The 72,089-nt window shown below is 39.4% G+C and overlaps 1 protein-coding gene, 1 long non-coding RNA gene and 3 other non-coding genes across 5 annotated transcripts; all 5 read right to left on the minus strand.

The window, feature by feature from the left end:
- Positions 1-22,759: 22,759 nt before the first annotated feature.
- LOC128653670 (uncharacterized) lies at positions 22,760-28,633 on the minus strand. The gene is made up of 4 exons (XR_008401383.1): positions 28,492-28,633; positions 24,836-24,927; positions 24,006-24,057; positions 22,760-23,291 (listed from the first exon to the last, which is right to left on the minus strand). It is a non-coding gene; the product is annotated as an uncharacterized LOC128653670 (long non-coding RNA).
- Positions 23,373-23,456, minus strand: LOC128655183 (small nucleolar RNA SNORD103/SNORD85). Its single transcript, XR_008401722.1, has one exon. It is a non-coding gene; the product is annotated as a small nucleolar RNA SNORD103/SNORD85 (small nucleolar RNA).
- Positions 24,458-24,541, minus strand: LOC128655182 (small nucleolar RNA SNORD103/SNORD85). The gene has a single exon (XR_008401721.1). It is a non-coding gene; the product is annotated as a small nucleolar RNA SNORD103/SNORD85 (small nucleolar RNA).
- On the minus strand, positions 26,546-26,635 carry LOC128654759 (small nucleolar RNA SNORD103/SNORD85). Its single transcript, XR_008401488.1, has one exon. It is a non-coding gene; the product is annotated as a small nucleolar RNA SNORD103/SNORD85 (small nucleolar RNA).
- A 27,211-nt stretch (positions 28,634-55,844) lies between the features above and the next one.
- LOC128653671 (cbp/p300-interacting transactivator 3) lies at positions 55,845-60,437 on the minus strand. The gene is made up of 2 exons (XM_053707091.1): positions 60,244-60,437; positions 55,845-57,375 (listed from the first exon to the last, which is right to left on the minus strand). The coding sequence occupies exon 2, from the start codon at positions 57,370-57,372 to the stop codon at positions 56,815-56,817; it is 558 nt and encodes a 185-aa protein (XP_053563066.1). The 5' UTR covers positions 57,373-57,375; positions 60,244-60,437; the 3' UTR covers positions 55,845-56,814.
- Between the last annotated feature and the right edge of the window lie 11,652 nt (positions 60,438-72,089).

Consider the following 72,089-nt stretch of genomic DNA (forward strand, 5'->3'; position numbering starts at 1 on the left):
AGAAACTAATTCTGTAGTGGGGTATCTTTAAAAATGTACTGGGGTAAGTATATGTTATGGGACATTATAATAGGGTTAACTGTCCCTTTAAAGGGACATTGCAGTACAAAGTTTGAAGAAGATTATTAGTCAAATGCTTATTTTTTCTAACTGAAAGTGTTCAACAAGTGATTGTGTAAATGTTTAGCTCATTAATATCTCTCTGTTTACGAGCCTGTAATTCTGTGGTTATAAGATTATTTGGTATATGGCACCACACTGAGGTGCAGCACTGTTCTGCTTGGGACATAACAATTCTCACGCAAGCAGATGTTTGCAGGCATTTTACACTTATCTTATTCTAAATAAGGGTAGGAGAGTCAGTTCAATGCTTTAATACCTGAAAAACAATTAGCAATGCAACAAGACTGTCCAAGAAAAAACTCACTAAAATATAATAAATAAAAAGGCTATGCCTGGGCTGCTTTAGCTACAACTAGTTAAAATAAATAATATGCAGACAAATGCAAATACCATTCAAATGTAATCCCCAGTTATTTACTTGTTTTTCAAATGCATTATGTATGTCTCAGTTTAATCACAGTTTATTTAATCCTTACTGCAGCCCTATTAGGCTGATGAACTGAGGCACATTATTTAGAAACCTCCAATTATTTCCTTAATACTAAACTTTTCAGAGTTGCAATGTTAATCTTTCACAGTATTTATTTTACAAGCTGCAGTTAAAGGGCCACTATACAGCAAATGCTAGATAAATGTACTCAAAGCAAAGATTAGCTTTTTTTATCAGTATAATTATTTGTTTAACTATTAAAAAAAAAAAAGTAACTTACAGGAAAATGATGACCGTATAATACAAGGTTTGTTTACTACAAACATTTTATATTACAATCTCAAAGTGTTTAATGTCACTTTAAAGGGACAGAAATGCTTATTTTCAAGCTTTTTGTCTGCAGAATTATTATGAATAGACAGTCACTCACCTGTTACAGGAAAAGCCTTCACTTGTTTTGACCCCCCAAAACAGCCTCTATTTCCTTCTTTATAGCAGCTACATTTTTTTTTAAACGCGTCACAGGAATGAGAAATCACAATCAGCTTGAGAACGCCTTTCACTCTGCTGTGCCCCTACACTGGTTAAATGTTTAATATTGTGCGCTTCCACCATAGGCGCCAGTAATCAGCCAGAGAGGTGTCCCTGCGGATGAAGCACCCATAGGCAGCTACTCTTGTTAAACAAATCCATACATGAAGGACATGGTAGTATTATAGTTTTTGTTAGTTTGTTTTTGAAAAATAGACGCCCCTATGTGGAAAAACAAAAATGTTTGCTCTTATTCTTGTAGATACATGTCATTGTCATCTAATATAGTGGTGTGTTTTTCTTATTAGCTAATGAATATCTAACCCACTGACCAGTTGAAACAGCTTTAAAGAGACATGAAAAATAATATTTTCATGACTCAGATAGAACATACAAAGTTTAAACAACTTTCCAATTTACTTCTATTATCTAGATTTCTTTATAGTCTTTGTATCCTTTGTTGAAAAGCATACCTAGGTAGGCTCAGGAGCAGATATTGCACTAATGGGAGCTGCTGATTGGTGGCTGCACATATATGCCTCCTGTCAAAGGCTCACCCAATTTGATCAGTTAGCTCCAAGTAGTGCATTGCTGCTTCTTCAACAAAGAATACCAAGAGAATGAAGCAACTGATAATAGAATTAAATTGGAAAGTTGTTTAAAATTAGGTATGTGCATTTGTTGCCTTAGTTTAGCACTAAATGCAGAATATGGCCGCTGGCAGCAGTATTCAGCTCTTTTCTGAACTAGATTTCTTCTTGTGAAAGTGAAACACACAAACATCCGGATTTTCACACTATTTAAAGTAAACTACAGGATTCATAGGTGTATAACCAATCAACATATGCAGGATGTCATTATAACATTCCAATTGGTATAACAATCAACATATAGTAGTGTAAGCCTAACAGCTCTACAATCTATGAATCTGCAACTTGAACAATAGTATCATGAACATTTAAAAATAACACACAAGGTGCTTCAAGGAATAGGTAGAAAGCCATAAAATCAAAGATGAGAGGAAGCTCACAGTCATTTGTAGAAACAGCTATAATCAACTGTCATATTCAATCCTTTTGGATTGATAGTCCCCAGGCGGTGTATCCAACGTGACTCTAACTGTAATAGGGCCTTAGCCCTGTCACCACCCCTTCTGGGTTTTGGAACATGATCAATAAGGATTGTTCTCATGGAGGAGATCGCATGGCCCGCTTGTTGAAAGTGGCGTGCAACAGGTTGGCCAGAAGGCCCTTTGTCATAAGCCAATCTGATGGCTGTTTTATGATTAGCCAGTCCTTCTCTAAAGCTGGTGATCGTTTTACCCATGTAGTACAAAGACCAGGGGCAAATAATCAAATACACCACATGATCTGATGTACAGGTTAGATGTTTTGTTGGTATGAGGAAGATGGAACTTGTTTCCCACAATCATCCCGTTACAGGTAACACAATTTCCGCATCTGTAACAACCATTTTCTTTTTTGGTAACCAAGTATCCTTTTGGTAACTTCGTACCGGATCGGTCTGTACCAGCATGTCCCTAAGGTTCCGTGCCCTTTTGTAGACCATTCTGGGAGGTGGCAACTCACCAAATGGAAGAGTAGGATCAGTAGAAACCAAAGGCCAATGTTGTTCAATCACTCTTTTTACAGTATGGGAAGCTGGTGTAAATGTAGCAATGAAATTCAAGCGTTTGTCCGTTATCTTTGGTGGTTTATTGTTTAGTGATTGCTGGCTAAGTGATTGTGCTCTCTCACATTGTGTAGTTATCAGTTGTTCTGGATAGCCTCTTTCAATAAACTTCTGAGCCATCCCCTTAAGTTGTCTCTTTTTGTGAGCCTCCTCTGTGTTATTTCTAACTACACGCAGGAGCTGGGAAGAACTAACCCCTGATTTCTGATAGTTAGGATGGTAACTATTGTAATGTAATGTGGAATTTTTATCGGTGGGTTTGTTATAAAGTGTAGTATTTAACCTCAAAGCAGAACATGTCATATTTTTATAAATCTCAAGATCAAGAAAGTGTATTCTTTCATTTTTAATATCCATCTTGAACCGTACAGTAGAATTCAGGGTATTTAAATGATTGAACCATAACTTAAATGATTCCACATCACCCTTCCACACTAGGAAGACGTCATCAATATAGCATTGATAGAATCATATGCAGCTCTGTTCTGGAGTCAAAATATGTTCCTGTTCGTACATGGACATATAAATTGTCAGTCTATTTATGAAAATCTTAGCAGTATTCTCCAAACAATGTGTGAGTATATGGCAGGGAATATATTTAACGATCTTCCTTTAGACTGAACCCACAATCAATATACTTCTACTAAGACAACAAATAAAATTAATATAAATACCTGAACTCTTTTATTTAGTTAATATCCATGAACATTTTTGAAATATATTTGCAATAAAAGGAATATGAAATAATATTATATGCGCTTGAAAACTATTTAAATATGCTATGCAAAGTTCATACACGCTTATCTTTAAAACCAACCTTATTTATACATAGCCTTTAACATCCAAGCAATACAATTCTAAACTGTGCTCTTAAACAATAGGATAATATATATATTCTGCTATTTAACTGCAATTTATCCTAATACAATATTAATTTACAGTATCAGAACTTGCACAGATGAGTTACTTAGCCAATCAGACACAGATTTAAACAATATATATAGGCTGTGAAATGCTAGTAAAATGCAGACTGTTCTCTAAATCTATTAAATACAAATTGACTATGCTCTCACCAGTTCCCTTTTTGTTTCAAGTTTTGAAAACAATATACTTCACCAATTTTGAACCAATTCGTAGCGGTCTTTAGGTCATCTCATTCGAAGGAAGGTTTTTGCATAAATCAGGGTTAAGTTTTGAGCTCCTTGCTTAGTGAAATTTTCCCAGGTATATCGCAGCAAAAATCAGATCACTAGTTTCAGCAAGTTGCAGACAACTGTCCCTTGTGCATTCACTACTCCCATTATATTTAATCATAGATGACCTGTTTCGTTCATGCCCTTTTTGCTTGTCCCTTGTCATTGGATAATTGGTTTAGTATACATTGTTGTTATGGAAACGCCCACGGAGCCTTGTCCCTTGTCATTGGATAATTGGAATATCTTATTTTTAACAGCCAAAAGGCTTTCTGGCTGTAGTTCTCTCATGGCAACACCGGGTGGCAGCATTACAAACAGACATAGCAATACATGTAGCAATACCATTTCTGAACATTTTTAAACAACTTAATTATTTTTATAAAATGATTATTTAATCAGACCATAACTTTCTATAGCAATTATTCATAATATTTGTTTTAGATAGGGTAGGGTTTTACATATACAGCATGTTTCATATTTCTGTGCATTTCTTCCTGGATATCTGAATCTTGTCTGAATAGATCTGAAATAAAAATAAGTGTCATTAATTATTTCTTTCCAGGTCCACAAATATTTATATTCTTAAAAACACAGAGGTTAAGATATTCATGCTTTCAAAACATACATATATATATGATACATATATATATATATATATATATATATATATATATATATATATATATATATATATACACACATATACATATATACATCTCATATCCATTAAAATATATACAGTTGTTTTGAAATCATAATGTAAGCCATGTGCCTTCACTGTATGCTGTCCTCCCCTAGACACAATGTCTCTTATTCACCACATCTTGTATATTCCAGGGTTAGTAACCACACAGCATGAGCCACTCAAACAAATCTGTGCTAATTATCAGTCCCTTTTGAAGAATGTTTGCATCTTTCACATCTCTTCAGACGGACCGGCATCTCCCTTGGAGGAAACCCATATATGGGCATGTATCCTGTTCTAGGTATCAGAATGCTGTCATTTAACATTGGTTCCAAGGCAATCATACAGATGGTTTCTGAAACTGTGTTATATTTTAATTAAACCAAATGTTCTATTGTTCTCATTTTAGCCAGGAATGTCTCCTTCAAAGTAATCTCTATTAGTCTCCTGTGCAATTGAAGAAGTGGGGGAGAACTAAACCTGTCTGAAGTCAGTTCTTCTGAATGCAATGAGTTATTTTCTACTGATGGGACGTCCAGGGGGATTGGACAAACTCTTGTGTATCTTGGGTAACAAGTAAAGTATGGGACTAATAGGATTGTCAACCTTCAGGAAGCTATATACATCTTCATCTATAAATCTAGCATTCAAAGCTGCATCTAAGAGTTGATCAACCTGTTGTTTGAATACAGTAGTTGGGTTAAATGTAAGTTTACGGTAAGTGTAACCGTCATCTAATTGTCTTATAGCTTCACCCCGATACATTGAATAATCCAACACCACAATAGCGCCACCCTTATCAGCTGGCCTTTACACAATAGACTTATCCTTAGTAAGGGACTTCAAAGCCTTTCTCTCAAGTGGTGTAATATTATCCCATGTATCAGTGGAGGAAGAAGAATGTTTAGTGTCAATATCTGCGGTACACATACGAGTGAATGTTTTGATCGAAGGGTGAGTGTTAGTAGGTTCAAAGGTGCTATTACCCCAAAAAGGTTTATGCTCATAGTCAGTAGAATTTTTAAAGAAATCTTTCAATTTCAATTGGCGTTGAAAGCGGTGTAAGTCAACACGTAGGTCAAACAGTTCACTTTTCGGGTGGGGATAAAGGACAACCCTTTATTAAGGAGTGAAATTTCATCAATAGTTAATGTACGTGCGCTTAAATTGTACACTATTGTTTCTGTTTTCGTATTGTACCTTTTTTTGATGTTTCCTCCCGCACCTCCTATAGTGTCTGTGTCCGAACCCACGGGTAAAGGGGGTCTCTGTGAGGACCTAGTAGTGACACCGCTGCTCGGTGTTCCCTTCTGAGTTGTATTAACTACTTCACTACCTGAGGAGTCACCCCCACTACTATCAATAGTGTCAAAGTTCACTCGTCTGTTCTTATTGAATTTACCTGTCTTTTGATATGGGGTATCATTTTTACCGTAAAGCCATTTATACACTTTCCTATCCCTATAATCATTTTCAACTGTATTATATTTCTTGTTTTTGAACGAAAGTAGTTTCTGTTTGTACTTAGAAACCTGGGTGGATAATTTATTCAACTAATCAGTGTCAGGGTCATTACTCAGAATATGCAGTAGTTTGTCTTTAATCTGTACAATATCTGATTTTATCAACACTTTTAATCTGGAAACTTCTTCAATAACCAAAAGCATTAAATCATGAGAACATTTATTCAATATTCCACACCACCTTCTACAGAAATATAAGTTTGTTCTACCCAAAGTGGGAATATTTCTCACCCTAAAGCCATGTGGAATGAATTTATCTTTATGGTATTTAGACAGGTATACTGCATGTAGATGATAATCTACTTCCTTTTTATCCAAATGCAATAATTTGTGGTAAATGTTTAGGGGGGTCTCACACCTGATGCATTTAGCATCATCATCAGTGAATGCAAAATCTTCAATCTCTCCATATGGTTCATCCTGTGATGAGGGAATAGTGGTCCCTTCTATGGACATATCCTTGTAAAAAGCACTTTATGTTATAGTGTAACAATAAAGGCGTATCACTCGATATCCTCACAGATATATGCACTGTGCCAAAGTACAAAACGGCTCCCAAAGTAAGGAATTAAACAAGCCACTCTGTGCACGACAACTTTAATCAATCCAGAAGATAGGCAGCATGTAGAAGAGGATTCCGGTGTAAATCCCACAATATCCACAGCAGCACAAAAGGCCAGCACCAAAGATATTAAATATAACCTTTTATTGTAGAAAATTCATAACGTTTCGGCCCCAACCAGGAGGCCTAGGTCACATGAAACAAGTCTCCCAGGACAAGCATAACACACATACCCATAAGTGCACCTTATATACCCCCCTAAAACACACTGATACAGAGACACAACAAACCGCCAAAAGTCTAAAACAAACAGCTGGGTCTAATTGTCAATAATCAGATCCTATGTGAATAACATTATACGGAGCGTCATCAGGCCGCGACACACTTGTCTTGCGCATGCGTGGCGATGTCACAGAACTAGCAGCAGTTGTCAAGGAAACCCACAGAATCACGCCCGTGGTGTCATCACGTACGCACAGCATACGGGTAGCATAAGCGTATACATATGTATCCATGGCAACCGTCGCAGCTCTATATATACATAAGCTCTCGTGATAAGCCTATTAGAAGTCACCAATTTGCATAATCTGTAGTATCTAGTGCCATTAACCACTCAGCGCTAAAGACAGCAGTAAGCACACAATAAGATCCACATTTAGAATATCCAGTGGGTATACCAGGGTGAATGAAAGATAACAATTAAAGATAAAAACAGTAGTAACAAAAATGTTAATGATACTATTGTTCAAGTTGCAGATTCATAGATTGTAGAGCTGTTAGGCTTACACTACTATATATTGATTGTTATACCAATTGGAATTTTATAATGACATCCTGCATATGTTGATTGGTTATACACCTATGTATCCTGCTTTTGAACTTATGTATATACATTTTTGTTACTACTGTTTTTATCTTTAATTGTTATCTTTCATTCACCCTGGTATTTTGGCTTAACCCCCGTATATCTGTTGTATATGTTGCCATGGCAACATGTAACGTTATAGTGACCAACTGGATATTCTAAATGTGGATCTTATTGTGTGCTTACTGCTGTCTTTAGCGCCGAGTGGTTAATGGCACTAGATACTACAGATGATGCAGATGATACTACTCGCTTATCACGAGAGCTTATGTATATATAGAGCTGCGACGGTTGCCATGGATACATATGTATACGCTTACGCTACCCGTATGCTGTGCGTACGTGATGACGCCACGGGCCTTTGAGCTGTGTGATTTTGTGGGTTTCCTTGACAACCGCTGCTAGTTCTGTGACATCGCCACGCATGCGCAAGACAAGCGTGTCACAGCCTGATGACGCTCTGTATAATGTTATTCACGTAGGATCTGATTATTGACAATTAGACCCAGCTGTTTGTTTTAGACTTTTGGCGGTTTGTTGTGTCTCTGTATCAGTGTGTTTTAGGGGGGTATATAAGGTGCACTTATGGGTATGTGTGTTATGCTTGTTCTGGGAGACTTGTTTCATGTGACCAAGGCCTCCTGGTTGGGGCCGAAACGTTATGAATTTTCTACAATAAAAGGTGATATTTAATATCTTTGGTGCTGGCCTTTTGTGCTGGCCTTTTGTGCTGCTGTGGATATTGTGGGATTTACACCGGAATCCTCTTCTACATGCTGCCTATCTTCTGGATTGATTAAAGTGGCCATGCACAGAGTGGTTGTGGTTGCTGGTGAGTGCGGATCTTATTGTAAATTTAAATTTTATATACAGATGGCCCTCGTTTTACAACGGTTCAATTTACACCGTTTCAGAATAACAACCTTTTTTCCAGTCATGTGACTGCTATTGAAAAGCATTGAGAAGCAGTGCATTTATTAAAATAGCCAGTTGGTGGAGCTGTCCGCTTGTTTTTCAGTAAAGCCAAGCAAGCTGAAATTAATCAGTTTAACCAGACATGAGCTATCAAGCAAATTTCAAAGGAACAAGATCTTCCCGTCTATAAATAAAAGATTGGAATGCATAGAAAGAACTGTTTGCAGAAAAATGCAAGTGAAGTCTGTGTTGTGTGATTATTTTATTAGGTTTATAATGCTGTTTAGCAAATGTTTTTGTTCATTTAACTTAGTTTAATTATATATTCTGTGTTGTGTGATTATTTTATTAGGTTTATAATGCTGTTTAGCATTTAAAGTCTTCATTTCAAAGCTTTAAAAATAATGTATTAGATGTTACTTATGACAATTTTGAGAGGGGCCTGGAACCTATCTCCCTCACTTCCCATTGACTTACATTATAAACTGGGTTTCAATTTACAACGGTTTCGATTTACAACCATTCCTTCTGGAACCTAACCCCAGCGTAAACTGAGGGCTACCTGTATATATATATATATATATATATATATATATATATATATATATATACACTAGTCCTAAAGCCTGTGTACCCGGGCCATTTTTTGCAGTACAGTGGTCCCACCCCTTGCTCTCTCTCTATCCCCCCTCTCTTTTGCTCTCTCTTTCTCCCTTCTCTTTTGCTCTCTCTTTCACTCTCTTTCTCCCCCTCTCTTTTTCTCTCTCTCTCCCCCCCCTCTCTTTTGCTCGCTCTCCCCTCTCTTTTGCTCTCGCTCTCCCCCTTCTCTTTTGCTCTTGCTCTCCCCCCTCTCTTTTGGTCTCGCTCTCCCCCCTCTCTTTTGCGCTTTCTCCCCCCTCTCTTTTGTGCTCTCTCCCCCCTCTCTTTTGCGCTCTCTCCCCCCTCTCTTTTGCGCGCTCTCCCCCCTCTCTTTTGCGCTCTTTCCCCCCTCTCTTTTGCACTCCCTTTTCCCCCTCTCTTTTGCGCTCCCTTCCCCCCTCTCTTTTGCTCTCCCTTCCACCTCTCTTTTGCGCGCTCTCCCCCCTCTCTTTTGCTGTCTCTCTCCCCCCTCTGTTTTGCTGTCTCTCCCCCCTCTGTTTTGCTGTCTCTCTCCCCCCTCTCTTTTGCTCTCTCTCTCCCCTCTCTTTATGCTCTCTCTCTCCCCCCTCTCTTTTGCTCTCTCTCTCACCCCTCTCTTTTGCTCTCTCCCCTCTCTTTTGCTCTCGCTCTCCCCCTCTCTTTTGCCCTCTCCTCCCCCTCTCTCCCCCCCTCATTTTTTGCCCTCTCTCCCCCCTCTCTTTTGCCCTCACTCCCCCCTCTCTTTTGCCCTCTCTCCCCCTCTCTTTTGCCCTCTCCCCCCCTCTCTTTTGCCCTCTCTCCCCCCTCTCTTTTGCCCTCTCCCCCCTCTCTCCCCCCCCCTCTCTTTTGCCCTCTCACCCCCCCTCTCTTTTGCCCTTTCTCCCCCTCTCTCTTTTGCCCTCTCTCCCCCTCTCTCTTTTGCCCTCTCTCCTCCTCTCTCTTTTGCCCTCTCTCCCCCTCTCTCTTTTGCCCTCTCTCCCCCCCTCTCTTTTGCCCTCTCTCCCCCCCTCTCTTTTGCCCTCTCTCCCTCTCTCTTTTGCCCTCTCTCCCCCTCTCTTTTGCCCTCTCTCCCCCTCTCTTTTGCCCTCTCTCCCCCCTCTCTTTTGCCCTCTCTCCCCCTCTCTTTTGCCCTCTCTCTCCCTCTCTTTTGCCCTCTCTCCCCCCTCTCTTTTGCCCTCTCTCTCCCTCTCTTTTGCCCTCTCTCCCCCCTCTCTTTTGCCCTCTCTCTCCCCCCTCTCTTTTGCCCTCTCTCTCCCCCTCTCTTTTGCCCTCTCTCCCCCCTCTCTTTTGCCCTCTCTCCCCCCTCTCTTTTGCCCTCTCTCCCCCCTCTCTTTTGCCCTCTCTCTCCCCTCTCTTTTGCCCTCTCTCCCCCCTCTCTTTTGCCCTCTCTCTCCCCCCTCTCTTTTGCCCTCTCTCTCCCCCCTCTCTTTTGCCCTCTCTCTCCCCCTCTCTTTTGCTCTCTCTTCCCCCTCTCTTTTGCTCTCTTTCTCCCCCTCTCTTTCGCTCTCTCTCCCCCTCTTTTGCTGTCTCTCCCCCTCTCTTTTGCTCTCTCTCTTCCCCCTCTTGTTTGTTCTCTCTCCTCTCGTTTTCTCTCTCTCTCCTCTCTTTTGCTCTCTCTCCCCCTCTCTTTTGCTTGCTCTGCCCCTCACTTTTGCGCTCTCCCCCTCTCATTTGCCCTCTCCCCCCTCCCCCCCCCCTCATTTTTTGCCCTCTCTCCCCCCTCTCTTTTGCCCTCTCTCCCCCCTCTCTTTTGCTCTCTCTCTTCCCCCTCTCGTTTGTTCTCTCTCCTCTCCTTTGCTCTCTCTCTCTCCTCTCTTTTTCTCTCTCTCCCCCTCTCTTTTGCTTGCTCTCCCCCTCACTTTTGCGCTCTCCCCCTCTCTTTTGCCCTCTCCCCCCCTCTCTCCCCCCCCCTCATTTTTTGCCCTCACTCCCCCCTCTCTTTTGCCCTCTCTCCCCCCTCTCTTTTGCCCTCTCTCCCCCCCTCTCTTTTGCCCTCTCCCCCCCTCTCTTTTGCCCTCTCTCCCCCCCTCTCTTTTGCCCTCTCTCCCTCCCTCTCTTTTGCCCTCTCCCCCTCTCCCCCCCCTCTCTTTTGCCCTCTCTCCCCCCTCTCTTTTGCCCTCTCTCCCCCTCTCTCTTTTGCCCTCTCTCCCCCCTCTCTCTTTTGCCCTCTCTCCCCCCTCTCTCTTTTGCCCTCTCTCCCCCCTCTCTCTTTTGCCCTCTCTCCCCCTCTCTCTTTTGCCCTCTCTCCCCCTCTCTCTTTTGCCCTCTCCCCCTCTCCCCCCCCCTCTCTTTTGCCCTCTCTCCCCCCTCTCTTTTGCCCTCTCTCCCCCTCTCTCTTTTGCCCTCTCTCCCCCCTCTCTCTTTTGCCCTCTCTCCCCCCTCTCTCTTTTGCCCTCTCTCCCCCCTCTCTCTTTTGCCCTCTCTCCCCCTCTCTCTTTTGCCCTCTCTCCCCCTCTCTCTTTTGCCCTCTCTCCCCCCCTCTCTCTTTTGCCCTCTCTCCCCCTTTCTCTTTTGCCCTCTCTCCCCCCCTCTCTTTTGCCCTCTCTCCCCCCCTCTCTTTTGCCCTCTCTCCCCCCTCTCTCCCCCCCCCCTCTCTTTTGCCCTCTCTCCCCCTTTCTCTTTTGCCCTCTCTCCCCTCCTCTCTTTTGCCCTCTCTCCCCTCCTCTCTTTTGCCCTCTCTCCCCTCCTCTCTTTTGCCCTCCCTTCCCCCCTCCTCTCTTTTGCCTTCCGTTCCCCCCTCCTCTCTTTTGCCCTCCCTTCCCCCCTCCTCTCTTTTGCCCTCCCTTCCCCCCTCCTCTCTTTTGCCCTCCCTTCCCCCCTCCTCTCTTTTGCCCTCCCTTCCCCCCTCCTCTCTTTTGCCCTCCCTTCCTCCCTCCCCCCTCTCTTTTGCGCTCTCTCCCCCCCCTCTCTTTTGCGCTCTCTCCCCCCCCTCTCTTTTGCGCTCCCTTCCCCCCCTCTCTTTGGCGCTCCCTTCCCCCCCTCTCTTTTGCGCTCCCTTCCCCCCCTCTCTTTTGCGCTCCCTTCCCCCCCTCTCTTTTGCGCTCCCTTCCCCCCTCTCTTTTGCGCTCCCTTCCCCCCTCTCTTTTGCGCTCCCTTCCCCCCCTCTCTTTTGCGCTCCCTTCCCCCCTCTCTTTTACGCTCCCTTCCCCCCCTCTCTTTTGCGCTCCCTTCCCCCCTCTCTTTTGCGCTCCCTTCCCCCCCTCTCTTTTGCGCTCCCTTCCCCCCTCTCTTTTGCGCTCCCTTCCCCCCCTCTCTTTTGCGCTCCCTTCCCCCCTCTCTTTTGCGCTCCCTTCCCCCCCCTCTCTTTTGCGCTCCCTTCCCCCCCTCTCTTTTGCGCTCCCTTCCCCCCCTCTCTTTTGCGCTCCCTTCCCCCCCTCTCTTTTGCGCTCCCTTCCCCCCTCTCTTTTGCGCTCCCTTCCCCCCCTCTCTTTTGCGCTCCCTTCCCCCCTCTCTTTTGCGCTCCCTTCCCCCCTCTCTTTTGCGCTCCCTTCCCCCCTCTCTTTTGCGCTCCCTTCCCCCCTCTCTTTTGCGCTCCCTTCCCCCCTCTCTTTTGCGCTCCCTTCCCCCCTCTCTTTTGCGCTCCCTCCCCCCCTCTCTTTTGCGCTCCCTCCCCCCCTCTCTTTTGCGCTCCCTCCCCCCCTCTCTTTTGCGCTCCCTCCCCCCCCTCTCTTTTGCGCTCCCTCCCCCCCCTCTCTTGCGCGCTCTCCCCCCCCCTCTCTTTTGCGCTCCCTCCCCCCCCCTCTCTTGCGCGCTCTCCCCCCTCTCTTTTGCTGTCTCTCTCTCCCTCTCTCTATCCCCCCTCTTCTGCTCTCTCTATCCACCTTCTTCTGCTCTCTCTATACCCCCTCTTTAGAGCTCTCTGTCTGCCAGACGCCGGGTCCCCGTCCAGCCACGCCCGCATCACGCCCATGCCGCATCCGCCCGGCCACGCCCACCACACGACACCAGGTGTGTTTGTCCTCACGCGCAGTCTCTACTGCGCATGACAGCTTCGGACAAACACACTTGGCCTTTTATTATATAGGATTTAGAGGACACGCTTTTAACGTCGCCTTTTTCATCACCGTGATTGAAGTAATTGAAATGTATATAAGTGTGTCTGTATATATATATATATATATATATATATATATATATATATATATATATATATATATATATATAATTGTTATGTGTAATTTTTATTTGTTTTATTAGTATCGTGGCATTTATTCGCCAAAGCAAAATCCGACAGGACAACTTCCTTGTCAGAATCTGTTATGCTGCTGATTTACAAAAAAAGGAATGTGTTGAATGCGATTAACATATGTGGAGTGAGATTACGAAATACAGAGCATTCACAGTCAGAGGTAGCAGATTCAGACAAGGTAGCAAATTAGACTGGCACTCTATGGGTTAGTCTTCCTCCCCGATAGGTTGGAGCCAGTCTGGGGACTGCCAGGTGATTGGCTAACTACCAGTGACATCCCGGATGCTCAGCCTGTCTGGCTGCGAGGGATTGAGCAGTCAGTGCACAGAGCTCAGGGGTAGCGGTCAGGATACAAAGGTGCTCCGGGGGAGATGCCAGGGCAAGTACTATGGGCTAGATTTATCAAAGCTGAGGCGTACAGGGGCACGTATACGAGCCCCTGTATGCCTCAGCTCACCTGTGGTGGGGCGAAATTACCCGCAGGTAATCACTATTGCACACAAGCGCAATTTTGCGCTCGCGTGCAATCCCGCCCCCTGCCCATGCACAGCCAATCACGCGCGGGCAGGAGCTGTCAATCTCCTCGTCGGACTCGACCGCGGACATTGAATTTCGACACCTTAGAGGTGGCGAAGAGGTTAAAGTGAAAGTAAAGTTAGGTGGTCAGCTTAGCACAGTTAGATCTGTTAGTTAAACATAATAGGAGTTTAATTCATCGTTTTTATTTAAGCTATCTCTAAATAACATTATCGCCAAATACAAACTGATGTTTTTCAGATTTTTAAATCTCCCCGCTTACCGATACATATTTAACTTCCTTGTCACGTTTTCATTACAACCAATTGACTTTCTGGCCGATCGGCAGCCATGAAGCTACATCATCATAATATGTCATCTATTGCGCATGCGCAAAATCTGTTACACACAATTCTATTGGACGCGCGAGCCCAATTCGCGTATGCGCACAACTTTTTGTGGACACTGCTGCTCCATATCAATATTGAAGAGCCCTGATCGCTGATTTGCGCATGCGCAATGTGTCCCTGATCGCCTATTTACGCATGCGCAATGTGTTCCCTGAGATTACGAAATACAGAGCATTCACAGTCAGAGGTAGCAGATTCAGACAAGGTAGCAGATTAGACTGGCACTCTATGGGTTACTCTTCCTCCCCGATAGGTTGGAGCCAGTCTGGGGACTGCCAGGTGATTGGCTAACTACCAGTGACATCCCGGATGCTCAGCCTGTCTGGCTGCGAGGGATTGAGCAGTCAGTGCACAGAGCTCAGGGGTAGCGGTCAGGATACAAAGGTGCTCCGGGGGAGATGCCAGGGCAAGTACTATGGGCTAGATTTATCAAAGCTGAGGCGTACAGGGGCACGTATACGCGCCCCTGTATGCCTCAGCTCACCTGTGGTGGGGCGAAATTACCTGCAGGTAATCACTATTGCACACAAGCGCAATTTTGCACTCGCGTGCAATCCTGCCCCCTGCCCATGCACAGCCAATCACGCGCGGGCAGGAGCTGTCAATCTCCTCGTTGGACTCGACCGCGGACATTGAATTTCGACACCTTAGAGGTGGCGAAGAGGTTAAAGTGAAAGTAAAGTTAGGTGGTCAGCTTAGCACAGTTAGATCTGTTAGTTAAACATAATAGGAGTTTAATTCATCGTTTATATTTAAGCTATCTCTAAATAACATTATCGCCAAATACAAACTGATGTTTTTCAGATTTTTAAATCTCCCCGCTTACCGATACATATTTAACTTCATTGTCACGTTTTCATTACAACCAATTGACTTTCTGGCCGATCGGCAGCCATGAAGCTACATCATCATAATATGTCATCTATTGCGCATGCGCAAAATCTGTTACACACAATTCTATTGGACGCGCGTGCCCAATTCGCGTATGCGCACAACTTTTTGTGGACACTGCTGCTCCATATCAATATTGAAGAGCCCTGATCGCTGATTTGCGCATGCGCAATGTGTCCCTGATCGCCTATTTACGCATGCGCAATGTGTTCCCTGAGATTACGAAATACAGAGCATTCACAGTCAGAGGTAGCAGATTCAGACAAGGTAGCAGATTAGACTGGCACTCTATGGGTTACTCTTCCTCCCCGATAGGTTGGAGCCAGTCTGGGGACTGCCAGGTGATTGGCTAACTACCAGTGACATCCCGGATGCTCAGCCTGTCTGGCTGCGAGGGATTGAGCAGTCAGTGCACAGAGCTCAGGGGTAGCGGTCAGGATACAAAGGTGCTCCGGGGGAGATGCCAGGGCAAGTACTATGGGCTAGATTTATCAAAGCTGAGGCGTACAGGGGCACGTATACGCGCCCCTGTACGCCTCAGCTCACCTGTGGTGGGGCGAAATTACCCGCAGGTAATCACTATCTCTCTATACCCCCTGCGCAATGTGTTCCCTGATCGTGAACACGCATTTAAGGTACGTATAGAGCGGGTGGGATCACTCTATACGTAAAGGCCTAAAAATACAGGAAGAGGAGGGTGGGCGGAGCAAGGACGAACACAGTAAGGAAATAAAATAATAAAATATAACTTAAATCTTTGCAAAATAAATTCAACAAACATAGTGATGCATATATATTACATATATGTTTTGCTGAGGTTAAAATTTTACTTTCACTTTAGGGAAGCTGCGGCCTGGTGACCGCTGATTGATAAAGTACAGCGAGCAAGTTCGTGTGAGAACTTGCAGCCGTAGGGCTTTGGTAAATCGAGCCCTAAGACTGAAGCCACTGGACTAGAAGGCAGGAAACATTATTTCAAAAGATTAAGAGGCAGACAGTGACAACTAGCATAGTGTGAACGCTCACATGCGCTATCGCACATGCGTTGTTTGTACATGCATCAGTTCATTTATATAAACCATCCGATTGGTGGGGTGCATGCCCATTGAAGATTGTTGCTCTACCCTTTTTTTAAGGTCATCCCTGTATCACGCAGTGAACACGCTGGAGAGGGAAATTTCAAGCAAAAAATTAATAAGCTTTAAAAACTAATGATTTGGTAATGTAGGCATTTGATTCTTTTGTGCATTGATAATTGAAAATCATATTTCGATTCTGGGTGTACACGGTCCCTTTATGACGATTTTTGCTCCTACAAATAAGGCAAATGGTGGGTGGAGTTTGGTTATTGAAAAACAATTTCAGTAAAAATTATGTTAAAGAGACAGTGTACCTTAAAGAGATATTCCAGCCAAAATTGGAATCCAAGTGGATGCATTAGTTTTGAAAACAAGTATTTTTGTAATATGCTGTACATGTATTATTAAAAATGCTTCTAATAAAAGCTATAGCTGTCGAAATGTGTATTTGAAAAATTTAAAATGTGTATTTAAGTATGCACCGTGCACCAGCATTTGAAACAGAGCATTTGCTCAGAGTTTAAAATGCTTGTACTATCTTGTAAAGACGCAATTTGTTAATTGCTGACATTATACAAGCCCCACTGGCACTCTGAGTAGCTGCAGTTTTTAAAATGCTGTTGCACTGAGAATATCTAACTATGCTTCTCATGCACGTGCAGAGAAAAATACTAACACTAAAACAGTGATAACTTTTACTAAATGCACCTTTGCAATACATGTATATTTCAAATATGTTTCTATTTAAAGAAATAATTCATCTATGTCCCTTTACATTTTTCTCCACTTTGATTTGTTCTAAATTATTTTACTCTTGCTGGAGTGTAATGAATAGTTTACAAATAGCTCCTTTACTTACCTTGACATGTTTCCCCACATGCATATCCTTTACTATATGTCAGCATTTGAAATAGCTAATTTTGCCTGTTGTATTTCTACCTATACTGACAGTTTCTGTACTTAAAGGGACACTGAACCCAAATTTTTTCTTTCGTGATTCAGATAGAGCATGACATTTCAAACAACTTTCTATTTTATTCCTATTATCAAATTTTCTTCATTCTCTTGGTATCTTTATTTGAAATGCAGGAATGTAAGTTTAGATGCCGGCCCATTTTTGGTGAACCTGGGTTGTTGCTGATTGGTGGATAAATTAATCCACCAATAAAAAATGTGCTGTCCAGAGGTCTGAACCAATAAAAAAAAGCTTAGATGCCTTCTTTTTCAAATAAAGATAGCAAGAGAACAAAGAAAAAAAATGATAATAGGAGTAAATTAGAAAGTTGTTTAAAATTGCATGCTCTATATGAATCACGAAACAAAAAATGTGGGTTCAGTGTCCTTTTAAGTATAGGCTATAGAAATCTATATAAACAAAGCCAGTAGAAGAAATTACAACCCCAGTTGTGTTAGTAGATAAGGTGTGTGGGTAGGTGTGGGGGGGGGGGGGTGTATGTGTAAAATAAGATCTAATTTCCCTGCAAGCTCAATCCTCTTTAATGGGTTGTAGTTTCAATTTCATATAAAAAAATAAGCAATTTTTCATAAATTTTATGGTATAACAAATCACTGGAAACACATTAAGGTTTTTTTCAGTACATTGTCCCTATGATTTGTTTTTAAACATTTCAACTTGGCTGATATTTTATTCTAAACCAATACAACAGACATGTCTTGTAATTACAAGTTTAGTGTCCCATTAAAGAGTCACTGCCAAAATTAAAACATATTGGTTCAGACAAAGCACAGTTTAAAGAGATGTTTCAATTTAATTCTGTTACCGAATTTACTTAAAGGGACAGTAAAGTCAAAACTAAACTTTCATGATTCAGATAGGGCATGCAATTTAAAACAACTTTCCAATTTACTTTTATCATCAAATTTTTACACAGAACTTACTCTGCTGAGCTGAGGAGATTGTGAGGTAAAATATCTTCCTTTTTACATAGAGATGCTCAGGTGATATTTTTCTGTCAGCTTTTTACAGTCCCTTTAATATAACTGTGTTGGTTATGCAAAAACGTGGGAATGTGTAATAAAGGGATTATCTATCTTTTTAAATAATAAAAATTTTGGTGTAGACTGTCCCTTTAATTCTCTTGCTGAAAAGCATACCTAGGTAGACTCAGGGACAACAATGCTCTACTGGGAGATAGCTGCTGATTCGTTACAAGTGATCAACTAGATCCCAGAAATGGGTTGCAGATCTGGAGCTGATTTTAACCCCTAAATGCTCTAATTCAAGCATTTTCTTTTGCCACTTTTATGTTCCTTTAACTCATTTGCCATGGCCAGTCAGACAAATATATTCTTGCACTGATCAGCAGTAACTGTATAGAATGTTATAGGATTGAGATTCTAAGTGCTGCATGAGCCTCACTGGGGCATTGGAAAAATAATTCTTAAAGGGACAGTCTACCATAGAATTGTTATTGTTTTAAAAGATAGATAATCCTTTTATTACCCATTCCCCAGTTTTGCATAATCAACAGTTATATTAATATACTTTTTACCTCTGTGATTACCTTGTATCTAGGAACCTTCTTCCAGCCCCCTGATCACATGACTGACTATTATCTATTGTCTTAAATTTAGCATTGTTTTGTGCTAAATCTTAAATAACCCCCTGTGCCTGAACACAGTGTTATCTATATGGCCCGCATGTACTTTCTGTCTCTTTGTGTTGAAAAGAGATTTAAAAAGCATGTGATAAGAGGCAGCCCTCAAAGGCTTAGAAATTAGCATATGAGCCTTCCTATGTTTAGTTTAAACTAAGAATACCAAGAGAAAAAAGCAAATTTGATGATAAAAGTAAATTGGAAAGTTGATTAAAATTAAAAGTCCTATCTGAATAATACATGTTTAATTTATACTAGACTGTCCCTTTAAGTTAAATTACTGGAATAGCAGGCAAATGACACTGCAAAGACTTTAGCTTTCCTGTGCAAAATTTAAAGGGATGGTTTACACCAATTTTCATATAACTGCATGTAATAGACACCACTATAAAGAATATGCACAGATACAGATCTAAATTCCAGGTCCATGGGTAATCTGCAAATTAAAAGACCACAATAGCAAATTACATGCGCTAATTTGTTAGTGTACTTTTAACACTAATTATTCTGCACTACTGTGTGTTTACTAGTTGCCGATAACATGGAAATAAACAGTGTGGCTGGGAAAGAGCTGTTTGGAGAGGGATCCCTACACTACAGATTTTCTTTTTTTTTTTAAAGCCCTAAAAACTGCATACTGGCTGCTACTAGATTGTAAATTCCCACGGGAATAGGGCCCTCAATTCCCCCTGTATTTTGTCTGTAAAATTGTGTCTTGTTTCTCCATTGTACTGTTATCCTTGTACCTATGGGCAGCGCTGCGGAATCTGTTGGCACTTTATAAAAAACAAAAATACTACACGAGATGTTGATGGGAGAAGAATGCAGCTTCAGAGGCCTCAGGTGGGAGAGTAATCCCTATACTACAGCAAATATTACCCTTAAAGTGCCATAAAACATGTTGAGATATGTGCATATTCTAAAAGGGCTAAGTAATAATAGTTTGCATAAAAAAAAATAGTTTAAAAATTGCTGGCAAGTATTTTAGCCGATCATTGGTGGGTGGGAGCAGCTGCAGGGAGGTGGGTGGTCGGCCCATTGCTTGTGAGCTTCTGGTCAGCAATCTTAAATACCTGTCGGGTGCGCGCATGCCCGCATATTAAAAATATAAGTGGTGGGAGAGGGAGGCAAAAATAAATCTGAAAAAGGGATCTGGGAGGGTATGGGGGCAGCTACACTACAGAAAGTGATTTTTTTTAAAAAAAGCCACATTTTATTGCAAAGTGCATACTGGCAGACAGCTGCCAGTACCCAAAATGGTAGCGATTAATTAGTGGGGGGAGGGATCCTACACATTTGAATATTTTTATATATACTTAACCCCATCACTGCTGGGCATAATACAAGTGTGGTGCGCAGCGGCATTTAGAGGCCTAATTACCAAAAAGCAATGCCAAAGATAAATAAATATATATATATATATATATATATATATATATACACACACATCAAGGGATATCCAGGGACTAGACAGATGTCAGTGCTCCAATGTAACTATAGCCAATTTTGAGGGGGGAAAAAAAATGGTTTGGAAACAGCAAAGTGCTACTTTTACTTATTGCCCTATAACTTGCAAAGAACGTGTAAACATTGGGTATTTCTAAACCGAGGACAAAATTAAAAAAACTATTTAGCATGGGTGTTTTTTGGTGGTTGTAGATGTGCAACAGATTTTGGGGGTCAAAGTTAGAAAGTGTTTTTCCCCATTTTTTCATTATATTTTATTACTTATGGTAAATTATAAGATATGAAAATAATGGTATCTTTAGAAAGTCCATTTAATGGCGAGAAAAACGGAATATGCGTGGGTACAGTAAATGAATAAGGAAAATTACAGCTAAACACAAACACTGCAAAAATAGCCCTGATCCTTAAAGGGACACTCAAGTCAAAATTAAACTTCATGACTCTGCTACAGCATGTTATTTTAAAACAACTTTCCAATTTACTTCCATTAACAAAATGTGCAGTCTTAATATTTACACTTGAGTCACCAGCTCCTACTGAGCATGTGCAAGAATTCACAGCATATAAGTATATGCATTTGTGATTGGCTGATGGCTGTCACGTGGTACAGGGGGAGTGGAAATTATTTTTTTTAAAAATCTACTACTCATTTGAAGTTCAGACTAAGTGCTATTGCATTGTTGTATGCATGTGTTGATTATGCAAATCTATTGTATTGACGGTCCTTTAAGGGAAGGAAATTGAAAAATGGCCTTGTCCTTAAGGGGTTAAAATTGCATGCTCTGAAAACATTACATTTTCACGAGTGTCCCTTTAACCACTAACACTAGGAATTTAAGTGATGTGCACAGCTGCAATTAGCAAAAAAGTATGGCAAAGCTTGCATGTCTACCATTTCTGAATAAAGGAGATCCTACAGAATAGGGTTGCCAACTGTCCAGGAATGACCGACAGTTACGGTTTTCATGTGTATCCATGGGTTTGAAGCTGAATTCAGGCCCAGAGCTGCAAATTTCCAGGTTTGAAGGGAAACAGCCACAGCCAAAAAGGGGACATTGCATATGCCAGTTATTTCTTTGGTGTGGGAATGTTGTGTTTAGTGCCTTTCTATGTGAAAGTTTGTTTCATTATACAGTATGTACTCAAAGAAATTATATTTTCTGTGCATGCAAGTGTTTGGGTTTTGCCGGAAAGGGGCAAGCCTAGAGGCTTTTACAATTTGTCTTATGAATGGTGTAAGTTTCAGTGAAAAACCCAAAGTTCAAGAAGTTGTTTTTTTTTAATTTGATCACCAATATACTGAAATCCCTTAATTCCCGTGTTGCATAACCAACACAAATTACATTTTTTATCTCCGATTACCTTGTATCTATGCATCTGCTGCCTTATCTTTAAGAACTTGCATTTTAGCCAGTCAGTGCTGTCAAAATGCAGATAAGAGGCAGCCTTCAAGAGCTTAGAAATTAGCACGAGGCCACCTAGGTTTAGCTTTCAAAAAAATATTAAGAAAAGGCAAATTTGATAAAAGGTAAATTGGAACGAGGTGTAAAAACTTGTATGCCCTATCTGAATCATGGTAGTTTAATTTTGACTTGACAAGCAAGTTTGTCAGCCTGTTAAAGGGACATTACTCATTTTTTCTTTGCATATATGTTTGAGATTTATATAGCCCATAAAGTATTTTTTTTTAAATGTAGTTTTGCTTTTTTAAACAACATTGCTCGATTTTCAGACTCCTAACCAAGCCCTAAAGTTTTGTGAATACCATCAGCTACCTTCTCCAGCTTGCTCCTGTTTGTGTAAAGGGTCTTTTCATATGCAAAAGGGGGAGTGGGGTGTCATTTCCCACTTGCAATGCGTTTTCCAGCTGCCTTTTCAACAGATCTAAACTGAGAGCTTCTAAGTAAGACTAAACCGTTTTATACTGGATTTTTATATCAGTATCTGTGCATCTTGTTCTTTATAGTAGTGTCTATTACATGCAGTTATATGAAAATGAGTGTATACTGTCCCTTTAATTAACGTAGTACATAAAGATAGGATTGCAAAAAGGAAATTTAGTATTGTGGGTTAGAGCTTCCATCACAACTAGTAGTATATTAAGAAGCTGCCGAAGACTGGAAAAAATTGGATTCATTCAACTATTAAAAGTACTTTGTATGTGGATTGTTACTAGCCTACACAGAAAATGCATTGTGTGTAATGCTGTCTGCAAGAAACAGCAGGATAATCTGCAGGGATGCAAAAATAAATTGAGATCTTACTTTTAGCTCCAAAAACAGCAACGTGCTGGGACTTAAAACACATCTGGTTAGCCAGTGATGAGACATCAAGCCAATCACCAGCTAGCACCCAGTATCAAACTGCTGTTCCTGAGCCTATGTAGGTATGGTCTTTAACACTAATGTAGCGAAGAGTAAAATGTAATTGAAACAAACTGAGAAGACTCTTAACATTCAAATTTTTATTGATGTTCATGTTCCCTAAAGTGGACTACTCGCACCAGTTTGCCCAGGTCATGATGTGAAAGCAAAGTATAGGCTGTAACAGGAATTTACAACTGATAATAACAGGATAACAAAAGCTATCTAGTGTACAAAGGACAAGTACAAAGTCCCAATATCCTTTAAAGGCCGCCTTGTCTCAATGCAGGGTGGAAGTTGAGCAAACTGCAATGCTCTGACATTTCAATCATGGCCAGCATTAATTTCTTCAGCAAATTCAGCTACAGTAGATCAGTGTAATCGGGCCGGCTAGCCTTTGCTCCCACGTGCACCAATGAGCCTTGGGTCGCCCATGACCTGACGCCAGTTCACTGGTTCTCCTTCCATCACTTTTGGTAGTTACCAACTACTGCATACAGGTTTTAATGTTGTGGCTTTAATGTTAATGTTTTTACAGTGGTTTTAATGTTGTGGCTAATCAGTATAGTTTGATAGCTTTAGCCCTACATTAGCCATTCTTGCAGGAAACAAGTCAACCTAAAATAAAAAAATAAGCTACATTATACAAAAGTTGTGACCAAGTTCCCATTTACATTGGATTACACAAACACTACATGGTCTAGCTCAGGATAAAGAGCACAGTAAAGGTTTTCATTAAAGAACAAAGTTCTCAGTGAGGGCAAGTTTGTCATCATTGCCAGACCATCAGTTTATAATAGAACACATTTTCTAATCTTTAAAAAGGACATTAAAGTTGTTTGAGTTATGCATTAGAATTTGCTCCAATGAGGGGAATATATGATTGAACTAATTTCATATACATTTTTTCAATTCCATGACATCTTAAAAAGCCTCATTTTAATCTTAATTCCTTTATTAAATTCAGTTACAAGCTCATACAGTCATTGTACCAACATGTACAGGTCCTGCATTCCATGAAGGAATCCGTTAAATTACAGTACAAGCAGAACTCAAAATGAAAGCTTGTTGCAAAGTTTAATTATACATAATTGAACATTTTATATGTAACAAAAAAGGAGGCTACAGTCCATTTAATAATGCAGTTTAACATGGAGTACTAGTTCCATGCTTGACAAAAACAGAATGTAAGCATTCCTTCTGCACAGAACAAAAGTCTGGTTTATAAGAAACTCAGCCATGTGGCTAGTGGATAAAGAGTTCAAGCTTTAGTGAGTTTTAGTTTCACTATTCATAAGTGTGAACCTTTATGCTGCTGAATAAGCTACTTACAGAACTCTCAAAGAACTCTTGTCGGCTTTACAGTCAAACTTCACCCAGAAGCCTATGGGAAAAACAAGAGATTCAAGTTAGGCAATAACTAAAGCCCACTCCTGAAACCAATAAACTAAAATGTAAAGAGAAATGGTTGTACCCACATCAAGTCTAGCTTTGCTAGATAAAATGTCTGAAAGACCATTATATAACTCAGATGTTCTACTAGAGCTCCTGACTGGATCAGCGAAGGATTATGTTTGGGACCAGCAGTACACTGGCAGGTAGAGCTAAATTTTGTGTTTAACCCCTTTTGCAGATGTTAAATACATAGTAGAGCAGGGTCTGAAATTTACACACTTTAACATTTTTTTTTACTATAATGGCCCTTAAAATTGTACACCTAAATTCACAGAATTTGTAAAAAAAAAAATTAAAAAATAAATAAATTACCAGGCAGGTAATTCTGGTCTAGCTCAGAATAAAGAGCACAGTAAAGGTTTTCATTAAAGAACAAAGTTCTCAGTGAGGGCAAGTTTGTCATCATTGCCAGACCATCAGTTTATAATAGAACACACATTTTCTAATGTTGACAAGTACAAGTGTCAGGTCCTGCATTCCATGAATGCACCAGTTAAATTACAGTAAAAGCAGACAAATCAAATCTCAATGCAAAGTTTAATTATTAACAATTGAACATTTTATATGGAATAAAAATGGAGGCTATGGTCCCTTTAATATTGTGCAGTTTGACACAAAGTACTAGTTCCATGTTTTATACTTGACTTAAAAACATGCTAACAGAATGTAAGCATTACTTCTGCACAGAACAAAATTTGTAAAATTACCAGGCATATGCACAAATCCATCATGTCAGTGAATCCTCATACGCCAGAGCTATAACAAGCTGTAGTCTCATTAGGAACAGTTATGCCAAAACCTAGGAAAAAAAAAATATATAATTTTAATTTCTTCTTGCAGGAAACTGGTCAAGAATATATAAGTTTAGCCACATTCAAAAGTTGTTTAACCCCTTAATGATCGACAACGTACATAAAACAAAAACAAAACAGTTAACGCCTGAGGACATACCCTATATGTCGTTTGTCTGGGAAAGCGGTCGAAGTGATCCTGATCGCTTCCAGCCGCTTTCCGGTTATTGCAGTGATGCCTCGATAGCGAGGCATACTGCAAACAGTCCTTGGCCATCTGATGCAGAGAGCCACTCTAGCCCTCTGCACCGGAGATCGATGGCCGGTACCGTTGGTAGATGGGAGCCGGCCATTGATGGGCCTTGTGATGTGGAGGGATTGTGGAGGGAGCGGGTGGGGACCACTACACTACAGAATTTTTTTGTTAAGTGGGAAAAGGGGGGGGGGGGGGGGGAAGTGTTAAAAAAAAAAAAATAGATCAGTTAGGGGGTGGGGGAGCTACACTAAAAAAAAAAAAAATACATTTTTTGCAAACTGGGTACTGGCAGACATCTGCCAGTACCCAAGATGGCCCCCAATAAGGCAGAGGGGGATCCTACACAGCAGCATATGTAAATATGCTTAAGAAAATGTTTTAAAAAATTCAAAGATACCTTTTATTTTAGTACTGGCAGACTTTCTGCCAGTACTTAAGATGGTGGGGACAATTGTGGGGAGGGAGCTGTTTGGGAGGGATCAGGGGGTGTGATGTCAGGTGGGAGGCTGTGCTCTACACTAAAGAGTAAACTAACCCTGCATGCTCTCTACAAACTACCTAATTAACCGTTTCACTGCTAGCTATAATACACGTGTGATGCGCAGCAGCATTTAGCGGCCTTCTAATTACCTATAAAATGCCAAAGCCATCTATGTCCGCTATTTCTGAAGAAAGGGGATCCCAGAGACGCATTTACAATCATTTCTGCCATAATTGCACAAGCTGTTTGTAAATAATTTCAGTGAGAAACCTAAAGTTTGTGAAAAAGGGAACAATTTTTTTATTTGATTGCATTTGGCGGTAAAATGGTGGCATGAAATATACCAAAATGGGCCTAGATCAATACTTTGGGTTGTCTTGTAAAAATACACATATACACACACATTAAGGGATATTCAGGGATTCCTGACAGATATTGGTGTTCCAATGTAACTAGCGCTAATTTTGAAAAAAGTGGTTTGGAAATAGCAAAGTGCTACTTGTATTTATTGCCCTATAACTTGCAAAAAAAGCAAACATGTAAACATTGGGTATTTCTAAACTCAGGACAACATTTAAAAACTATTCAGCATACAGATTTTGGGGGTCAAAATTAGAAAGTGTTTTTTCCATTATTCCTCATTGTATAATTTTTTTTTATAGTAAATTATATGATGAAAATAATGGTATCTTTAGAAAGTCCATTTAATGGCAAAAAACAGTATATAATGTGTGGGTACAGTAAATGAGTAAGGAAAATTACAGCTAAACACAAACACTGCAAAAATGTAAAAATAGCCTTGGTCCCAAACAGACAGAAAATGGAAAAGTGCTGTGGTCATTAAGGGGTTAAGATATCATTTACATTGGATTATACATACACGGCATGGTCTAGCTCAGAGCAAAGAACACAGTAAAGATTTTCATTTTCATTACAGAACAAAGTTCTCAGTGAGGGCAAGTTTGTCATCATTGCCAGACCAAGGCCAGATATTTAGTCTATAATAAACATTTTCTAATCTCAGAATGTATTGTTTTTATTAAAATGACATTAAGAAGTTTTATGCATCAGAAATTTGCTCCACATTTGCTAAACAAACATTTTAACTAATGCAAGAACAGAATTAGCCATTCATGCTAAAATAAAACTAAGTGACATTTAAGGGAATGCATCAAAAGTACCACTTGCTTCCTAGTAAGTTCCATTGCCATTCAAAAGCCTGTTCCCAAGTAAGTAATCGCAGAAGTAATAAACGGCTTGCATTTGAAGATTGAAACATGACTTAGCATGTAAAAAAACAAAACAAGCTTAATCTAGGCCAGGCAGGATTGGATAGATTAATTTTTTGAAATATTATGGTTCATGAATTTAGGAGTAGCCTTTAATTGTGATATATGGAGCTACAAATTGTTTGAGAAACTGCTTAGTTTATTTTATTTACATATTGAGGGTGTGCGCATTGCGCATGCACAGACAAACATTGAGACTTGCCACCTACGTGTCAAATTTTGCTACCCCTCTCAGGGTGGATGAGCACATACATCATGGCATTCCACACATGCTTTACAAGACGTTGAATGCAGTGACGTAATGTGTGCACATGCACAATCATGGTAGAAACCTTAGAACACCAGAGAAGGAGGAAGAGATTGACACTTCTTTTGGATTTAAACTGACTGTAAAACAGCTTAACAACTGCAGCTTGCTATAGGTTCGTAAAAGCACAACCAGCCGACAAACTGAAGCAAAACATCTGCTCCTCAGAGGTAGCCGCAATAGGGATAGTAGCTACCTAGAGCACTGTGGGCTCGATTTATTAAATACCTACGGCTGCAAGTTCTCACAAGAACTTGCTTGCCGTAATTTAACAAGCAGCGGTCACCTGAATCAAATAATTTTTGGGGGGTCTTATATCCCTTTAAACTCAGGAAATATGGTTATCACAGGGTGGGTGCTCTTGCTCTACCCTCGCAGACAGTGGCCGCAGGTAAATCAGTCTGAGATTGGGCTGTGCGCAGGACATTATGATTAAAAGTACTAACCGGAACATGCGTTTGTGCACAACCTAAAGTAAAGCTCTGACAGGCAGCAGTCACACAAACGTTAAAGGGACATGAAAGCCAATTTTTTTCTTTTGTGATTTAGAAAGTATGTCATTTTAAACAACTCTCATTTACTTCTATTACCTAATTTGTTTTATTCTCTTGATATCACTTGCTGAAAAGCATATCTAGATGTGCTCAGTAGCTGCACATAGATGTCTCGTGTGAATGGCTCACACATGTGCATTGCTATTTCTTCAACAAAGGATATCTAAAGAATTGAGCAAATTAGATAAAATAAGTAAATTGGAAAGTTGTATAAAATTGCATGCCCTATGTGAATCATGAGTTTAATTTTGACTAGACTGTCCCTTTAACTTCAAAGGGGCGGAGCTACAAGAATGCTGTGGCCTAAAAATAATCTAGCCACACCGTGCTGAATTTAAGGTGCGGCTGGAAGCGGCTTGTGGGGACACCCATCCCATAGTTATAGTAGAGGCATGAATCAGAGGCATAAAAAGCGCAGGAGAGCCACGTTGCGGCTTCAGACTGCACAGTACTGAGTCAGGCAATATCCATTCGACTACAAAAGTATTTTTATAAGCCGAGCACAAAAGATATGAGCGGATCTATTGAACTATGACCGGGGCAAATCGAGCCCTAACATTTATTCAACGAATGGCGCAAACATGATATAAATTAAAGGATGTGAAGAGGAAAATACTCGTAACATGAATTAAGTTTGTAAGGATACATTTTAGACTATTAACATTAAATAGTACAGTATACTCACATGTTTAAATTAACAAGCCAGGTCATTTGTTTGGGAGGAGCCATGGCCTCGAACTAGGCCGCGAGTACAGGATGGCGGCTGACATCTCCACATACACAACACTCTCCATCGCTGCAGACATTCAAGAGACAGAAAACGTGTCTCACATCCTAGTTATATAGTCGTAATGTAATATAGTCAGCGGCTCTGATTGGATAACTAGAAAAGCTATTAGAATTATGGGAGGGATTGTGTCGCAGAAAGTTAAGCATCCTGGGAAATGTAGTTTTTTTTTTTACTTTTTGTAAAGTCATATTAACAGATTATTATTACTATTATTAGAGATGAGTCTAAAATATCACTTAATGGGCAATCAAGTTTGCTTTTTATATAAAAGTTGAACTCTTTTTAAATGTTTTAGAATCAGATATGAACACTTTGTTGTATTATGAATAAAGAGCCTATGGATCTTCAATTTCATATTATAAATAATATATAATAATGAATATAATAATTTTAAGGGACATGAAACTCAAAACATTGTTCTTTCATGATTCGGATAGACCATGCAAATTTAAACAACTTTCTAATTTACTTAATATTATACTTTGTTCTCTTGGTATCTTGTTCAAAAGAAGAGACATAGGGGCCTATCTATCAAGCTCCGAATGGAGCTTGATGTCCCGTGTTTCTGGCGAGCCTGCAGGCTTGCCAGAAACAGCAGTTATGAAGCAGCGGTCACAAAGACCGCTGCTCCATAACCTGTCCGCCTGCTCTGAGCAGGCGGACAGACATCGCCGGAAATAAACCCGATTGACACCCCCCTGCTGACGGCCCATTGGCCGCGAGTCTGCAGGGGGCGGCGTTGCACCAGCAGCTCTTGTGAGCTGCTGGTGCAATGCTGAATACGGCGAGCAATACAATATTCAGCGAGGTCTGGTGGACTTGATCCGCACTGTCGGATCAGGTCCACCAGACTTTCTTAAATAGGGGCCATAAGCTCAGGAGCATGCACAATATGTCTAGAGCACTAAATAGTGCTCTAGTCTAGACACTAAATGTTATCCAGTTGCCAGAGCATTAGATGACAGCACTATTTCCTGTCATTAAGTGTTCTAGACACCTACCTATGTATCTCATAAACAAAGCATACCATGGGAACAAAGCAAATGTTATAACAAGTAAATTGTAAACTTTTTTAAAAATTGCATGCTCTATCTAGATCCAAGCATTTTTTTTTTAATTTTATTTTTTTAAATAACCCAGTTTAAGGGACATAAACGTGCACTAGACTAGAGCACTTTACTATTGTCTACTATGTGCCTGTTTGTGTTTAAAGGGATAGTGAAGTCAAAATTAATCTTTCATTACTCAGGGCATGCAATTTTAAACTACTTTCCAATTTACTTTTATAATCTAATTTGCTTCATTCTATTGGTATTCTTTGTTGAAAAGCATACATAGGTAGGCTCAGGAGCAGCAATGCATTACTGGGAGCTAGCTTCTGATTGTTGGCTGCACATATATGCCTCCTTCAACAAAGGATACCAAGACCAGGGCTGCCATCAGGGGGTTGCAAAGGCACTTGAGTCAGGGGCCAGGGGGTCTGGGTTACGGTACCATTATTGCCTTAAAATTAGGTCCTTGCACTATGGTGGGGCCCCCACTTTCCCCCCGCTGACCGTTACTGCCTACCAGGCTCAGATTAACGTAGGTGCTGGTGAAGCTGCAACTCCAGGCCCATTCCACCATTCTCTGCAAGGAAACATTATTTTTATACTTGATGCAGGGTTTGCCTACCTCTCACTGCCAAAGTGTTGGGTGACAGCAGTTTTGTGCATGGGGGAAATCTGTCAGGAGTAGGAGGCAGGAAGGCGGGAGATCAGCCTTGGTCTAAGCATGTTGAACCCAAGCCCCAGAATACTCGCAGGCATGGAGAGAAATCACGCTAAATCTTTTTTTTGGGGGGGGTTTCGAGCATTATTTTGCAATGCATGTGTCTTTCCTTCACATTAAAGGGACACTGAACCCCAATTTTATCTTTTGTGATTCAGATAGAGCATGCAATTTTAAGCAACTTTCTCATTTACTCCTATTATCATATTTGCTTTGTTCTCTTGCTATCTTGATTTGAAAAATAAGACATCTAAGCTTTTTTTTTCAGTTCAGAACTCTGGACAGCACTTTTTTATTGGTGGATGAATTTATCCACCAATCAGCAAGAACAACCCAGGTTGTTCAACAAAAATGGGCCGGCATCTAAACTTACATTCTTTCGTTTCAACTAAAGATACCAAGAGAATGAAGAAAATTTGATAATAGGAGTAAATTAAAAAGTTGCTTAAAATTTCATGCTCTATCTGAAGCACGAAAGAAAAAAAATGTGGGTTCAGTGTCCATTTAAGTACCCTGTAAAACAAGCTAAACAGTTCTCTGGCTAGAATTTGGCTTTCTAAAATTATTTGACAAACCTCATCGTAGAGACATCTTAGACAAACTCGCCAGGGCGGAGAGCTTTAGATCATCGGGCCCCAAATATTTATATTACATTATAGAAAATAGCATATGTAATTAAACTTGAACTGGAGAAGCCGGAACCTGTTGTTCTCCCTTCTGCTCCATAAATAAAAATGCTGGCTATAAAACACTATGGACCCGGTAATCTAAAGCTCTCCGCTCAGGCGAGATGATCTAAAATGTCTTGTCAAAAATATGCATTTCTAAAATTCTAAAAAAGAATTTTAGAAATGCAAATTTTGGATTAAGAGATGTTTCTCTAGCTATGCAAGGCTTGGGATGTTAAAGGGACATGAAACCCCCACATTTTCTTTCATTAATCAGGTAGAGCACACAATTTTAAACAACTTTCCAAATTACTTCTATTATTTAATTTGCTTCCTTATCTTGTTATCCTTTGCTGAAAGGTTTATCTTGAAAAGATCAGGAGCAGCAAAGAAACTAGGTCCTCACTGCTGATTGGTCGCTGCAAATATATACTGATTGTCATTGGCTCACCCATGAGTTCAGTTAGAAACCAGTAGTGCATTGCTGCTCCTTCAATCAATGATAGCAACAGAATTAAACAAATTAGATAATAGAAGTAAATTAGAAAGTTTTTTAAAATTGTATTCTCTATCTGAATCATGAAAGAAACATTATGGGGTTCATGTCCCTTTAAAGTGAATGTAAATTTTGATGCTAAGTGCTTGGTTTTTAAAAATTTGATTATAAACAGGGGCACTTTAATTCATCAAAATTTACATTTCACTTGTGTTGTGAAAAAAAACTTACCTTTTAAACTTGACAGCTGCTCCAGCTTCCTCCGGTCGTCGCAAGCCATATCTGATGTCAGAAATGATGGATAGGTCATTCTCCAATCACGGCTTCCCCCCGGGGGAATCAGTGTTTGATTCAACGCCGTGATTGGAGGAAGCCATATTCCTCATTTTAGACCCAGGAAGAGGCTTTGCAACGGGTGGAGGAAGCTGGAGCTGCTGTCAAGATTAAAAGGTAAGTTTTTTTTCACAACAGGAGTGAAATGTAAATTTTGATGAATTAAAGTGCCCCTGTTTTTAATCAAATTTTTAAAAACCGGCACTTTAGCATCAAAATTTACATTCACTTTAAGGAGAGGCTCCTACATTGCATTATTAGGTCTAAAAAATCCCAAAGATTTTTTGAGATCTCTCTCCATGCTGGCAAGTTTTTGTTCACTGGGCCCTATGTGTGGCCCTTATTAATAATAAATTACAATAAAAGGGATATAAATAATGACTTGGAAGATATTAAAATATTAAAGAGAAAAAATTGAGTTGAGAAGTTACAATAAAAATATGAGTATAAACAGTTTGATACTATGACAAGCGTTGTCATGTGCATTTACTCCACGTCACAGACGACTACCACGTGTTGTCATCCTGGGGGTCTGCCTTCCATCCTGGCGTCCCCTTCCTCTGCACTGCAGCCAGGGAAGGAAAATGCAGGGAGTTTTAGAAAGTGAGCTGGGGGGGGGGGTGATGGTTTGAAAGTGCATATATCAGCCCACTAGACTTCTTACAGGGACAAATTACTACTCATTTGAAAGAGGAGAGTCTATCCTTTAAAATGAGGTGTTACAGGTGATCACTGTAAAAACTGCAATTACCTGTGGTGGCACTTAAAGTGCTTTTTAACCTGAGGCGTGGGGGGGGGCAGGGTCTAATGGATAATCTACCCCCCCTCGTTAGCTTAGAGGGACAATTAAGGGGACATGAAACTAAAACATTTTCTTTCATGATTCAGATAGAACATACCATTTTAAACAACGTTACCATTTACTACTATTATCAATTTTGCTGCATTCTGTTGCTTTCCTTTATTGAAGGAGCAGCAATGCACTACTGGGAGCTAGCTGAACACATCAGTAAGCCAATGACACGAGGCATATTTGTGCAGTCACCAATCAGCTAGCCATCAGCTCCTGTGCCTAACTTGGCATGCTTTTTAACAAAGAATACTAAGAGAATGAAACAAATTAGATCAAATAAGTACATTGGAATATTGTTTCAAACTGTATGCTCTGTCTGCATCTTGAAAGAAATTTTTTTATTTTAATGTACCTTAAAGTGAAGGTAAACTTTGGTGAATGAAAGACCGTTTTTTAAAAATACTATTAAAAACAGGGGCACTTTCATTCATTAAAGTTTACAAAGCAGCCTTTTTGATTAAAAACGTACCTTTTTTTCTTTTCACAGCCAGAGCAGCTTCCCCCTCCTGGAAATCCTCTCTTCACACGACAGCAATGACTAATCTGGCTTCCTCCAATGACGGCTTACCCCCCAGGGTAGTCATTGCCTGAGGCCATGCTGTGATTGGAGGAAGCCGGATTAGTCATTGCTGACGTGTGAAGAGAGGATTTCCAGGAGGGGGAAGCTGCTCTGGCTGTGAAAAGAAAAAAGGTAAGTTTTTAATCAAAACGGCTGCTTTGTAAACTTTGATGAATGAAAGTGCCCCTGTTTTTAATAGTTTTTTTAAAAAACGGACTTTCATTCACCAAAGTTTACCTTCACTTTAAACTTCCCTCTTACAAATGGTGGTCACCTGCTCCACTAGAAATAAAGTGATTTCTAGTGATTATGAGACCTCCTCATGTGAAAGATGGAATTCTCCTGTTTTAATGAGACAGTAAAATAAAAATGAAACTTTCATGTTTCAGACAGAGAATGTCATTTTAAACAATTTCATAAATTACTTCTGTTATTTAATTGCTTTGTCTTTTTTGTTGAGAAGCATACCTAGATAGGCTCAGGAGCAGCAATGCACTACTGGGAAGCTGCTGATTGGTAGCTGCACATGTATGCTTCTGCAGATGTATTCAGCTCAATCCCAGTAGGGCATTGCTTCCCCTTCAACAAGGATACCAAGAGACTAAAGCAAATTTGATAATAGAAGTAAATTGGAAAGTTGTTTAAAATTGTATGTTCTGTTGGTGGGTTTCATGTAACTTTAAATGAGGGGTCAAACCTCCGTCTAATTTTCAGGTGATCACTATGGTAATGCAATTTTTTAGCATTTGAAATGGTGGCATTTTGCCATATTATTATATTTCTGCATACTAAAGTTATTTTCTAAATATGTTTGGTCTGCTGAAAAAAATGAGGTATAATTTGTGTGAGTATCTAAAAAAAATGAAATGTATGTGTAAACTGAAAACCATACAATTAAAAACACATCTAGCACAAGGCTCAGCAGTGAAAAGGTTGAAATTGCATTGTTGGATCTAAATCAATAAGTAGATCGGGATCTACCAGTAGATCCGGAAGGCACGGCTGGTAGATCACAACCAATGTGATCAAAATGATGTGGTCAAGTTATCTACCGCAGTGTGTTGAGGGGCAGATCATTAAACAGTCTGATGGTCGGACACGAAAAGTGCAACAGGACTGGATCTTGAGGGACATCGATTTCAACCAATCAATGAAGATGATTTTTGAACGACAACACAATTGGCCTATCAAAAGCATAGTTGAGTGAGTACTCTCCCAATGGATATGGTGGTATAGTGTAGTTAGGAGGGTAAGCATCAATAGATAGAAAAAGTAAAGGCGGAGGCTGCAGTGCTATGCTAAAGGAACAAGTCTGATTGACGTCTGGCAAATGAATGTGTTGCCCTGGTAAGAAATGGTCTGCATGGCGCACTATTGTAACACTGTAGTGCTTGAAGTCCAGTGTGAAGTTTCCACAGTCTCTGTTGATTTGGGGAGCCATGTCATCTGCTGGTGTTGGTCCACTGTGCTTGATTAAGTCCAGGGTCAACGCAGCCGTCTACCAGGAGATTTTGGAGCACTTCATGCTTCCTTTCGCAGACGAGTTCTTTGGGGATGCTGACTTCATTTTCCAGCAGGACTTGGCACCTGCCCACACTGCCAAAAGCACCAAAACCTGGTTCAATGACCGTGGGATCACTGTGCTTGATTGGCCAGCAAACTCGCCTGACTCGCCAAGAGAAATATGAGAGACATGAGACCGAACAATGCAGCAGAGCTGAAGGCCGCTATTGAAGCATCCTGGTCTTCCATAACACCTCAGCAGTGCCACAGGCTGATAGCTTCCATGCCACGCCGCATTGAGGCAGTAATTGGCAGTATGCATGCTTATACTTTTCAGAGGTCCCATATTGTTCTATGTACAATCCTTGTTTTATTGATTGCATGTAATATTCTAATTTTCTGAGATTGTGGATTTGGGGTTTTCATGAGCTGTAAGCTATAATCATCACAATTATGACAAATCACAGCTTGAACTATCTTGCTCTGCATGTAATGAGTCTATCTCTATTAGCTTCACCTTTTAAGTTGCATTAGTGAAATAAATGAACTTTTGATGATCTAATTTTTCTAGTTTCACCTGTATACTTTGTTATATTGTATTGAACAAAACCCTCAATAAAAATCTTTGGTTAAAAAATAAATATATATATATATATATATATATATATATATATATTTAAATTTAAATACCTGTTAAATATATATATTATTTATTTTAAATATTAACGAAGCTGAATCAGTGCTACACCACCTAAAGGGAAAAGATTAGGGCAAGGGTTCTTTTGTTCTGGGGGACAGGGAAATCAGTGAAAATAAAAAAAACCATAAAATAATATGCTCATTTGACAAAATAGAGATGCATTATTCATTGCACAATTCTTCTCAGATATGAGGGTACATTTTTGTGCAGCTTACAGTTTGTGTTTAATGTCCCTTTAAATGTTGCCAAATAATGGTGCATTGCAAGTGGCAATTGAGAGTGGGCAGCTTGATAAATTTTCCTTTAAGAAGTTTTTCCAGCCTCTTAAAGGGACATTAAACCCAAACATTTTTTTTATGATTCAGATAGAGAATATAATTTTAAACAACATTCCAATTTACTTCTATTATCTTATTTGCTTCATTCTTTAGATATCCTTTGTTGAAGAAATAGCAATGCATATGCTTGAGCCAATCACACAAGGCATCTATGTGCAGCCACCAATCATCAGCTACTGAGCCTATCTAGATATGCTTTTAAGCAAAAGGATATCAAGAGAATGAAGCGAATTAGATAATAGAAGTAAATTAGAAAGTTGTTAAATATTGCATGCTCTTTCTAAATCTTGAAAGAAAAAATTTGGGTTTCATGTCTCTGATACCTAAATTATTATGTGCATCAGATGAAGTTGTGCGATAATCTCTCTATTCCACTGTTCAAAATAACACAGGAGCTGCTGAAGCTGTGTTCTAAAATTTTCCTGAACTTCATAAGAATGCTGGACCGTGTCACTTCCGGTGACGCAGCTCAGCTGTGTGACCGCAAATGCCTTCAGTACACATGCGCACCACTGCGTCACCGCATTATCCAGCACGTCACCACATTTTAATCACAGCAGTCCAGCATTCTTATGGGGCCGATAACAAGTTTGCGCATTCGCTACACCATAGAACCTAATCTCTAAGTGCACATATATACGATGGGCACGGTAATTCCCCATCTTCACTATTTTTTTTTTGCTTCTGTCGGGGGGAGGGGGGGTGTTCAAGGGAGGCACCCCAACAATCCTCTGTCATCCACCCCAAGTGAACTTTGAACCCCCAGGCAAGGCAAAAATAGTTGGGGAAGTTGAGGAATTACAGTACCCATCATATACTGTATATGGTTGATGTGATGACTCTGAAGTGCATGCGCTGTGAGGGGATTTGCAGTGAGACAGCTGAGCGATGTCACCGGAAGTGAGGCGGTACAGCATTCTTCTGGGTCCAGGAAAATTTTAGAACAGCTGGAATAGGCAGAGAAGCTGGAGAGAACTTAAAGCGATACTGAACCCAATTTTTTTTTTCTTTCATGATACAGATAGAGCATGCCGTTTTAAGCCACTTTCTAATTTACTCCTATTATCATTTTTTTGTTCTCTTGCTATCTTTATTTGAAAAAGAAGTGAATGTAAGTTTTTGAGTCGGACCATTTTTGGTTCAGCAACTGGGTAGCGCTTGCTAAATGTAACCACCTACCATTAATCGCTATCCAGGGTACTGAACCAAAAATGGTCCGGCTCCAAAGCTTACATCCCTGCTTTTTTAAATAAATATAGCAAGAGAACGAAGAAAAATAGATAATAGGAGTAAATTAGAAAGTTGCTTAAAATTGCAGGCGCTATCTGAATAATTAAAAACATTTTTATCAAGAGATTTACAGATTTTCCATATCGGAAATGGTTTAAAAAACACTGCTCTCTAACAGACCCTCTCCCTGATTGGGCAAAGCATGTGACGTAATGGCGAATCAGAGACATCCCTCTGATATTAAGCTGATATTAAGCTCTTAGTATACTGCTGTAAAGTCACAAGGCAATCGACGCGTTTCACCCACCTGTGGGCTTTATCAAGCTCTTGATAAAGCCCACAGGTGGGTGAAACGCGTCGATTGCCTTGTGACTTTACAGCAGTATACTAAGAGTGACCAATCATCACCTTAGCCATTAACAGTATTGCTATTTTTTAACCCGGGTTAACTTCATCGCTACAATTCTCATGATTGAACAGTGTGGGTGAATCTGAATATCCCACTGTGTCCACAAATACAATAGTACAACAAAGTGTTTGAGTACTAAAGGAAGTAACAACATCTACAACTTTTCTACAATTGTTACGAGTACGCTTCAATTGTTTACAGAGGAGACGAACGGAGGAGGCGTGACGTCAGACGCCGTCCCTACATGTGTGTGGTCTGTGTTTGCAGCTCGGGAGAGACTGTCTTGGCATCCTAAGTGGTCCCTGGTGTGACCGAAGATTTCACAAGCGGTAAAGTACAGCGCTGATATTAGAGTGATTGTATAGTACAAGTGACATAGTCAATCCTAGGTGGTCTGGACAATCACTATTTAACAACTTTTAGTTGGCAATTTTCACGCCATTTTTTATCCCTCAGTGCACTTGGAAATTATCTGTTATATCCTCGAGGACATATTCTTATCCAAGCTCTCAGAAACTATTTGCATTGTATGAGTCTATCGCTATTACTTGTTTTTATATAAATTGTCATTTGCATCTTAGCAGATCGTATATGCATTTTAATTCTATCTATTTCTCTCTATATATCCAATTGTAGCAATAAGCTTAGATATAGAATTTTACCTAGGGAGACGTCCCTATTTAATCTGTTTGTTTTATAGGTTGTTTATTGATTTTTATTAAATAATATTTTTATATAAATCATAGTTTGGTGTCTAATACCTTTAGCCATTGACGCCCTCTTTATCTGTAAGCCGTAAAAAGCTTAAAACTCTAATATTCTTTACGGGCAGTTGAAGCGTATTCGGAGGAACTGCACCATAGATAGAGAGTTTAATAGAGAGGCAGATATTCTAGAGAAGAAATTTATACAAAAGGGTTTTGATCAATACACACTAATGTTAGCTAGGCTTGCCTTTTCCAATAACAAATCTGGATTGGCTTTTTTAAATAATGCTGCAGTTGGGGTTAGTATAACTATTCTAAAGCAACTGCAGCAAATAAGGTGTTAATGCATTCAAAAAATGTACACACTCATCTAGTAGGCTACGTTATTGCAAGACTGCAGAAAAAAAATCTTGTAATTATGTTTTATGTCCCTTTAAATGACTCATATAAATGCAGGTAGCTTCTTGCCAGAATTTTCAATAAGAGAAGCAAACCCCCTTTAGAGTTGTATATTATTAATGAAGTGTAATCTCTCGATAAGCAGCTGGTAAGCTCTTGTTATATTATAGCACTGAAAGCTGGTGAGAAGCCTTTAGCATCAGCCACTGCCCCCACACAGCTCTACACAATAAAACCATTACCACAACCTCCTACCGCCACATAAAAGTGACATTACACAGCTGGGCGCAACTACAGTAGGTTGGTTACTACTCACCATGCTAGTGTTTCTTCCTCCTGTACTTCAAGATTTTTTTAAAGCTGTTCTTATATTTTAAAGGGACATAAAACAAGTTTGGATAGAGACAAAATGTAATAATATGTACTTTAATTTCTTTACCTGCAAATTTATACTGCAGTGCCTCGCCATTAACCCTTTCTTTTAAGTTTCAGAATTGTAAACTTGTAAAATTGTAAAGCTCTAACTCCACACATTTCCTTCTATGACTGTATCTATATCTACCTTTCATTCGGTAGGTATCTGCTGGAGCATGCCTAGAAGCAAAAAAGCAGCTGGGAAATACAATGCCTGTGTTTCTGATGCTAAACACTGATAAGGGGGGTGGATCAGACTACTCCAGACAGCATGGCTATGTAAGTAATTTTGCTTATTTTTGAAAATTATTTTAAAATGTTTGCCAGCAGTTTTTAAATAATTTAATGCCAGCCCATTTTTGGTAAACAACCTGGGTTGTTCTTGCTGATTGGTGGATAAATTCATCCACCAATAAAAAAGTGCTGTCCAGAGTCTTGGACCAAAAAAAAAGCTTAGATTCTTTTTCAATTAAAAATAGCAAGAGATTGAAGAAAAAATGATAATAGGAGTAAATTAGAAAGTTGCTTAAAATTGCATGCTCTATCTGAATCACGAAAGAAAAAAAAATTGGTTTCAGTGTCCCTTTAATTAGCCCTTTTAGGATATGCACAGATCTCAACATGTTTTATGACACTTTAACTCATTAAATTATTCAGATGGTAAATATATCGGCTAGATTTAGAGTTTTGTCGGTAACGACCCGCGTAGCTAACGCTGGCTTTTTTTCCATGGAATCAGCCAATCAGCCTCTTCTGGAACTCTTCAGCCGCCGCTTGATAGAAGACTTCAGCCGGATGATGGATCTCCAGCTCCCGCTTGGGCTTGGATGAAGACTTCGGAGCCTGGAGCGATCGGTGATACCTGGCATGGTGAAGACAAGGTAGGAAGATCTTCAGGGGCTTAGTGTTAGGTTTATTTAAGGGGGGTTTGGGTTAGATTAGGGGTATGTGGGTGGTGGGTTGTAATGTTGGGGGGGGTATTGTATGTTTTTTTTCCAGGCAAAAGAGCTGAATTATTTGGGGCATGCCCCGCAAAAGGCCCTTTTAAGGGCTGGTAAGGTAAAAGAGCTTTTCTATTTTAATTTTAGAATAGGGTAGGGCATTTTTTTATTTTGGGGGGCTTTGTTAGTGTTAGGGTTAGACTTAGCTTTAGGGGTTAATATATTTATTATAGTAGCGGTGAGGTCCGGTCGGCAGATTAGGGGTTAATACTTGAAGTTACGTGTCGGTGATGTTAGGGAGGGCAGATTAGGGGTTAATACTATTTATTATAGGGTTATTGAGGCGGAGTGAGGCGGATTAGGGGTTAATAACTTTATTATAGTAGCGGTGAAGTCCGGTCGGCAGATTAGGGGTTAATAATTGTAGGTAAGGTAGCAGCGACGTTGGTGGCGGCAGATTAGGGGTTAATAAATATAATATAGGGGTCGGCGGTGTTAGGGGCAGCAGATTAGGGGTACATAGGGATAACGTAGGTTGCGGCGGTGTGCGGTCGGCAGATTAGGGGTTAAATTTTTTTATTAGAGTGGCGGCGATGTGGGGGACCTCGGTTTAGGGGTACATAGGTAGTTTATGGGTGTTAGTGTACTTTAGGGCACAGTAGTTAAGAGCTTTATAAACCTCCTTTATACATCCTCCCCTGTATGCCCTGCCCCCTGTATGGCTCACCCCTGGTGGCAGTTCTAGATAGAGGCGGCAGTTCTAGAGAGAGGCGGCAGTTCAAGAGAGAGGCGGCAGTTGTAGAGAGAGGCGGCAGTTCAAGAGAGAGGCGGCAGTTGTAGAGAGAGGCGGCAGTTGTAGAGAGAGGCGGCAGTTGTAGAGAGAGGCGGCAGTTCAAGAGAGAGGCGGCAGTTCAAGAGAGAGGCGGCAGTTCAAGAGAGAGGCGGCAGTTCTAGAGAGAGGCGGCAGTTCTAGAGAGAGGCGGCAGTTCTAGAGAGAGGCGGCAGTTCAAGAGAGAGGCGGCAGTTCAAGAGAGAGGCGGCAGTTCAAGACAGAGGCGGCAGTTCAAGAGAGAGGCGGCAGTTCAAGAGAGAGGCGGCAGTTCTAGAGAGAGGCGGCAGTTGTAGAGAGAGGCGGAAGTTCTAGAGAGAGGCGGAAGTTCTAGAGAGCGGCGGCAGTTCTAGAGAGAGGCGGCAGTTCAAGAGAGAGGCGGCAGTTCTAGAGAGAGGCGGCAGTTCTAGAGAGAGGCGGCAGTTCAAGAGAGAGGCGGCAGTTCAAGAGAGAGGCGGCAGTTCAAGAGAGAGGCGGCAGTTCTAGAGAGAGGCGGCAGTTCTAGAGAGAGGCGGCAGTTCAAGAGAGAGGCGGCAGTTGTAGAGAGAGGCGGCAGTTCAAGAGAGAGGCGGCAGTTGTAGAGAGAGGCGGCAGTTGTAGAGAGAGGCAGCAGTTCAAGAGAGAGGCGGCAGTTCAAGAGAGAGGCGGCAGTTCAAGAGAGAGGCGGCAGTTCAAGAGAGAGGCGGCAGTTCTAGAGAGAGGCGGCAGTTCTAGAGAGAGGCGGCAGTTCTAGAGAGAGGCAGCAGTTCAAGAGAGAGGCGGCAGTTCAAGAGAGAGGCGGCAGTTCAAGAGAGAGGCGGCAGTTCAAGAGAGAGGCGGCAGTTCTAGAGAGAGGCGGCAGTTCTAGAGAGAGGCGGCAGTTCAAGAGAGAGGCGGCAGTTCGAGAGAGAGGCGGCAGTTGTAGAGAGAGGCGGCAGTTGTAGAGAGAGGCGGCAGTTGTAGAGAGAGGCGGCAGTTCTAGAGAGAGGCGGCAGTTCAAGAGAGAGGCGGCAGTTCTAGAGAGATGCGGCAGTTCTAGAGAGAGGCGGCAGTTGTAGAGAGGGGCGGCAGTTCTAGAGAGAGGCGGCAGTTCTAGAGAGAGGCAGCAGTTAAAGGCAACAGTGCTGAGCTGCCTTTAGACATAGCAGACCTGATAGAGGTGAGTTGCGCAGACTCTCATACATTTTAGCTGTCAGTAGCTGTTGCCTTTCATGCTCTTTAATCTCACACATGTTAAGACCCATACTACGCTATGCATTCCTGCTTTTGCCCTGCAGTGCATTGAGTCAGTGGGCATCCTGTAAACACCTGGGAGCTGACAACTCACTTTGTAAATTGGCAGTTTATTTTTTTTACTTACTTTCTTTTGTGTGTGTGTGGAGGGGGGGGGAGTTGGGGGGTCTGGGGTTCTTCCCATAAATTAGTTTTTGCAGGTTGGGATGTCTGTGATACCAAAAACCCTTCTCAAAAACTAAGAACAGCATATGCATTGAACCATCTCATTACCTCACCTCTGACATTGCGGGGGGGGCCCTAAAGAGTGGGGCCCTGGGCGGATGCCCCTGCCTGTATAAACTCCAAGATGGCGGCGCACAGTGTGAAGATGCAGAGCTTCACTAACTAATAAAAGGGGTTAAAATAAGAAAACGACAGCTGCAGGCACAGAAGGAAAAATAATAGCATAGTGAATAGTAACTATTCTATTGTAGTTAATGTCCCTTTAACCGGTGCCAATACAAGTTCTTCTCATCACATCACATACCACCCCATTCCAATACCGCATCAATTCCACCTCCCATATGCCCCTAGCAGGTTAGTTCTAGTCACAATCCTACCACGAGTTAACCCCTACCTCCCTGAGAGGCTTCACCTGGACATTGCTGAAACCAGGATTATAACTGGAGAAACAATAAGTGCAGTTTTCAATCTATATTTTTTCTTCCCGGGGGGTGGAGCTTGCATTTAGAGGGATCTTTTACCTGCCATGGCTGTCCCTTGACTGTACTACAGGGGTTGCACTGAAGGTGATTTTGTAGAAAGATCAGTTGTGCTGCAGTCTTTGTGCTGGTGATCATGTATGTGTTTCCTTGAGGAGTAGATGGATCTAGAGAGGGAAAATCTTAATGTAGTGGTGGTTGTAGGGGGGGCTTTATAGGTTAATGCACTGTGGTTAGGTTTAATCCAATAGTAGGTGTGTGTGTTAGGGGTTAATGGATGGGACAATATGGGTTATCTTGCAGTGGTGGGCTGGTGGGGTCAGGGCTAGCTTGAGATAGGGAAAAGAGTTTCTGTGGTAGTGCCTAGGCGAAGAAGATGAGTGGATTCCCTTAGTATAGTGCTGATTACGTGCAAAGGTTTTATTTATTTGCGGCTGCTGTTAGATGTGCTTATTAAACTGCAGAACTGATTCGGTTATTTTGGAACATGGCACCGAGTGTGAAACATTCTTGGACACCTCTGTTGTCTATTAAATGCACACAGTAAACACAGTCTAAATTTTGTAAACAAATTAAAGGGACATGAAACCCATTTTTCTTTCTTTCATGAATCAGATAGAGAATACATAAAAAGTCTCCAATTTACTTCTATTATGAAATTTGCTTCATTCTCTTGTTATTCTTTGTTGAAGAGATATCTAGATAGGTAGCGTGCACATGTCTGGAGCAATACATGACAGGAAATAGTGCTGCCTTCTAGTGCTCTTGTTTAAGTATAACATTGTTGCAAAACTGCTACCATGTGGTGGTACAGGCACTTGCACACTCCTGAGCGTACATCCCTGATTTTCAACAAAGGATAACAAGAAAACAAAGAAATTTGATAATAGAAGTAAATTGGAAAGTTGTTTAAAATTGTATGTTCTATCGGAATCATCAAAGAATAATTGTGGGTTTAATGTCCCTTTAACATATTGTTTGCTGCAATTGTTTTTCAGTAGGCAAACTTGCCTCATTTGGAGGAACTTTGAAGGAGCCAATAAAGGCTTGAGTCTGCAGCTGACTATCGGCTAGATTTAGAGTTTTGTCGGTAAAGACCCGCGTAGCTAACGCTGCTTTTTTTTCCAACGCACCCTTAAGACAACGCTGGTATTTAGAGTTGTCTGAGGGGCTGCGTTAGGCTCAAAAAAGCGTGCGTTGAGCCTAACTTAGCTCCACTTCAACCCTCAATACCAGCGTTGCTTACGGTAGCGGTAAGCAGCTAAAACGTGCTCGTGCACGATATCCCCATAGGAAACAATGGGGCAGTTTGGGCTGGAAAAAAACCTAACACCTGCAAAAAAGCAGCGTTCAGCTTCTAACGCAGCCCCATTGTTTCCTATGGGGAAACACTCTCTAAGTCTACACCTAACACCCTAACATGTACCCCGAGTCTAAACACCCCTAACCTTACACTTATTAATCCCTAATCTGCCGCCCCCGCTATCGCTGACCCCTGCATATTATTATTAACCCCTAATCTGCCGCTCCGGACACCGTCGCAACCTACATTATCCCTATGAACCCCTAATCTGCTGCCTCTAACATCGCCGACCCCTATATTATAATTATTAACCCCTAATCTGCCCCCCCCAACGTCGCCGCCACCTTACCTACACTTATTAACCCCCAATCTGCCGACCGGACCTCGCCGCCACTATAATAAATGTATTAACCCCTAAACCGCCACACTCCCGCCTCGCAAACACTAGAATAAATAGTATTAACCCCTAATCTGCCCTCCCTAACATCGCCGCCACCTACCTTCAATTATTAACCCCTAATCTCCCGCCCGCACCGTTGCCGCTACTATAATAAAATAAATAAAAACCTAACTCTAACCCTAACACCCACCTAACATAAATATAATTTAAATTAAACGAAATAATATTCCTAAAATTAAATAAAATAATCCTAACCTAAATTACAAATACACCTAACACTACACTATCATTAAATTAATTAAATAAATTACATACAATTATCTAAAATAAAATACAATAAAATAAACTATACTATAATACAAAAAAAACAAACCCTAAATTACAAAAAATAAAAAAGAATTACAAGCAGTTTAAACTAATTACACCTAATCTAAGCCCCCTAATAAAATAAAAAAGCCCCCCAAAATAAAAATATATTCTTCATCCAAGGTGCGCAGAGGAGGTCCTTGATCCAGTAGAAGTCTTCATCCAAGCGGCAAAGAAGAGGTCCTTGATCCGGTAGAAGTCTTCATCGAAGCGGCAAAGAAGAGGTCCTCCATCCGGTAGAAGTCTTCATCCAAGCGGCAAAGAAGAGGTCCTCCATCCGGTAGAAGTCTTCATCCAGGCGGCGTCTTCAATCTTCATCCATCCGGAGCAGAGTGGAGCCATCTTCAACGGAGCCGACGAGGAGCCATCCTCTTCAACCGACGGACTAACGACGAATGAAGGTTCCTTTAAGGGACGTCATCCAAGATGGCGTCCCTTCAATTTCGATTGGCTGATAGAATTCTATCAGCCAATCGGAATTGAAGGGACGCCATCTTGGATGACGTTCCTTAAAGGAACCTTCATTCGTCGTTAGTCCGTCAGTTGAAGAGGATGGCTCCGCGTCGGCTCCGTTGAAGATTGCTCCGCTCCGGATGGATGAAGATTGAAGACGCGGCCTGGATGAACACTTCTACCGGATGGAGGACCTCTTCTTTGCCGCTTGGATGAAGACTTCTACCGGATGGAGGACCTCTTCTTTGCCGCTTGGATGAAGACTTCTACCGGATCAAGGACCTCTTCTTTGCCGCTTCGATGAAGACTTCTACCGGATCAAGGACCTCCTCTGCGCACCTTGGATGAAGAATTTGGCTCGGCTGGGTGAAGACGACTCAAGGTAGGATGATCTTCAGGGGGTTAGCGATAGGTTTATTTAAGGGGGGTTTGGGTGGGTTAGAGTAGGGGTGTGTGGGTGGTGGGTTGTAATGTTGGGGGGGGGGGTATTGTATTTTTCTTTTCAGGTAAAAGAGCTGATTACTTTGGGGCAATGCCCAGCAAAAAGCCCTTTTAATGGCTGGTAAAAGAGCTGATTACTTTTGTATTTTAGAATAGGGTAGGGAATTTTTTATTTTGGGGGGCTTTTTTATTTTATTAGGTGGCTTAGATTAGGAGTAATTAGTTTAAACTGCTTGTAATTCTTTTTTATTTTTTGTAATTTAGTGTTTGTTTTTTTTGTATTATAGTATAGTTTATTTTTTTGTATTTTATTTTAGATAATTGTATGTAATTTATTTAATTAATATAATGATAGTGTAGTGTTAGGTGTAATGGTAACTTAGGTTAAGATTTATTTTACAGGTAATTTTGTATTTATTTTAACTAGGTAGCTATTAAATAGTTATTAACTATTTAATAGCTATTGTACCTAGTTAAAATAAATACAAAGTTGCCTGTAAAATAAATATAAATCCTAAAATAGCTACAATGTAATTATTAGTTATATTGTAGCTATATTAGGGTTTATTTTCTAGGTAAGTATTTAGTTTTAAATAGGATTATTTTATTTAATTTTAGGAATATTATTTCGTTTAATTTAAATTATATTTATGTTAGGGGGGTGTTAGGGTTAGAGTTAGGTTTAGGGGTTAATAAATATATTATAGTAGCGGCGATGGTGCGGGCGGGAGATTAGGGGTTAATAATTGTAGGTAGGTGGCGGCGATGTTAGGGAGGGCAGATTAGGGGTTAATACTATTTATTCTAGTGTTTGCGAGGCGGAAGTGCGGCGGTTTAGGGGTTAATACATTTATTATAGTGGCTGCGAGGTCCGGTAGGCAGATTATGGGTTAATAAGTGCAGGTAAGGTGCCGGCAACGTGGGGGGGGGGGGCAGATTAGGGGGCAGATTAGGGGTTAATAAATATAATATAGGGGTCGGCGATGTTAGGGGCAGCAGATTAGGGGTTTATAGGTATAATGTAGGTGGCGGCGGTGTCCGGTCGGCAGATTAGGGGTTACATTTTTTTATTATAGTGGCAGCGATGTGGGGGGGGGCTTGGTTTAGGGGTACATAGGTAGTTTATGGGTGTACTTTAGAGCACAGTAGTTAAGAGCTTTATATTCCGGCGTTAGCCCATAAAGCTCTTAACTACTGACTTTTTTTGTCGGTAGGAGTCTTGTCGGTAGAGGGTCTACCGCTCACTTCTCCCAAGACTCCAAATGCCGGTGTTAGGCAGATCCCATTGAAAAGATAGGATACGCAATTGGCGTAAGGGGATCTGTGGTAGCCTGGAATCGCGGTAGGGAAGTGAGCGTTAGACCCTTTCCTGCCTGACTCTAAATACCAGCGGGCGGCCAAAAGCAGCGTTAGGACCCCTTAACGCTGCTTTTGACAGCTAACGCAAAACTCTAAATCTAGGTGTATGTTTGTCACAGTCGTTATGTCAGTATAAAGTGTATTGTTTTGCCATTCCTATTCGTTAAAGACAATAAGGGAAAGATATGTAGCATGGCTAGCCTTGATAAGTATGTAGGTTGCTTTTTAAGTACTGAGAATTAGAAAAGTCTCAATTTCCATAGCTAAATTACATGAAAAGGGAGCAAATTACGACATAACATGATTAAAGGGCCTGTGAGAACCCCACAATGCTGTCTTAAAGGCACATTCCAGAAGAATATTTGTAACTTGCAATTTAGACACAATTTCTATAAAGGTTATAATGTGCATTATAATACTGCAACATAACTTTAATTATGTAATGACATTTTTACAGAGATAATTCAAACTCCTAAACAAAAGAATATTGAAATATGGTTTTACTAAACTGTTTATATATTAATATCTCAAGGTGTTTGCTTCTCCTTTCCGTAACAAGGTAGGTGAAAAAGTTTAACTAGCAGACCCTGTGTTCACCATTCCTGTAAGCTGTAAGTAGGCTCATCTTGTTGGCAGAAGTAGCTTAAAGGGACATGAAACCCAAAATGTTTCTGCCATGATTCAGATAGATCATATAATTTTAACAACATTCCAATGTATTTATGTTATCTTATTTGCTTCATTCTCTTAGTATACTTTGTTGAAGGAGCAGTAATGCACTACTGGAAGCTAGGTGATAGCCAATGACATGAGGCATACATGTGCAGCCACCAATCAGCAGCTTCTGCGCCTACCTAGGTATTATTTTCAACAAAGAGAACAAAATGGATAAAATAATATATTGGAAAGTTGTTTAAAATGGTGCACTTTGTCTGAATCATGAAAGAAAAAAGAATTGTGTTCCATGCCTCTTTAATGCACTACATGAGTATGACCACTGGATGGCACCACAGCACCATACAGAGCTGAATTGCAGCTGGTTATAAACTAGACAATCTGATTTTACAAACGTCAGCATAGTAGTCTAAAAATGGCATGCTCTTATTCGTTAGAGCAGGGTTCTTCAAACCACAGGTCAGCACCATGTTTACTGTGTGTGTGGTTGTATGAGAGTGTGTGTGTGTCTGTTGTAGGAGAGTCAGAGTATGTGTGGTGTGTGTGTTATATGACAATGTGTGTGTGTTGTATGAGAGTGTGTGTGGTATCACAGTGTGTGTGTGTTGTATCACAATGTGTGGAGTGTGTATGTTATATGAGACTGTGTGTGTTGTATGACCGTGTGTGGAGTCTGTGAATTATATGAGACTGTGTGTGGGTGTGTGTTGTATGAGAGTGTGTGTTGTATGTTGTATGAGAGTGTGTGTGTTGTATGAGAGTGTGTGTGTTGTATGAGAGTGTGTGTGGTGTATGAGAATGTGTGGTGTGTGTGTTGTATGAGAATGTGTGGTGTGTGTGTTGTATGAGAGTGTGTGTGTTGTATGAGAATGTGTGGTGTGTGTGTTGTATGAGAGTGTGTGTGGTGTGTGTTGTATGAGAGTGTGTGTGGTGTGTGTTGTATGAGAATGTGTGGTGTGTGTGTTGTATGAGAATGTGTGGTGTGTGTGTTGTATGAGAGTGTGTGTGGTGTGTGTTGTATGAGAATGTGTGGTGTGTGTTGTATGAGAATGTGTGGTGTGTGTTGTATGAGAATGTGTGGTGTGTGTTGTATGAGACTGTGTGTGGTGTGTGTTGTATGAAACTGTGTGTGGTGTGTGTTGTATGAAACTGTGTGTGGTATGTGTTGTATGAGACTGTGTGCAGGGCCGGATTGGCCTACCATGATAACAGGAGATACAGGTGGGTGGTGTGTGTGTTGTACGAGTGTGTGTGGTGTGGGTGTTGTATGACAGGGTGGTGTGTGTGTGTGTGTGTGTTGTACGAGTGTGTGTGGTGTGGGTGTTGTATAGCAGGGTAGCGTGTGTGTGTTGTACGAGTGTGTGTGTGTGTTGCACGAGTGTGTGTGGTGTGGGTGTTGTATGACAGGGTAGTGTGTGTGTTGTACGAGTGTGTGTGTGTGGTGTGGGTGTTGTATGACAGGATGGTGTGTGTGTGGTGTTTGTGTTGTATGACAGGGTGGTGTGTGTGTGTTGTACGAGTGTGTGTGATGTGGGTGTTGTATGACAGTGTGGTGTGGGTGTTGTATGACAGGGTATTGTGTTTGTGTTGTACGAGTGTGTGTGGTGTGGGTGTTGTATGACAGGGTATTGTGGGTGTTGTATGACAGGGTATTGTGTGTGTGTGTGTTGTACGAGTGTGTGTGGTGTGGGTGTTGTATGACAGGGTATTGTGTGTGTTGTACGAGTGTGTGTGGTGTGGGTGTTGTATGACAGGGTATTGTGTGTGTGTTGTATAAGTGTGGGTGTTGTATGACAGGGTTTTGTGTGTGTGTGTTGTACGAGTGTGTGTGGTGTGGGTGTTGTATGACAGGGTGGTGTGTGTGTGTGTTGTACGAGTGTGTGTGGTGTGGGTGTTGTATGACAGGGTGGAATGTGTGTGGTGTGTGTGTGTGTTGTACGAGTGTGTGGGTGTTGTATGACAGGGTGGTGTGTGTGTGTTGTACGAGTGTGTGTGGTGTGGGTTTTGTATGACAGGGTGGTGTGTGGGTGTTGTATGACAGGGTGGTGTGTGTGTGTTGTACGAGTGTGTGTGTGTTGTACGAGTGTGTGTGGTGTGGGTGTTGTATGACAGGGTGGTGTGTGTGTTGTACGAGTGTGTGGGTGTTGTATGACAGGGTGGTGTGTGTGTGTGTGTTGTACGAGTGTGTGTGGTGTGGGTTTTGTATGACAGGGTGGTGTGTGGGTGTTGTATGACAGGGTGGTGTGTGTGTGTGTTGTACGAGTGTGTGTGGTGTGGGTTTTGTATGACAGGGTGGTGTGTGGGTGTTGTATGACAGGGTGGTGTGTGTGTGTTGTACGTGTGTGTGTGTGTTGTACGAGTGTGTGTGGTGTGGGTGTTGTATGACAGGGTGGTGTGTGTGTGTGTTGTACGAGTATGTGGGTGTTGTATGACAGGGTGGTGTGTGTGTGTTGTACGAGTGTGTGTGGTGTGGGTTTTGTATGACAGGGTGGTGTGTGGGTGTTGTATGACAGGGTGGTGTGTGTGTGTTGTACGAGTGTGTGTGGTGTGGGTTTTGTATGACAGGGTGGTGTGTGGGTGTTGTATGACAGGGTGGTGTGTGTGTTGTACGAGTGTGTGTGTGTGTTGTATGAGTGTGTGTGGTGTGGGTGTTGTATGACAGGGTGGTGTGTGTGTGTGTTGTACGAGTGTGTGGGTGTTGTATGACAGGGTGGTGTGTGTGTGTGTTGTACGAGTGTGTGTGGTGTGGGTGTTGTATGACAGGGTGGTGTGTGTGTGTGTTGTACGAGTGTGTGTGTTGTATGACAGGGTGGTGTGTGTGTGTGTTGTACGAGTGTGTGTGTGGGATGTGTGTGACTACAATCAGTATGCACACATTTTTAGTCACCTTAACAAAAATTGCAGTTATCTTGTTGTATATTAGAATTAAGAATAGCAATAAGGTTGTGAAGGTATGTGGTATCATGGCACTAGGCCTTGGGAAAAAAGAGTTTGAATAACCCTGCGTTAGAGCATGTCATTTTACAACTACTGTGTGTTTAACCTCTGCAAATGGTATAAACTCACAGTAGAGTACCGCTTGGGACCCACAGAGCACTACTGGTCCAGAGCGGAATCCGCTGCTGATCCAATCAATAGCGCTAGACGCAAGACTCAGCTGTGTAACTAGTGCTGCTGGTTGGGTCAGTGGCAGTTTACGCATTTTGCGAGATTAAACTTACAGTTGTGCTGGGTTGATAGTATTACAATGACATGCACTAAAGAATAAGAGCACATCATTTTCAACTACCATGGCTCTGTCTGAATCTTTCATGACTCAGACAAATCATACAATTTCAAAAAGTTTCCAATTTACTTCAATTACCAAATTTGCTTTGTTCCCATGATTTTCTGTGATGAAGAGATACCTAGGTGGGCATCTGGAGCACTATATGGCAGGAAATAGTGCTGCCGTCTAGTGCTCTGGCAAATGGATAACATTCTTGCAAAACTGTTGCCATATAGTGCTCTAGACACATGCACGCTCTTGAGCTGTTCAGCTAAAGATACCAAGAGAATAAAGAAAAATTGGCAAGAAGTAAATAATAAAGTTGTTTAAAATGTATGTTCTATGTGAATCATGAAAGAAAAATGTGGGGTTTCATGTCCCTTTAATGCAGTGCTTTCCAAACTGTGTGTCGGGACACACTAGTGTGTCGGCAGCAGTGTATAGGTGTGTCCCTGCTTCAGCACAAATTTTTTTAAATTTAAATTATTTTTTTTAAATTGTTTTTTGGTTTCTGACTTTCCGCCTGCCTGCTACGCATATCACATGGTTGACACGTGATTGATACCTAGTGGGTCACAGATCATCTTAACCAATTGGCACAGCTCAGTAGGAACTATTCCCATTGGCGGCTTTGGTGGCACATTGGCTCCTGACTGCACGTGTAGTCTCCTTAATTGGCTCGTAACTGCACGTGTAGTCAGTGAGTGGGACAGCAGTGCGTTTGTAGCGTTGGCAGTAGTCAGTCGGACTCACAGAGCTCTGAGGGCTGCAGCTTAAACACTGAGCTGAAGTCAGTGGGGTTTTTTTGCAGCTAGCTCCCAGTAGTGCATTGCTGCTCCTGCTCTTGATATATGGATAGGAAGTGGAAGCTTAAAAATACTTGATGATGAAATGTGAGTGTCTTTATCTAATATTCCACCAAATATTCCGAAACTGTGTTCATCCCATCAACCTCATACATCCCATTAAAATAGTAAGTAGCTATTGGTGTTATTAAACTTTTTTTAATTCTTGCACATACATACTGTTACTTGTAAATGCATTTTGTTATTATATAATTTATGTATGTGTCCATATCTCTTAAAACAAGTTAGTTTAACCTCCTTTTTGCTAGTACAACTGAATTACTGTGTCGCAAAATAATGTAGGTCTACAAAGTGTGTCACCAACATGAAAAGTTTGGAAAGCTCTGCTTTAATGTGAAACTTGTACAAAAGTGTTCAAGGGACAGTTAACACCTTGTAATTTACAAGATTTTTTGCAGATTTCAAATAAACTAGCATACTGGGTGCGTTTGAAAATGTTTTGAATCCATTATCACCTTCTTTGCTCCAGTTGTGTATCAACTACCAAAATCCCACCAACACTTTCCTTATCTGGAGGAGCCAATCCGTAATTGTTACTGAGACACACATTGCCACAGTAATTTTGTTAGCAAACTTGCTATTGCTTTGCAGTTCTTATCTGAAGCCAATTAGGGACAATATGTGACAGGGTGTGACAGGAATAGGGTTGTGATGTTGTAATGTACATTACCAGTTCTCAGAATTGGAAGACTATTATTTTCATACTTAAAGGGACATAATACTCATATGCTAAATCACTTGAAAGTGATGCAGCATAACTGTAAAAAGCTGACATAAATATCACCAGAACATCTCTATGTAAAAAGGGAAGATATTTTACCTCAAAATGTCTTCAGCTCACCAGAGTGTCTGAACGTTTATACTTCAGTTACTGTCCTGCTGCATGTTGGGGGAAAAAACCTAAATAAAAACTAAATAGCCAGTCAGCATTAGCAGTGCTGAAGTCATGCATTGCTTTGCTGTGATCTCATGAGATTTTACTGAAATATAGTTAGATTTCATAGTAAACTTCCTTAAACTAAATAGGGAAATAACATGACTGTGCCTTCACATGCCAGATGCCCGCTCCCTTGCAAATCCTGGGACTAGTCTCCTGATAGGCTGCTTAAAGTCCCTTTAGAGAATACTTAGGACATTTTGAGGTAAATAACTTCCTTTTTAGATAGAAGATGTTCAGGTGATTTTGCAGCTATGCTGCATCACTTTCAAGTGCTTCAACAATTGGCGTATTGTGTCATTTAAACTACAGGAAAGGGGACAATAATAAAGACTAAGGGCCAGATTATGAGTTGAGTGCAAAATATCGTTTAAAAGGGACAGTCAAGTAAAAAAAAAAAAAACTTTGATGATTTGAATAGGGCATGTAATTTTAAACAACTTTCCAATTTACTTTTATTACCAATTTTGCTTTGTTCTCTTGGTATTCTTAGTTGAAAGCTAAACCTAGGAGGTTCATATGCTAATTTCTTAGACCTTGAAGGCCGCCTTTAATCTGAAAGCATGTTGACAGTTTTTCACCATTAGAGGGCATTAGTTCACGTGTTTTACATAGATATATTGAGCTCAGGCACGTGAAGCTCCTAGGAGTCAGCACTGATTGGCTAAAAATGCAAGTCTGTCATAAGAACTGAGATAAGGGGGCAGTTTGCAGAGGCTTAGATACAAGGTAATCATAGGTAAAAAGTATATTAATATAACTGTGTTGGTCATGCAAAACTGGGGAATGGGTAATAAAGGAATTATCTACATTTTTAAACAACACAAATTCTGGTGTTTACTGTCCCTTTAAAGCGTTATTTGTGCTCAAATGAGTAATACCAGTGCACGCAAATGTGCGCTGGTATTACAAGTTAGGTGCAATCCTAACAAGAACATTGTGCTCACAAGAGGGCGCGTCCATATGCTCCAATGGGAGCCTCATTCTCATGCCGTGAGACACAGCATGGGAATGCTGCATCACTTTCAAGTGCTTCAAAATGTGGGTATTGTGTCCGTTTAAATTACAGGAAAGGGGATAATAACAAAGACTATGGGTCCAATGGAAGCCTCATTCTTATGCCATAAAACACAGCATATGAACCTAGCGCAGCGGAGGTAAGTCGCACAGCAATGTGCAGCAAATGTATACATGCATATACATATATATTTACTGAGAACGCACAGTTCCCATAGACTGTTTTGTAAAGGCACTTTTTAGTGCTGTTTTTTCTAGCACCCCACGCCCACCAACTTTACTTCCTCATAACTGCTTATTGCAGGTATTGTATTAAAAAATTATGATACTAGTATCTTTATTTTTTAATAAAGAACTTCAAACTTTATTTTGGGTGCTTTTGGGGGATATTGATAAAATTAACCAGAGATCTGATCTATGGTTAATTTTATAAGCGCTAATAACCAGCCACTTGCAATAAATTTGCGCTCTACTTGTAATCTAGCCCACTTTAATTAAAAAGGATGTTTTTTTTTTACTACATTTGATATATAATTAAACATGCTAACCCCCACTTTAGAGAAACTTCAATATTGGGCAAATTGCTATCTGCTTTATAACAGATGTACAATTAAAAGGACATTGTACAAATAGTTCCATTACCTTTATTTAGTCATCTGAAATAGCTGTTTGCCTAATTAAACCACCATTGAACCTTATAAACAAGAGGCAGCAGATGTAATCAACCCCCACGTGCAGTAACACCTTACTAGATAGTTTATGGCAAATATATTTCTATAGATGGTGCTGGAGATATGCCTAATTATTGATTGTACTGTCCAGTACATTACTTTGAAATGAAAAGAGCTGTGGACCCAGGGTCATCAGAGGGTGTAAAATACATTTGTATGTATATACTGTGTTTTTTTTTACCTGATATTAACACATGTATACTCACTAGCAGAAGTGCTGGTTTCTATACTGTCCCTTTAATTAAAATGACCTGAATTTAAGAGCCCATAGATAATATCATGTCATCTGAGATGGCCAAATAATGGCACATCATAAATACCATGTGTAAACTAGAGCAGGTTTTTAGACTGGTAACATATAAACGGAATAAATAAATAAAAACACTTCTGTAATTAAATGAACAGTTGACTGTAAAATGGGTTTCCTATTTATGTATTTCCAATTACCTTTTTCCAGTGAAAAAATATAAAATGTATTGGGAACCATACATTTAGCTTTTTTGTATTTTCAAAATGGGCTAAGCTTGCAGGGAGAGCAGATAACATTCTTATCAGTAGATATAAACACAAATCTCTAATTCTCTTTTGTCTGGAATAGCAATGGAAACATTAACATTTTATCACCACTCTTTCCCACCCCCACTGAGACAGATTATTTTTTTCTGCTGGATCTTGTTTACAAAGCTTTTCTGGACTCATTAATGTTGTATTGAAATGTTCAGTGTAAGTAGTAGTTTCAACAGCCAAAAGCAGTGATTTAAAATTACAAAATAATGGAAAAGAAGCTATTTGTAAACAATTTACTACACTCCATGAGGTAAAATAGATCATTGGGAATATATTAAAGGGACATAAAAAAACACATATTTTCTGATTTGTTTCATTTTCTTGGAATTCGTTGTTGAAGGAGCAGCAGTGAATTACTGGGAGCTAGCTGAACACATTGGGTGAGTGAATGAAAAGACGCATACTGTATATGCAGCTACCAATCAGCAGCTAGCTCCCAGTAGTGCATTGCTGCTCCTAAGACTACCTAGGAATGCTTTTTAACAAAGGATACCAAGAGAAATAAGCAAATTAGATAAAAGAAGTCAATTGGTTATTGTTTAAATTATATACTGTGGCTGAATCATGAAATAATTTTTTAGGGTTTTCATGGTCCTTTAATACTTTTTAAGCATATAAAGTATGTTAAATAATTTTGGGACTGTAAAGTTTCAGCATACTATTTCATGTGTATGTCCCTTTAACAGTTTTTATCTATCAAGCACCTACTGCGTTGCCTGTCCCTTACAGTAAGTCTTACAATAAGTATATTACCAACCCAAATGCTATGTGCCATTTTCCACAGAACAAAAAGCAAGATATCCTTCTGCATATTTTATTTATTTATTCCCCCCCTGCCCCACAAAATTGCATCCAAAACCTTAGGTTTTATTCATTAAGAGACCATCTGATTTTACAAAAGTGGATTCACAACAGGTGAGAGGGGCCAGCCCTAGAATAATGAAAAGAGCGTCAAATACCTATAAACAAATATATTAAAGTAATGCTCTATATTCCCATCATTATTTACAATTATTACAGTGCATGTGTGGCTCATACCCATCTGTGACTTAAGCAAACCAGAGACTTACAAAAAAAAACACATTGCCAGAATATACCAATTAAAATCAATCTGTGTGAGTACAAATTAGTTTAATAGTTAGTGAATCAAGTCAGATTTGTTTTGCCCTTAAAAAATATGGCTGCCAGACAACTGCCATTCATGTCAAGTGACTGCAGTTCCAGGCATGAAGAAAAATTGAATTTGGAATCAAGAAAGAACCACTAACTGTATCCATCAAAACTAGCTGCTATAAATAGCTGCAAAATCTCACAACCAGCCTCCTTTGATATTCCATTGAATTATGTTACCTCTTTCCTTGCATTAGGTATCTGGGGTACCAGCTCTTGAATCTAAAACCTTCACGTAATTATTGCCCTTCCTTATGTTAACTACTATATTATGTCTTTAACGTGTACACTGGTAAATCATACACTTGTCTACATTACTGTCATTCTTGGTTTGTTTTGTTTTTTTGATGAATGAAGGTTATATAAATCTATTCTGTATATTAACAATTTTAGATTTTAATCTGTAATTTCTATTAAAATGTCCTAAATCTAACTCTGAAGTGCAAAAGAGGCCCACGTTGTGACAGACCATTAGCTGCCAGGAAGTCACCAGTAAGCCACATCACACAATACAAGGTCCATAAGAGAGACGCACAATTGGCTTGTGGCAAACTCAGAGAGTGCAACTGGAGTTCAGACGATTGTCTAGGGATAAATTATTTAGCAGGTCACTGTGTTTGTCTGTTGTTTGCTCACAAAGTCCAAGATAAAGTCTACCTCATTGTGTCCCAAATAAAGCTCTGGCAATTCCTCAATACGGTCCAACCCCAACTCCAACACTAAAGATGTCAACACATCCTCATCTACCAGGTCTGCGTCCGTAACATTAAGTGTAGGCATGTGCTGGTGGTGGTGGTGGTGACCAGGAGTCATCCTGTAGGCTGTGTGCCCCTGTGCCAGTCCAGGGTTGTTCATCATTGGATGTCCTTGATATTGTGTGCTAAGCTTCTGGAGATGCATTGTCGCCATAAGCTGTTGAGCACTCCCATAGGATTGTGACTGTCCAGGATACATCATGGGGCCTGGCATATGTTGGTGGTGCATGCCCGCTCGTGCCCTCATATTAACATCTGCATGAGTAGGCCCATACTGCATCATCTGACTAGGGGGCATTGACCTGGAAGGGTGAGGAGGTGGTGGTGCCTGCATGGCAGTCATGCCCATCCTATAATTTGGATGTCCGCTATGCATCATTGGCATCATCATTGGGTCAGCCATCACCTATAGCAGAAAAAAAATAAAATTATGCATTCATTTAATTAGTTCTTATTTCTCAATTGAGCAGTTGTCCATTAAAACTCTTTTTTGACAACATAGAAACATAGATATTGACGGCAGATAAGAGCCATAGGCCCAGCAAGTCTGCCCCACCTTACCTAACAGTATAAACTTATCTAGTTCGTAGGATAGCCCTATGCTTGTCCCATGCATTTTTAAAGTCCCCCACAGTGTTTGTTGCTACTACCTCTTGAGGAAGTTTATTCCATAAATCAATCACTCTTTCGGTAAAGAAGTGCTTCCTCAAATTACTCCTGAATCTACTACCCTTTAGCTTGAGCTCATGACCCCTTGTTCTTGAATTTTCCATTTTATGTAAAATACCCACAGCCTCAGTTTTACTAAACCCTTTAATGTACTTGAAAGTTGCTATCATATCACCTCTTTCCCTTCTCTCCTCTAAGCTATACATATTTAGGTCATTGAGCCTATCCTGGTAAGTTTTATTTTTTAGACCATGTACCATTTTGGTAGCCCTCCTTTGCACAGATTCAAGTTTGTTAATATCCTTCTGAAGATATGGCCTCCAGAACTGCACACAATACTCAAGATGAGGCCTAACTAATGATCTATAAAGTGGCATAAGAACCTTACTATTTCTGCTGCAAATACCTCTACCAATACATCCAAGCATTCTGCTAGCCTTACTCGCTGCCTTACTACATTGTTTACTAAGTTTTAAATCATCTGAAATAATAATTCCCAAGTCCTGTTCCTCGTCTGTAACAGTCAGTAAAGTGTCATTGAGTCTGTAATTAACATTTGGATTTTTCTTCCCTAAATGCATTATTTTACACTTTGCTGTGTTAAACTTTAGATCCCAGTCGTTTGTCCAATCCTCCAATTGTTGTATATCACTTCTCATTTTGTCTACCCCCCCTGGAACATCCACTCTGTTGCAAATTTTTGTATCATCTGCAAAGAGACATACTTTCCCCTGTAGCCCTTTGCTGATATCGCAGATAAATATGTTAAACAAAACAGGCCCCAGAACTGACCCCTGAGGAACACCACTAGTAACAGCCCCCTCTGCTGAATGAACTCCATTTACTAAGACACTTTGTTTTCTGTCCTTAAGCCAGCATTCCACCCAGTTCACAATTTTTGAATCTAGACCAAGGAGATATAGTTTGTGAATAAGTTTATTGTGTGGGACGGTGTCAAATGCTTTGCTGAAATCTAGATATGCTACATCAACTGCTCCTCCCTTGTCTAATACTTTTGTTACATAATCAAAGAAGTCAATTAGATTAGTCTGACATGATCTCCCTGAAGTAAAACCATGCTGATTTTGGTCCTCTAAATTGTTTTGTATTTTCAAGGTAGAGCCACTATTAAAAATAGATAAGAACGAACAGATTACCCTTTCATTGCCATTTAGAGCAAACCTCTTCTGAAAGTGATGTTTAATCACAATAGGATCGTTCTAGTATAATCTACCATTATAATACTACAGCACATTAAAATTCAAGAGAAATAAGTCTATAAATGTAAACCCCTGGAACAGGTTACAAGACTGTATACATGACACCATGGTAGACTATTACAGCAGATGATTTGGTATTAGTCTTTGAGGGGTTAAAGGGCTAAGGTCACCTGTGGAGCTTGCTTACAGATTTTCACTTATCAGCATTCCTTCAGCCAACAAATGTATTGTGCGTGAAATCTAGAATTGCTGGACTCTGCTCGCACAATAATTTTGTTTTATTTTAGTTTATTTAATGGTTTCCTTTTAACAGAGGGGGGAATTATTAAAACTGGCACAAAACAATACACATATGGCTATATTTATTACCACTGTGTATATTGGGTGGTGCAGAATTAATATACATACATGTGTTGTTCTATCCTGGGAAACTATAGAAGGTGTCAATATGCTGGAATTATAAGGATTTAGTTGGAATGTATAAAGGTCAAGATAAACTATACATAGAGGAATACTACATACTACATTGACAGATTTGAAACCCTGCACAATTTAAAATACAAATATAATATATACACTTTCATACACGAAATGAACCCTACACTTCATATTATTTAAATGTATTTATTAAATCTTGCTAAATGAGTAACGTTACAATAGATTTCAAGGGTAAACGATATTTTAAAAGATACACTTTTAATAAAGCCTCGTTTTAAAGTTTTTTTGTTTTAGAATATCTGTTATTTCTCGATGTTTTTGCTTGTAGTGTTTATAAAAAATATATACATTTGAGCTGGTGATTTTCATAAGCCTAAAACAATAAAGGCTCTGTATTCTAACTGGGTTGAAGTATATGGATCGCATTACAACGTATATTTATTATTACTGTTTTCAATGCATGTTTGTAGATCTGTAAATAATAGGCTTGCTGTTTTTTTTTTCCTAAAACATCCATCTGGATGTACATTAAAATCCTATGGGATTTACGACGAAAACAAAAGCCCTTTTTAAAACACAAAGTTTAACCCTTCCCAGTGCACTTTGTTCCAAGAATTTAAAGAACAAAGGATGGCAGTACCCAGAACACAATACTAATGGAATTAGGTGAACGTTAATCTTCTTTTTACATTACAATGCAATAATTAAATTGCATTGCAGCAAAATATTACATGTTCGTTCTTAATAGTATTATTTTTTGTATTTTAACCAAAAATAAGCAGTTGTGAAAAGGTATGATTTAAAAGAAGCTATGCTTGCTTCTGTCATCAAATAATAAAAAATAAATACTCGCACAATTGCAACGGATACGATACATTGAGTGTACTACATCTAAAATGATAGGGTTCTGTCATTATTTAAATAGATTAGGGGGGTCAAATACTCACCAAAAATGTGTGGTCTGCAGTTCTAACCCTATTAAAATCCAGTAAGGGTTTAAAATAAAATTTAAAAAAAAATTAGAAAATTACCAATCCAAGGTTTAACAGCAAGTTGAAACTGCAAGACGATTAAAGAAATAAACCACGATTCAGACAATACTCCCTATATGTGTGCACTGCTGAATAGGATTTTGCTGGAGGAAGAAAGCAAGCAGATAAGAAGAGGGTGTGTGCCTCAGATGACACGCCCCAACTTTGTGATTGGCTATGATGCATAAACAGGAAGAAGAAAGGAATGTCCTCTTGGTCAAGTGTTGTTTCAGTGTTCTAATCCTCACATGTTATTGTAGTACAGTGGGGGTAGGGTGTAATGTGTTTGGCTTTACTAAGAAACAATAGGGATTTAATAGAAGTATGCATATAAACACATAGCAGTGGTATGTACACAAACACTTCCAATCCAATTTTTATAGATCCACACAATTGCCAATTGTATTTCAAATTGCATGTGCACTCATCTCTCTCTGTACATTCAATAAAAACACGCCTATCCAAAATGTTTTTTTAACAGAAATCTCTGCCTATTTTAATTGAACAGTTGTGATTTAGCACACATAATCTCATCTTGTTCCTCCATAATTACATTTGATGAGCATATATTCAATTTGCCTTGTCAGCAGCAGCTGTGTTTCACGAGGACAACAATTTCCCTAGAAAATAGAGCAGTTTTTTTTTAAATGAAACATCAAGGTCTTTTTTAAGTATAAATTATATTTTGGATAAATTATGGATAATGTGTACAAAGCATAACAATCCTTTACATACTAGAGAAAGAATGTACTGTATGTGCTGATCTTTAATTATACCCTTTTATCTGATTCATATTATTATGTGGGTTTATTTTAGCACTGGGCGTGTATATACAAACAGGATACAACATTGTTGTTTCATTTGCCACAGAGTAAACAAAGGACTCATATAAATAACCTATAAACACTAACCCCTTCTTACATTAATATCTATTTATTTTTTGGAGAAGTGTATGTAAACTAGACCCAAGCTTCTTAAACCTTGGGTTGGGTCCCCATAAGATTTGTTGTACTGTAAGCTAAATTACAATTACTAACCAAGCAACAGCATTTAATAGGACATTCCAGCCAAAATTGAAAACCACATGGGTGCATTTTGGTATTGAACAGAAGTATTTTTATAAAGTACACGCATTAGCATAAATGCTTCTAATAAAAGCTATAGCTGTTTCAAAAGTGTGCACCGTGCACCAGCATTTTAAACATAACACTTGCTCTGAGAGTCTAAGGTCCTTGTACCATCTGGTAATGACTCAATTTGTTAATTGCTGACATGATAAAAGCCCCACTGATGATCTGATTAGCTGCATTAATTAAAATGTGGGTGCAGTGACAATATCTATCTATGCTTCACATGCACGTGCAGAGAAAAATGTTAACACTAAAACAGTGATAACTCTTACTAGAAGCATTTTTGCCAATGCAAGTATATTGCAAATATGTTTCTATTCAAAGATGTAATAAATCTATGTGCATTTATATTTTGACTGGAATGTCCCTTTAATCAATTAGGCATAAAGGAATAGGTGCTTGCTGCTAATCTCTGCTTGCTCTTCAAATGTACATTTTGTTTGGCTAAATATCTTCAGCTCTTTACACAACCGTGTTGATGAAGGAAAATTAATGCAGATACAATTCTTTTAATGGGGCACCCTGGCTGTGTGTATGTATATGTGGGTGAGTGTGTGTTTGTTGTGAGAGTGTATATTCTGTAAGTGTATGTATGAGTGAGTATATGTTGGGGTAGCCACCCAGCCTGCTTTTTTTTCCAAGGTCAAAGTTAAAAATAAAGATTAAATATAGAAATAAAGGTGTTATCAAGGTGAAACGTCTTCTAAGTGTGTTGGAATATAATTATAAACAAATGATCATTAAAAATCAGTCCTGGCAGCTCTAGTCCCTGATTTGTGTTGTATAATCATTTATGCAAATGTATGCTAATAAGCATGGCCAGTATTTTTTCCTAGAAAAGGTGGCATTAATAGTGTATGTGTGTTGGTGTTCTGAGTGATTGTGTATGTGTGTGTATGAAAGAGTGTATGTATGAGTGAATGAGTGTGTGTATCTTTAAGTGTATGAGTGAGTAACATTTTATGTGAGATAAGTAATTTTGCACCTCTTCAAATGTGCATGCACCTTTTAGTCATTTTGTCAAAAATTGCAAAGGCCAACTTTAAAAAAAATTTGTGTGCACACTGCTCAAACAATTAGAGGAAACTTTGCGTGCAGAGTACACACAGTGCGTGGGCATTGCTCATCTTCCCACACAGGAGAGAAGTCTACATGACTAACCATTATTTAATACTGACTAGCAATGGCCACAAAATTTGAATTTACTTATTTTTGCTTACAATCCCCTTTTTGTGATATATTGATTATTATCAATCATTTGTATAGGGCTGCAAAATTCTGTAGTGCAGGGTACAGAGATAGGGGTATACAATGACAAAGATTTATGATACGATACGAAAACATTACAGACTAAACTAAACTAGTACAGGAGGACGTATAAAAACAAACAAATTTGTATAACTGTCTGACAAGGAGTTTGTGCTGGACTATATTATATTAATAGGGCTTGTGAAAAATGTTTGCAAGTTTAAAAAGCTCTGAACTAGACTGTAGCCTTTCACAGTTTTCTAAGCTATCTTCTTTCCCTTCATATCAGTTTCCAGAATTGTAAGATTTATGGTCGTCATATCCTTCTGATCACTTCTTTGAAACGCTGACACTGTTGTGTAGTGGTCATGAATAGCTAATATAGAACAAGAGTTCCTTTAGAGGATCACAAGACCTATCACTGTAAAGCTTATTTCACATTGGTAATGTAAAAATGTGAATCAAGAGTCAAGTGATCAGATGTCTACAGAACAGGGTTTTAGAGTAACAAAGGGGGGAGGGGAATTTACTGTGCCATTTTTCTGAAACATTAAAGTGTATGTATTTTGGATCCCGCGTGGTGCTATAAGATTGTTTAGTTATGAATGTTTTTATTACTAACTTTGGATATTTTCATTTATATATTTTATTGTGGTGGTTATGAGCAGTTATGATGCTAAGAAAATCTAAAACATAAAAAAAAAAAATATCAGGCAAAAAGAAAAAAGAAATGATTTAAACAAATGTTAATGTTACAGATTCCCTCTTAAATGTAAAGATGTCAGGAGATTCCAATCTACAAATGCTTTCAGATGGAAATTCTTAAATAAAAATCCCCCATCAGAACCAAAATGTTGAACCCTTGTTACCAAATAGAGCGTGGGGAAGTAGTATTCTTCCCCTTGCCCATGAATGAAGTGTTGGTGGTAGTGGAATGGTTGCAGATTTAAAGACACATAAAGTAATTTTAGCAATTAAGGTATCAGTCCTTAAATGGACATTATGTTCCCCATTAAATTTAAAATTATATTGAGTTAAACAGTGTTGATTTTCATTATTTATTTTGTGTAATCTAAATGTGAAAATTGTAGTGTTTCCACTTGCCCAGAGAGTTTATAGTGAATTTGGTGACTTTTAGAACAGCAGTCGCCAACCAGTAGTCCATGGACCACTGGTGGTCCACGAAAAGATGTTGGTGGTCCTTGACACCATCAAGCAGGAATTTATATCCTCTGATGTGTCACCCCCGTCGCGCCGCAACAGTGAAAACCGACGGAGGAGTTAAATTACAATCTCCGTACGCATGTTGCGTAGTACTGTGCAACTTGGGTAGCTAGATTGTATTTTAACTCCTCTCAGAGGAAGATGCTTCCATTCTAAAGCCAGCAGGTATAGTCTTGGCTTGAAATAGTGGAATTAAAGTATATAAAAAAAGAATTATTTTTTTCCTCATATTTAATTTATTTTCTTCCCTTTACCTGTCTCTTTGTAGTAGGGTTCCTAATTCTTTCAGATGGACTTACATTACTGTTTGTCTTCCTCCCTCCATCTTCTTTTTTATTAAATATTAATTATTTTCATTCTAATAATTTAATTTCCTGTGCACAAAGCCATTCCACCTGAATTCCAGTAATTGCCATCCAGCAGATCAGCCATATCCCACCAGTATTATAGTATTTGCCAGTAACATCAGTCGTCGTTAGCTCACATCCTTATTGAGAGCTTTCTGATATAAACTTTATAAAATCCAATGTCTGCCCATGATCATAAGTAGTTCTGAATAATTCCTAACTGGGGAGATAACTTGGAAGTCTTGTGGTCATTTTAAACATAATTCTTTTTTTCCCCACTTTCTGCCTATCTGTTTCCAGCTCAAAAGTTGGCACTCACCCTTCATCTGTCGTTTGGAAGTATTCTCTCAGTTCTGTCATTCAGTTAGTTAATTCCAAAAAAATAATTCTTAAAAATATGTAAATATATACATAATGTAAACTTATATATACATACATACATACATTATAGAGGTTTATACCTTTTTTAAAAAAAATCATGTTAGTGGTCCACGGGATTCAAAATTGTGAGTTTAGTGGTCCCTGAGGTCCGAAAGGTTGGCCACCCCTGTTTTAGAACCCTCTCCCTCCTACATGCAGCACATGAGTTTAAAAGGACCGTACGCTGTAAAATTGTTTTTATATTAATGTATTTTAAATAACTTGTTATACCAGATGTAGAGTATGAGAAATTGCATTTTCGGGTTTATTTGTGTATATGAAGTAGCTGGTTTTGTGCTTTTAAACCACAGCCTATTACATTGGGTTGAGCTTCAAGTAATATCATATCTCATTATGTTATCACTTTGTGTACACACACTTGCTTGTTTATCTTATATTTGTCTAAAATAGTAAAGCTCAATACTTAGAGAGAACAATGGAAAATTATCATGTTATTACTTAACTATCCTGCACCCCACTGGGAGTGTCATTTCTTCTGCTGGCTGTGTTTACTTAGGCTATTCAATAGCTGAGACTCCAGTATCAAAACTTTCCAGCAAGTAAGATGGATCATTGGGAACAATTTAAATGGGAGACATTTTTTGGGTGAACTGTCCCTTTAAAGGGTTGGTAAGGTCAGAAAATGCCTATAAATTAATCAATAGTATTAATAAATTCAATATAGTCTTCAAATACTTTGCACTGCGCTATTTGTTCCATTTGCCTGCTATTCCATCTCAAAAAAATGTAGATTTCCAAACCTCCCGTGAGGCTAAGCGCTCTTATGTTGAAAATTCTAACGCATGCGCATTGTAATATTTAGTTCCATCTCCAACGTCATCACTCCCGGGTCATTCCCGAGTTGAAAGAGGCATTGTTGTGACCATAAGTATAAATGAATCTCCCTTAGAAATACGAGCATTTAAAATAAGCCATTGTTAATACTTGAAATCTGGAACACACTATTATTAAAGGAATCACCCCTGTCTAAACGAGTACTTTAATATTTTTGCATTGATTTGAATTACCGAATGGACAAACAAGCACAATATAGATTATTATAAAATGTGTGTTATTAAAATAATGTTTTATTAGTATTTATAAATAAATTATACATATGAAGCATCAGAGAACCAATCCTAGAGAAAAGAGCAATTTTATATTGTTGCAATTATTTCAATTAGCCATTTGACAAAATAAATGAATTAGGTATTACAGCCTATTTAACCATTCTTATACTAATACCAGGGGCGTATTAAGGCATAGGCCAACGAGGCCGGTGCCTAGGGAGGCAGATTTTTAAGGGGCAGCAGAATTTGGAGTCCCTAGGGCCACTCTACTGAACTCAGGGCCGGGTGGCTAAATCAACCAATTACAAATTACTTAAATGGCTGGCTGGCCCAGCTATTGCTGTCCTATGAGATTGTATATGGATGCGCATGTCGTGTTGACAGTGGAGGCGGAGGTCACTTGCGCAGCCTGGCCTGGACTGAGAGGGAATACGGTATTCTTCCTGGCTCCACCGTGTGATTGAGACTCACACAGACTACACAGTGCAGTGTGCACTACACCGTGACCACTGTGAAACAGCATATGCCTTTCTCCCTTCAATACATCTTCATTAGGCATTAAAATACTTAAACGGATTAGTCACTAAATACTTGTACATTTACTGTTTGTCTATCTGTCATACATGCAAAGAATAAGTATTTATTGCTGAATCTATACAACTATGTGACTTAAAACACAACTGAAAATATGTTGTATGCATTTAATACATTCAGAAACAATACAACTATATACTTTATTATGATTGTATAGTGACTTTATCCCCTAGGATACAATTCCTAAACCTATCATAACTACTGTTGTATTTTTTAAGTACTTTTATAGGCCAGTTTTTATATTCATTACATATTTTGCTTAAATAACTCTCAATCACCAAAGAAGATGTTTAAGGTTAAACAACTACCTACTGACAAACTATCATATAGTGAAGGATTTTTTTTCTGATATAAACACATTAATCATCTGACTTGCAAAATAATGTCTTAATATATATATATATATATATATATATATATATATATATATATATATATATATATATATATATATGTGTGTGTGTGTGTGTGTGTGTGTGTGTGTGAGTGTGTGACAAGCCCTGATTAACATCTACTTAAAAAGACCTTTTTTTTAAAAAAAATTTTTACACCCTGCCCCAAAAATATTATGTCTAAAAAAAGGCCTTAAACCTGGGGGGGGGCAGCAGAATTTTGAGTGCCTAGGCCAGCACAAAACCTAAATACGCCCCTGACTAATACATTTTAATAAACTTTTATAAGAACTATTACGATATATACATATGCTGCATCACTGTACCCTTTGTGGGTGTGTAGAAATGTTAATTTATTAAAATTATATAGGCGTTTAGTATACTTAGCAGACCACCTGTTCTAGGGGGCTGGCAATTCTGACATCATACTTAAAAATCAAATAGCCTTTTAAATCTTCACAGAGGCTTAAAGGGACACTAAACCCAAAATAATGATTTAATGATTCGGATAGAGCATGCAATTTTAAGCAACTTTCAAATGTACTCTTATCATCAATTTTTCTTTGTTCTCTTGCTATCTTTATTTAAAATGCATTCATGTAAAGCTTAGAAACCGAGCCCCACAGTGCCAGATGTATATACAGGTTTATCTGTCTTTTCATATGCAGGGAAGGGGGGTATCTGCTCTTATTGTTTTCCCAGGCCCTTTCACTGGGTGTTCCAGCCTAACCTAATCAACAGTGCTAAACTGGGAGCTTCTTAAAAGATTTTATACTGGATTTTGATCAGTATCTGTGCATATATTTTTTTTTATAGTAGTATCTATTACATGTAGTTAAATGAAAATTGGTGTATGCTGTCCCTTTAAAGGGACAGTTTACCATATTTTTTCTCCCCTTTAATTTGTTTCCAATTATCTTTTTTAACTGCTGAATTGTATGAAATTGTTTACAACAAACTATACCGCGGGAACAAAGCAAATCTGATAATAGGCGTAAATTGGAAACTTTTCTTTAAATTGTATGCTTTGTGTGAATCACAGAAGAAAAATGTTGGGTTGTATGGCCCTTTAAAAGGATGTTAAACAGTAAATACATGCTAGACATAATGATTTATTCAAAGCAAAGATTAGCCTTAGAATAACATGTAGATGTATTTTTTACAATTATTTTAGTTGTTTAAATATTAAAGATATGTTTAAATATTTATTTTCTATGATGTAATGGGTGCAACCATATTTGAAATTGAAGGGGTATTAAACACTGCTCCTTTAGTTAAAACAAATATGTTAAATCAAAGTAAACATAAAAAGAAACAGATTGTGCAAAAAACAGCAAACAACTTACTCGTTTTCTTGCAAAGTGATCAAAATTCTCAGTGTAGCCACTGCCCTCAGATAAATATGAGAGCTGAGACGTTGGCAGCTTAGGTTGCATTCTGCCTCTTCTGAGCATAGGCAAACCTCAGTTTACCGAGTCTAAGCAAAAGTGCACAGTATATGTATATGCTTTTTGTTATCAGCTGCTGGTTGTTACAGGATGAGGGAAAATTGGACTAACTTTGAAATTAACCAGAAAATATTCTACTGCTCATTTCCAATTCAAAAAAGTACTATTACATTTTATTTTTATTGTGTATTTGTCAATTATTCAATTATATTGTATTTAGTGGTCCTTTAAAGGGACAATAAAGTAAAATTAAACTTTTATGATTCAGAAAGAGCATGCAGTTTTTAGAGACTTTCCAATTTACCTCCATTATCAAATTTTGCACAGTTGTTCTATATGCACACTCTCTGAGGCATCAGCTCCTACTGAGCATGTGCTCAAGTTCACAGGGTATGCGTATACAAGTCTGTGATTAGCTAATGACTGTCACATGATGCAGGCAAATGGCGGAGATTGTCAGAAAAAAATCTACTGCTTGTTTCAGACTCAAAGTAAGTGTTATTGCATTGTTGATTTATTATGTACTTGTTAATTATGAAATTGTACTTTTTTAATGCTCCACCACTGCTTAGTGTTTTTTTTATTACAATAATGACATAGACTGTTTAATTTCCTTTTAAGTATTCCCCTTATCTCTCCTGCTGAGGACAACTAGGGGCAGATGTTACACAGGCAACAAAAGAGACTTTCCTTTATATTGACATATGAAATAGATGCTTTTGCCTGTTGAAACTGCCACCTATACTGAAAAAGTAAATTCTGCAGTAGCGGACACAAAAAAAGGCTATGTAAACAATTACACTCCCAGTTGGGGTGGGAGGTGTGAGAGATAGACATGAAAAGCTTAATTTTCAATTGTTATCTCAGACTTAGATAAGATGGGGAAGCTTTTTGTGTTGAGTAATAAGATAATTAGATCTGTACCCCTGCAAGCTCAGCCCATTTAAATGGGTTGTGGTTTAAAAGCACAGAACAGCTGTTTTGAATACAAACAATAAACTTAAAGTAGCAATTTCCCATACATTTTTCATTCTGCTACAGGTATAGCAAGTCTATATTTTTAAAAAGATAGTAAACAGCTTGTAATTACAGTATTTTTCTACTGAAATAAATTACCATATGGCATGTGTGTGTGTGTGTGTGTGGGGGGGAATTAAAACTTTTTTGTTGTTTTTTCAGTAGCCAAGCTGCACCTACCACTTGCCTTATTTGGAGGAGCCAATTTGGACTTCTTAGACACAGCAAGTTACTGTTATTGTGTTAACAAAAGTCCAAACTGGAAAGTATTAATGTTTAGAGTTTAACTACAGGAAAGTGTACTGCAAGCTTATTTTACTATGCACGATTAAACATTTTATATTACAATCTCAAAGTGAGCATTCAAAGCTAGGCATTTCCTGTCTGATTCACATAAGTGTGTGAACTCAAACCTGGGAATTAACATAAAGATTTTTTGGTGTAGACTTTTAACTTTAAATGGACCTTCTATTATAAGTGTGATTTAAAGTTCATAGAGCCACACAACACACGCACTATCAGCACTAGTATTCAACAAAACTATATATCAGGTCACACTGTGCTATATGCATATGCCCTCCCCTAAATGATAGTTATAACATTACTCTATTTCTACAAATATACTGATTTGATTTTGCTTAAACAATTCCTGCAATTGCCCATAAGAATAATAAACAATACAGTGTCAACTGATATGTACACAGTTTGTAATGTAAACTGCAGTACTGTGAATACACCCGCGTCCTTTGTCCCTTCTTTTATTTCTGAATACCATCTGCTGTCCTTCTCTGTGTCATATGAGGGATATACTAAGTATAGAAGCCTTTCGGTTTAATTAGCAATACAGAACAATAGATATGTTCTATAGACATAAGAAAAATCCTGACTTCCTATAGAAATAAACTTCAATGCCCTAACCTTAAGTAACATAACAATGACAAACTCTTTACATACCACAAAAAGGTAGAATCAAAGCCTTTAAACTCAGATTATAAAGAGTGGGAGGACAGAGCAAAACCCAATTGAATACTGTGAATCCTGCTGAGGTGTGAAGTGGGAATTGGGATTAGGAACTGGCCTGCCAGGGACAGCCTGAGAAAACAGCTCTACAGACAGCTGTCAAACTCACAGAAAGCTCTCATCCTACTTATCTAATGTTAGTAGAGGATCTGAAAATGGAGATTTTCTGTTAATCAGAATTCAAAGCTCCTTCTTCTAAGGGCCGTCACCCAACTAGTATATTTCCAGTATGTTTTTTGTTTTGTTTGTTTTTTGTAAGGGCTATTGTAAGTAATATAGAAATTTAAATATGAATAAAAGCTCAAATGAAAAGTTCATGATTCCGATACAGCATATACTACTACTAATAATAATAACAACTTTCCAATTTACTTTTATTAATCAATTTACAAATTTTTCTTGGTATCCTTTGTTTAACCCCTTTGTGGCAGGTGCTGTAATCTATGTCCTAGAAGTACTTTGTGATCACTGTTCTAAGGCTACGGTATGGCAGCTGTCGCAAAGGGGTTAAAGGGATACTGAACCCAAATTTTTTTCTTTTGTGATTCAGATAGAGCATGCGATTTTAAGCAACTTTCTAATTTACTCTGATTATCAATTTTTCTTTGTTCACTTGGTATCTTTATTTTTTGGTTCAGACCTGTGGACAGCTTTTTTTTTATTGGTGGATGAATTTATCCACCAATCAGCAAGAATAATCCAGGTTATTCACCAAAAATTGGCCGGCATCTAAACTTACATTCTTGCATTTCAAATAAAGATACCAATAGAATGAAGAACATTTGATAATAGGAGTAAATTAGAAAGTTGCTTAAAATTGTATGCTCTATCTGAATCACAAAAGAAAAAAAAATGGGTTCAGTGTCCCTTTAAACATAGCTCCTTTTCATGACAGCTACTGAGATAGGATCACAAGCATGGTTGAGCCTTAAACAATATATTATCTTATTATATTGACCTTTATTTGTTATGCAGTGCTATACTGGGGTACACTAAAATAAAGACAAGGCAGGCAGACTGGGACAGAATGATTACAATACCCTACTCCACAGAGATCTTAGAATAGTGAGTATATGTAGCATTATTACATTTAAAAATGGTTAAAGAGAAATGAAATACAAAAGTTTCCTCTCATGATTCAGATAGAGAATACAATTTCAAACAACTTTCCAATTTACGCCTCTTATTAATTTGTCTTCATTCTCTTGGTATCCTTTGTTGAAGAAGCAGCAGTGCACTACTGGGAGTTAGCTGAATACATTAGGTGAGCCAGTAACATTAGGCTATGTGCAGCCACCGATCTGCAGCTTCTGAGCCTACCTAGGTATCCTTTTCAACAAAGGATACCAAGAACAAAACAAATTAGATAAGAGACGTCATTTTTAAAGTTGTTTAAAATCACAATCTCTATCTGAATCATGAAAGAAAAAAAATGTGGGCGTTATGTCTCTTTAATTTAAATTAATGGTAGTTTCTCCAGCTTTCATGTGATATCCCTTTTGGTTATAAACTTTCCAATGGCTGATATTGTATATTAAAGGGCAATCCCATGTACAGAGACAGCTGATGTATGTAAAAAGCCAATCCAATAAAAGGGCAATCCCATGTACAGAGACAGCTGATGTATGTAAAAGGCCAATCCAATACATATGTATAGGGATAAACTGATGTCTGTTAAAGGGGAATGCTATAGATGTGTAAAGAGACAACCTGGTGCATGTAAATGGGAATCCCATAGATGTGCAAAGACAAATGATGTGTGTAAAAGGGGAATCCCATAGATATTCACAGAGACAGCTCAAATGTATGAAAGGGAGTCCTCTAGATGTGTGTAAAACAGTTGATGTGTGTA

Source organism: Bombina bombina, chromosome 3 (assembly GCF_027579735.1).
Source record: "Bombina bombina isolate aBomBom1 chromosome 3, aBomBom1.pri, whole genome shotgun sequence".
Lineage (NCBI taxonomy): Eukaryota > Metazoa > Chordata > Amphibia > Anura > Bombinatoridae > Bombina > Bombina bombina.

Bases quoted from the DNA above. Each gene is read 5' to 3' on its own strand.
- LOC128653671 (XM_053707091.1), bottom strand. From the start codon at position 57,372: ATGGCTGACCCAATGATGATGCCAATGATGCATAGCGGACATCCAAAT.